This window comes from Pristiophorus japonicus, chromosome 19 (assembly GCF_044704955.1).
Source record: "Pristiophorus japonicus isolate sPriJap1 chromosome 19, sPriJap1.hap1, whole genome shotgun sequence".
NCBI lineage: Eukaryota > Metazoa > Chordata > Chondrichthyes > Pristiophoridae > Pristiophorus > Pristiophorus japonicus.
In genome coordinates, this window is record NC_091995.1 from 11838726 (window position 1) to 11910814 (window position 72089).

The following is a 72089-nucleotide window of genomic DNA, read 5'->3' on the forward strand; positions in this document are numbered from 1 at the left end:
GTCAATGGGTGGAGTATCGGGCTGGTACACCGCGGTTTTCCAATAAGCTTCAGGCTGCCTGCGAGGTCTCGCCGGAGGTGCCGAGTCTGGGAATATTGTGCCTGGTGTAAGAAGCTGTTTTATTTTTATAATGGGATAAAACCCTCATCCTCCTGGATTGTTACTGTCCGGGGACAGATTTTCAGCGGGTCCCCATCAATGAGACCTGAACTAAACTAAGGATTAGAGTTTCTCAGTGAATGTACCAGTGAAAGTGTAGATAGGGGATTTGTTCATCATCATAGGCAGTCCCTCGAAATCAAGGAAGATTTGTTTCCACCCTAAAAGTGAGTTCTCAGGTGACTGAACAATCCAATACGGGAATTAATGTCTCTGTCACAGGTGGGCAGACAGTCGTTGGAGGAAAGGGGAGTCTGGTTTGCCGTATGCTCCTTCCGCTGCCTGCGCTTGTTTTCTGCGTGCTCTCGGCAACGAAACTCGAGGTGCTCAGCGCCCTCCCGGATGCTCTTCCTCCACTTAGAGCGGTCTTTGGCCAGGGACTCCCAGGTGTCAGTGGGGATGTTGCACTTTATCAGGGAGGCTTTGAGGGTCTCCTTGAAATATTTCTTCTGCCCAACTGGGGCTCGCTTGCTGTGTAGGAGTTCCGAGTAGAGCGCTTGCTTTGGGAGTCTTGTGTCGGGCATGCGGACAATATGACCCGCCCAATGGAGTTGGTCAAGTGTGGTCAGTGCTTCGATGCTGGGGATGTTGGCCTGATCGAGAACACAAATGTTGGTGCATCAAAGTCCCAGGGGATTTATAGGATGTTGCAGAGACATCGTTGGTGGTATTTCTCCAGTGATTTGAGGTGTCTACTGTATTTGGTCCACATCTCTGAGCCATACAGGAGGGTGGGTATCACTACAGCCCTGTACACCATAAACTTGGTGCCAGATTTGACGGCCTGATCTTTGAACACTCTCTTCCACAGATGACCGAATGCTGCGCTGGTGCACTGGAGGCAGTGTTGGACTTCGTCGTCGATGTCTGCCCTTGCTTCCAAGGTATGGAAAATGGTCCATATTGTCCAGGGCCGCGCCGTGGATCTAATGACCGGGGGGCAGTGCTGTTTGGCGGGGTCAGGTTGGTGGAGGACCTTTGTCTTACGGATGTTTAGTGTAAGGCCCACGCTTTCGAATGCCTCTGTGAAGATGTTGACAATGGCTTGGAGTTTAGCCTCTGAATGTGCGCAGACGCATACGTCGTCCGTGTACTGTAGCTCGACGACAGAGGATGGGACGGCCTTGGACCTGGCTGGAGACTATTATGTTCAGAATAACTCCACAAGACTGTATTGTAAGCTGAAACCATGGTGACCTTGGTCTCTTTAATGTAACTCCAAAGTGAGGAAGCAGCTTGGTGGATTGCCTTTTATATATGCTTGCACAGGTGACCCTTGGGTCTCCCACAGGTGTGCCCCCTGGTGGCAAGTCTTACACATTGGTGAGGTTTGCATACATAACATCACTCCCCCCCAAAGTCTTATATTCAAGTTATGTACAGAGGCAATCTGGCGCTCTGCGTTCCCGGGTCGATCGCCTGAGTTGAAGTCCTGACATGGGTGAGTTGGTCAGATCATTGCTGCTTGGCAGTGCGACTGGCCTGATCGGACTGTCGGGCTTGGTGGGTTCAATCTCGTGGTTGACAGCGAGGTCGATTGCTGGTTGGGTGTGTTGGTGGATCATAGATGGTAAAGTCTTCTTCAAACTGTTCTTAGTTGTCAGTCAATCACAGTTTGGTGTGATCCAAGTGCTTTCTGCACGTTTGCACATTCAGCAGTTTAACAACAGACACTTTATTCCTCTCCTTGGCTAAAACAGTGCCAGCAATCCATTTGGGACCATGACTGTAATTGAGAACAAACACAGGATCATTAACCTCAGTGTCACGCGATACAGCCGCACAATCGTGGTACATGTTATGACGGTGCCGCTGGGTTTTTATGTGATCATTGAGATCCGGGTGGATTAAGGAGAGCATAGTTTTGAGTGCTCTCTTCATTAACAATTCTGCAGTGGGAATCCCGATGAGCGAGTGGGGGCACATCCGGTAGCTGAGCAGGAGCCGAGATAACCAGGTCTGCAAGAGCTGTCCGTTACACGTTTCAAGCTCTGCTTGATGGTTTGGACTGCCTGTTCCGCTTGACCATTCGGTGCAGACTTAAATGGGGCAGACCTGACATGCTTAATGTCATTGCGGGTCATGAACTCGTTGAATTCCGAGCTGGTGAAACACGGTCCATTGTCACTAATAAGGACATCGGGCAAATCATGGGGGGCGAACATGGCTCTGAGGCTTTCAAGGGTAGCAGTGGACATACATGACATTATTATACATTCGATCTATTTAGAGTAAGCGTCCACTGCTACTAGAAACGTCTTTACCAGAAAAGGACCAGCAAAATCTACGTGGACCCTGGACCAGGGTTTGGAGGGCCATGACCACAGGTTCAGTGCGGCCTCCCTGGGTGCGTTGCTCAACTGTGAGCAAGTGTTGCATTGATGCACGCATGACTCCAATTCGGTGTCAATGCCGGGCCACCAAACGTGCGACCTGGCGATAGCCTTCATCATGACTATGCCTGGGTGGGTACTGTGTAGATCGCGTATAAACGTTTCCCTGCCTTTTTTCGGCAAAGCCACATGATTCCCCCATAGAAGACAATCCAATTGGATGGACAATCCATCCTTACGTCGGTGGAACGGCTTAATTTCATCTTGCATTTCCCCGGGAACCACCGACCAGCTCCCATTAAGGATGTAGCTTTTTACTAGTGATAGCACAGGGTCTTGGCTAGTCCAGGTCCTGATCTGGCGAGCCGTGACGGGTGAGCCCTCGCTCTCAAAAGTATCCATTACCAGAAGCAAGTCTGCGGGTTACACCATTTCCACCCCGGTGGTGGGCAATGTTAACCGACTGAGGGCGTCAGCGCAGTTCTCAGAGCCTGGTCTGTGGCGGATTACATAGTCATACGCAGATAATGTTAGTGCCCAGCATTGGTGTTGATACCTTTGCTTTCTGAGCGCAGTGAAGTAAGCGGTTTGTGGTCGGTTTCGAGCTCAAACCGGAGACCAAATAGGTATTGGGTGAATTTTCTTAACCCCATATACACATGCTAACGCTTCTTTCTCAACCATACTGTGGCTCTTTCACCTTGGATAAACTTCTGCATATGCAACCCATTTCAGTTTGCCTGACACATTTGCTTGCTGTAACACACAACCGACCCCATACGACGACGCATCACATGCTAGTACTAAATGTTTACATGGGTCATACAAGTAACTGGTTAGAGCATAACAGGATTCTGGCCTTATTAAAGGCTGTCTCTTGAGATTTACCCAAAACCAAGTCTTCACCCTTGCGCAGCAATAAATGCAAGGGTTCCAGCAAAGTGCTCAACCCTGATAGAAAGTTCCCAAAATAGTTGAGGAGTCCCAGGAACGAACGCAGCTCCGTCACATTCTGTGGTCTGGGTGCATTCTTGATGGCCTCTGTCTTGGAGTCCGTGGGTCTGATGCTGTCTGCCGCAATCTTTCTCCCCAGAAATTCGACCTCAGGCACCAGAAACACACACTTGGAGCGTTTCAGCCTGAGTCCCACTCTGTCCAGTCACTTTAGAACCTCTTCCAGGTTGTGCAAGTGTTTGGTGGTGTTGCGACCAGTGATCAAGATGTCATCTTGGAACATCACGGTGCATGGAACCGATTTCAGCAGACTCTCCATGTTCCTCTGGAAGATGGCCACAGCCAAGCGAATCCCAAAGGGACATCTGTGGTACACGAACAGTTCTTTGTGCGTGTTGATGCACGTCAATTTCTTTGACGGTTCAGCCAGCCCCTGTGCCATGTCAGCAAAGGTTAGATCTAGCTTGGTGAATGACTTTCCCCCTGCTAGCGTTGCGAATAGGTCCTTGCTTTAGGTAGTGGGTACTGGTCCTGTAACGAGACTCAGTTGATCGTTACCTAGTAGGCCCCGCAGATTCTGACCGTCCCATTGCTCTTTAGCACTGGCACGATTGGACTGGCCCACTCATTGAACTCGACTCATGATATGATTCCCTCTCGTTGAAGTCTGCCCAGCTCGATCTCGACTTTCTCTCGCATCATATATGGGACTGCTCGGGCCTTGTGATGAACGGGCCGTGCTCCAGGAACAAGATGGATCTGCACCTTGGCGCATGTGAAGTTGCCGATGCCTGGCTCAAATAACGCCGGGAATTTGTTTAGCAAGAGGCGTCATCCACCGAAGACAGTGCTTTGATGTCGTCCCAGTTCCATCGGATCTTCCCTAGCCAGCTTCTGCCGAACAGCGTTGGGCCATTGCCTGGTACAATCCATAGTTGTAAATCATGCACCATTCTATCGTACGATACTTTCACTGCCGCACTGCTGATAACAGGTATGAGTTCATTGGTGTAATTGCACAGCATTGTGTGAATCGGGCTCAGTTTTGGCCTCTGTGCCTTGTTGCCCCATAGTTTCTGGCTCATGATTGATTGACTCGTCCCCGTGTCCAATTCCATGGAGACTGAAATGCCATTAAGTTTAACTTTTAACATTATCGGAGGGCTTTTGGTGGTGAAGGTGTGTACCCCATACTCTTCCTCTTCATCCTCAGGTTGAGTTGCCTTTCCTGCTCGTTCAGCATGATCTGTGCTGGATTGGTCGTCCTCTGCTGACTGCCATGTAGTGAGTCAGAGGTCGTTTGCACATTCGCTGGAGATGCCCCATTGTTCCACAGCCCTTGCACACATAGTGCTTGAATCGACATTGATGGGCTCTATGACTGCCCCCCGCAGCGCCAACATGGTGTTAATGGATACGCATTCACACCCCACAGCGTCCTCTGAGTCACCCTGGGCCTGGCCTCTGAAGTCATGTAGGCCCTGCCATGTACAGTTCTGCTTGCTGAAGGCATTATTTTATGCACAGTACTTGCCGGTGAGCTTCGATGCTGTGAAGATATCTAGTTCGTGTTGTCACTTGTGGATTTGAAAGCCTGGCTATCGTGATGGCCTTGCTCAGATCTAGGGATTCGGCAGACAGCAGTTTGTGAAGAATGACCTCCTGGCCGATTCCAAGCATGAAAAAGTTCTGCAACATTTCCCCCAAAGATCTGGCAAATTCGTACTGTCCGGCAAGGCATCTTAGGTCGGCAACAAAGGTCGCCATGTTCCAGACCTCGGAGCGATGGTGCATGTAAAAGCTATACCTGGCCATTAGGATGCTCTCCTTCAGCTTGAGGTGTTCACGAACCAGCGTGCACAACTCTGTGTAAGTCTTGTCCGTTGGTTTGACCGGTGCCAGCAGATTTTTGATGAGGTCATATATCGAAGACCCACATACAGTGAGGAGAATCGCCCTGCGCTTGCCGCCGTGTCCAGCCCGTTGGCCGTGAAGTACTGGTCTAGACGCTCAACGAAGGCTTCCCAATCATCACCCTCAACAAATCTCTCAAGAATACCAACGGTAGCCATTACCGTGTGAAAGTTCATGATCTGTAACTCGTCACCAATTATTATGCTCAGAATAACTCCACAAGACTGTGTTGGAAGCTCAAACCATTGTGACCTTGGTCTCTTTAATGTAACTCAAAAGTGAGGAAGCAGCTTGGTGGATTGCCTTTTATACATGCTTGCCCAGAGTGCACAGGTGACCCTTAGGTCTCCCGCAGGTGTGCCCCCTGGTGGCAAGTCTTACACATTGGTGAGGTTTGCATACATATCAGAGATGACAAAGGTTGAACAGGTTCCCACTGGTTCTGTCGTTTAGTTCCACTCCAGCGGGGAGCGAGCACAGGTGTGTTGGGTGAGCGTAACTTGGTGCGAGTTAGGACAAGGGCAGCCGAGTTTTGGATGACCTCAAGTTTACGTAGGGTAGAACGTGGGAGGCCAGCCAGGAGTGCGTTGGAATAGTCGAGTCTCGAGGTAACAAAGGCATGGATGAGGCTTTCAGCAGCAGATGAACTGAGGCAGGAGTTGAGATGGCCAATGTTACAGAGATGGAAATAGACGGTCTTAGTTATGCCGCGGATAAGCAAGTGCAGGGAAAGGACAGGGGGGAGGAAAGAAGAAAAGGGAAGGTTCTGTGATAGGATAGAAGGCAGAAGAGGTTAAGAGGCAAAAGGGATGATTGTACAAGGTAAAAGGAGATGGTATTGAGACAAGTAAAGAAACAAAAGATAAGTCTAGAAGAGGAGTAAATGGGAATGGCAGGATCATCAACAGCTGCCATGTGAACAAATAGGGGCCGTGGTTGTGGGCTGAAATTGTGGAACTCGATGTCGAGTCCGGAAGGCTGTAAGGTGCCTCATCGAAAGACGAGATGCTGTTCCTCGAGCTTATGTCGTGGGAACAGATTAAGAAGCCGAGGACCGAGAGGTCAGAGTGGGAGTGGAGCGGAGAATTAAAGTGACAGGCGACTGGAAGCTCGGGGTCACGCTTACGGACTGAACGGAGGTGTTCCATAAAGTGGCCACCCACCCTGCGTTGGGTCTCCCCAATGTAGAGGAGACCACATCGTGAGCACGAATACAGTGTACTGAATTGCAAGTACAAGTAAATCACTGTTTCACCTGGAAGGAGTGTTTGGGGCTCTGGACAGTGGGAAGGGAGCAGGTAAAAGGGCAGGTGTTGCATCTCCTGCACTTTCACAGGATTTTGCTTTTGTAAGAGTGGCAACTGTTTGCTGGACTTGCGAGATGCATGAAGCAAACACCGTTATTAACGAAGTGAAAGGAGCAGGATTTTCATTGCTCCAATCGAATGGTTTGGAGATGAAGAGTGAGCAATTGAGCCGTTACACTATGAGAGGAGTGAAGATTGTGTACACAAAGAACATGCCTTCTGAAGGAAGCTGATGAGTGCAAAACGGAGTCGGCAGCACAGGAGTGACTATGTTTGGATGATGATGTGGAAAAGGTCATTGCTGTGGAAGAGAAACAATAGCAGAAAGGGTGGAGCCTGCAGTCCGGGGAATCCATGGGACAGAGAGAGTCAGAGGAAGAACCTTTTGGGTTTGAGATTAAACTTGGGTGGGGACGTAAATCAGGTGGAACTACACTTGGCATCCATTGTACTTCACATCCAACATTCAGTTCTGTTTAGGAGTCACACTTGATTGTACCCTGGAATTATCTCCAGAACCTTGGGAAGAAACTAAAGAGTAGGGTCAACATGACCCAGAAACTTGCCGGATCCACATGGGGATCAGACGCTCAAACCCTCCGTACGGCAGCACTCGCCCTGGTGTACTCTACAGCAGGGTACTGCTCTCCGGCATGGCTATCAAGTCCGCATCTCAAATCCGTTGATGTCCAGCTGAATTCTACCATGAGAATTATCACCGGTACACTTTTATCATCAACACCTTGTCTGCCCGTGTTTACAAACATCGCACCACCACACCTTCGCAGTGAATATGCAGCCTCCAGAGAATACAACCGCTACACCAGCAAAGACATGCTGATCCAGGCCGACTTGAACAAACTACCACAAACATGTCTTAAATCTAGAAGGCCATTTTGGACCGTTGCCAAAGCCCTTCAGCGATTCTCCCCTCAGCCTTGATGACCGATGGTGAAATGCTTGGAAGCACTGCGACATACGGAATGGATTCCTTATAGAGGACCCCATAGTACAAATTGTAGGATCAAACCTTCCTCATAAACACTGGACAACCATCAACTGCCTCAGAACCGGCCATGGCCGATGCTGCCACCTTCTCCATAGGTGGAAGATTAAAGCAGTCCCATCATGCGACTGTGGAGCTCCTAATCAGACCCTGGAGCACATCATTGAGCATTGTCCTCAGAGGGAAAGTCACAGGCAGCCGACAAGATATCCACGCTGTTACACCGGTAGCTTTGGCATAGATACTGACATAGATACTGACATTTGATTTGTTTTGCGAAAGAAAATGTTCTGTTGACATCGACGGAGTGGAATATAGGCCGGGGCATTTAACGGGTGACCAACGCAGTACATCCTGTTTGGCGTCTCTGCCCGTATCCATGAGAAGAGCAAGTATTTATAGTCAGTGCATTCATTTTAATGGCACTACTCCAACAAGGACTCAGAGGGCCGGATATTTTCCCATTGTTTTTTTACAGTCGCACCGAAGTGGATTATTGCAAAAGGCCCAGGATTGTTCTTTTAGCAGCATTTGAAAGGGCAAACATTTTGTGGGTAATTTTAACCTAAACCTCCGGGAGGGAATCCCATGGGATCGGGTGGAGTGAAGGGTTTATACTCTGCCCAATATCATTCTCCGTTCTCTCCAATGGAGATTAAATTGAGCTGGTGTAAAATCAGCAGCGCTCCCGATCCCGTTAGTAGCCCGACCGGGGGAGTGGGAGTGGGGGCTGTTAAAGTTCCCCCTTTGAGTATCCGTTGTCCTTTGATCCGATTACTATTCTAATTTTTTACTTATGAGGGCAACTTTGTGCTGTGGCCTCATTCACACAAGTAACCGAGGTAGATTGTCCGAGCAGGGGCCGAGGAGAATTTTGTCTCGATGTTCTGGGCTGCATTCCGACTCCTGTTCCAAAGGTGAAAGGTCACAGACCATGCTAACTCGCTGCCCCACCCATTCCTTAACCTTTTGAACAGTTTAATGCCTCGTGTGCTTACTAGCATCTGACGTTGGAAAATCTCTTGTCCTGGTCATTGTCTATTACTGAAAACCAGCTGAGGCCTTTGGCCTGGTTGTTTTTATTCCTCCAGGGATGAGACCATCACTGGCAAGGCCGGCATTTATTGCCCATCCCTAATTGCCCTTGAGAAGGTGGTGGTGAGCCGCTGCCTTGAACCGCTGCAGTCCGTGTGGTGAAGATGCTCCCACAGTGCTGTTAGGGAGGGAGTTCCAGGATTTTGACCCAGTGACGATGAAGGACCGGCGATATATTTCCAAGTCGGGATGGTGTGTGCGACTTGGAAGTTACAAATTCGATGCCTCGGTCGCGCGCGAGTGTTCCGTCTGGTAGCAATTTGTTACCAACTGAGTGGCTTGCTGGGCTACTTCAGAGGGCAGTTAAGAGTCAACCACGTTGGGGTGTGGGACTGGAGTCACGTATAGGCTCAGATCGAGCAAGGACGCTAGATTTCTTTCCCTAAAGAACATCAATAAACCAGTTGGGTTTTTATGACAATTCGACAGCTTCATGGTCACTTATTTTTGGGTAAGGTCTGCCTGGTCATTGAGGAATTGAGACCGGAGAATTCATTGGGACTGTCATTCGGTGATGGAAATGGGACGTTCGGATTAGACGTTAAACTGAGGCCCCCTTCTGCACTCGGATGGATGTAAAAGATTCCATGGCACTATTTCGATAGAAGAGCAGGTGGAGTTCTCCCCGGTATTCTGGGGCCAATATGTATCCGTCAATCTACATCACTAAAAACAGATTATCCCGTCATTATCACATTGCTGTTTGTGGGAGCTTTCTGTGCGCAAATTAGCTGCCGTGTTTCCTGCATTACAACAATGACTACACTTCAAAAGCACATCATTGGCTGTCATGTGCTTTGGAATGTGCTGAAGTTGTGAAAGGCGCTTATATAAATGCACGTCTTTCTTTATGCCCATTGGGAATGGACAGAATTGCAAGTTAAAGGTCAATTAGACCAAAGAAAATGATCGAAGGAGGGACAATTATCTTGTCCGTCAAGCCATCTTATGTTCGATTCTCTCTCTCCATCCCATTACAGCTCCTGAGAGAAGACACTGCCACTTCTCTCCTTGCTCACCTTCTTACACCCAAGGAAACCCACGAATGTCTGAGTTATAATGGCCCTGAAATCCCGGCCTCACCGAGTCCGTACACAATACATACAGGTCCAGCGAGGCCTTGCAAAAGCTGTTTTTTGGCATGAAATGTGCATGTGCTGAAAACCGGCTTTTCCGCATCTGTCAAGATATCTCTTGACAGATCTTCCGCATCCCCAGGAGAAGGACATCTGCGCGGGCGAAATTGGGCTATTTGCCCATCTCTTGCCCAATGAATGTCCTTCAACTCTTGCGCCTGGTAAAAGTAGGCTGTGCACCTGCTTTTACCAGCGTAAGAGTTTTAAAACATATAAAAATTACATTTAAATGCACATTTTTATAGTAAAATCCCTGTCCACTGAGGTAAGTTTATTTTAAATCCTATTAAAACACATTTAAAAAAAATCCCCAAAATATATAATTTTTCTGAAACATTTAATTAACTTTAATTTCAATTAATTTTAAATATGTGAGTTTTTTTTTAAATTTATTATGTTGTGTTTGGTGTTTTGGGGGTTATTCTCATTGATCATAATGGGAATACGTAAAAGCAGAGTTCCCATTATTATCAATGAGAATACTGCACCGTGATTGGTTGTCCAGCTCCACGTGACTCCAGTTTCTCCATCCGTATCTCCAAGACGTGGACATGCTGCGAAGCTCGGGAAGAGAAGGCATCCAACCGGGATCCAAGGTGCCTCTGGGACCACCAGGTACTTTCGTAGAAAAGTTTTGTCTGAAGGAAATCTCCGACTGGAATTTCAGGGCCAATGTGTAATATTCGTCTCTGAGAAGTTGGTTTCTGTTTCTGTGATCTCAGCAGCCCAGCCACCATCACAGCCCTTCGCCTCCTGGGCCCAGAATTGGGCAGAGCTCTGATACTCCAGGATTTACACTGTGTTCACAGAGAATTACTTGCAAGACTTTGCCATTGACGATTGTGAATAAACTCCACTGCTAATCCCTCTTCTATTTCCAAGTCTGGGATTACTGAACATAAACATGAACAAACCAGAACATCTGCCACTCAGTACACACGGCTTATTCAGCTGACAGACATAATGAATTACTTGTGCCTTCTATCAGCACACTGGCAACATGAAGTACATTATTTTGCACCAAAATACATTCTGAAGGCTCTTTTGGATAAAATATTCTCATCCTTGTTTTCAAATCCCTCCATGGCCCCGCCCCTCCCTATCTCTGTAGCTTCCTCCAGCCCACAACCCTCTGAGATCTCTGCCCTCCTCCAATTCTGGCCCCTTGCTCATCCCCAATTTTAATTCATTGCTGGCCATGCCTCCAGCTGCCTAGGCTCTAAGCTCTGAAATTCCCACCTAAGCCGCTCCTCCTCTCTACCTCTCTCTCCTCCTTTAAGATGCTTCCCTGAAAATCTACCCCTTTGACTAAGCTTTTGGTCACCTGTTCTATTATCTCCTTATGTGGCTCGGTGTCAAATGTTTGTCTGAATTCACCCCTGTGAAGCATCTCGGGATGTGTTACTACGTGAAAGGTGCGATATAAATGCATGTTTTTGTTGTTGTTCCTGCTCCTCACCATTGAGGCAGTGAGGCCTGATGGGAAGTGCATGCCTGGGTACATCAATGAGGGCGCGATATGATGCCTTTTATGGTAAATTAACCTGCTGACATTGAAAAAGTCTTGACTCGCGCAGGAAGAATTCCAGATAACAGGGAGGTATCAGAGGCAGTCTGCGTCCATTCAGAAGATGGACAGAGAACTGGTGAGGGCAGGGGGTGAGGGTAAGGCGGGGCAGGGAGAGGGAAGAAGCGAGAAAAGCAGAGAGACATGTTTGTGCAGCTTTGCCTCTGAAAATAACTTGTTGGTTCTTTCTCCTTTTGTCTTTGGCTTCCCTCCATCAGTTTAAATTGTCAGGAAAACAGTGTCAGAGGCCTAGAAATGTGTCTCGCGCAGTGGGGCAGAATGGTCAGTATCGGCTCGACCACCCGTCTGATATTAGACACTGAATGTGAGGTGCTGTGTATAACGGGTGACCAATCTGATACCTCCCGTTCTGCACCAGTGCCCGAGACCAATTTCTAGGCCTGTAGGTGTTTTGTGGTAACACGGGCCTACACATAGGCTGTTGCTCAGCACTCAGTACCGATCCCAACACACAAGCGATTCGGATCCTTTGCCTCTTCAGCAACTTACAGTAACAGTGTATTTCACCGAAAGGTGTGAAACAAGATGACTAATAGAACAAGATAATACAGTCCCCCAGGGCGGCTGAGGTTATCTGAGGTGAGAGAGGAGAGAAAAGCAAAGTGGGCCAGAAATCAAAAGGTAGCCAGGGGTTTTCTCAGAATGACTCAGCATGGAATTTATATCGAAGTGATCGAGCTGAGAGAAAGATGTTATTGTGAGGATTCACTGGACAATATTTCACCTTGTACACTGAGACAGACAGCAGGGCAATTCTGTCACCTTTCAGCATTGTGTTTCCCTGGCAACCAATTCGCACCGTGTCAATGAGTTTAAATATATTTTCTTGTTTAAATCAGTGTATTAAAATATAATGCTGCATTCTGTTTGGATAATTTACTTAACAGATTATTCCCCTCCCTCCCGACTGGGTAAGCCCGGGTTACGCCAGGGTTAGGCCCAGTGAGAATCTGACCTCAAACTCTGCACTGACCAATTGACCATGTCGCAGTGCAGCCCTGGAACTATCCCCACACCCCAAAGGTTAGGGGTCCATTTGAGTCCAACTCCCTGGGCTGGAGTCCCACAGGATGGGGTGTTTCACCCCGCCCAAAACACCCTCCGTTCACTTTGACATCGACCGTGCGCTGCACCCGATCCCGCGGGATTCCCGTCCGGGAAGCTCGATTAAAATGAACCCCCTTAATTCTCCGACTCAGGGCCATCCAGAGCCGGCTGGCCCCAGGCCCGATCACTTGACAGGGTGGATGCAGGGAGGATGTTTCCCCTGGCTGGGGAGTCTAGAACCAGGGGTCACAGTCTCAGAATAAGGGGTTGGCCATTTAGGACTGAGATGAGGAGAAATTTCTTCACTCAGAGGGTGGTAAATCTTTGGAATTCTCTACCCCATAGGGCTGTGGATGCTCAGTCGTTGAATATATTCAAGACAGAGCTGGATCGATATTAAGGGAATCAAGGGATATGGGGATAGTGCAGGCAAGTGGAGCTGAGGTAGAAGATGAGCCATGAACTTATTGAATTGTGGAGCATGCTTGATGGGCCTTATGGCCTACTCCTGCTCGTGTTTCTTATGTTCTTTTGTTTCCCCTATCCTGAAAACTGTCCTTTGATGCCTTGCCAAGAAAATTGGAAAAGTAACGAAGAAACTCCCAAGGGCTGTCTCCTGTGCTGCACATCCAGCCGGCACTGTTGGAATAACTGGACATTGCAGGAACTGGGCAAAGGTCGGGAGAGAGAAGGACCAGAGTCATACTGAGAATGGAGGCAGTTGAAGGAGAGGAGCCACCAGTCAAAACCCAAGGGCAGATTACTGGAAGAGGATCAAAATATGAAGAACTGGAAGGAAGGAGTAAGACAAAGAAGAAAGACTGAGAGGATCTGAAATGACCTTGCTCTAACAGAGGTTTATTCAGTGCGTACCGGACAGTATCGCAATATGTGCTACCCTCTATCCTTACACATCTAACAGCTCTGTGTGACCAGAAGTGGTCACCTCGTGTGTCTGAACTGCAACACGTGATATTAATTTGGATGATATAATTTCTGTGGTGGGTTTTACGGGAATCCACCTTGCACCGAAGCAGGTCTTGCTGTGGGGGCCTGATCCCAAGGCAGCACTTTCCTGCTCCTCACCTGTACCAGCCACACACTTACTTTCTTCTGCCGGGACTATCTTTCCTTCACAATTGTACTTTGCCTTCCCATTAGTTCAACCACATCCTGCTCGGCATAATCCTTACAAAGAATCATCGGGCATTTCCTGGTAACTAAAGCATTCTGCTGTATTGTGGGCCTGAGTTTACAGACTGTCAAGGGGCACCTCTCTTCACACAACTGAAAGTCTGTCTTGTGGTCCACTCCTCCCCCCTTTCAGTGACGGGGACTTTCCTTCCAACTGCAATAACAACATAAGGACTGGAGAGACGAGAGAAATACATCGAATTTTACAGCCCAGAAACAGACCATTCAACCCAACAGGTCCATGCTGGTGTTTCTGCTCCACACGAGTCTCCTCCCACCCTGCTTCATCTCACCCTATCAGCATATCCTGCTCTTCCTTTCTCCCTCATCTACTTATTCAGCTTCCCCTTAAATACATCGATGCTATTCACCACAACCATTCCCTGTGTAGTGAGTTCCACATTCTCACCACTCTCTGGGTAATGAGGTTTTTCCTGAATTCCTGATTGGGATTGTCCTCCTTAGACCAGTGGAGGTTAAGAGACGATTTAATAGAGGTGTTCAATATTATGAATGGGTTTGATAGAGTAAATAGGGAGAAGCTGTTTCCACTGGCAGGAGGGTCGGTAAGCAAAGGTCACAGATTTAAGATAACTGGCAAAGGAACAAGAGGCGACATGAGGAGAATTTTTTGATGCAGCGAGTTGCTACGACACGGCGGTGGAAGCAGATTCAATAGTCAATCTCAAATGGGAACTGGATCAATACTTGAAAAGGAAATAAATTGCAGGGCTCTGGGGAAAGGGGAGGAGGGAGTGGGACAAATTGGAATGCTCTCTCAAAGAGCCGGCACAGGAATGACGGGCCGAAGGACCTCCTTCTGCTCTGTGAAATTCTTTGATTCTATTTAGAAATTGTTGTATGTAAAAAAATGACAAAATATAAAGACTTATTTTATTCATTCCAGGGATGTGGGCATCACTGGCAAGTCCAGCATTTATTGCCCATCCCTAATTTCCCTTGAGAACATGGTAGTGAGCCGCGACCTTCTTGAACCGCTGCAGTCCGTGTGGTGAAGATACTCCCACAGTGCTGTTAGGGAGGGAGTTCTAGGAATTTGACCCAGCGACGATGAAGGAATGGCGATATACTTCCAAGTCAGGATGGTGTGTGCTTGGAGGGGAATGTGCAGTGGTGGTGTTCCCATGTGCCTGCTGCCCTTGTCCTTCTCGATGGTAGAGGTCGTGGGTTTAGGACGTGCCACTGAAGAAGCCTTGGCGAGTTGCTGCAGTGCATCTTGTAGATGGTACACACTGCAGCCACGGTGCGTGGTGGTGGAGGGAGTGAATGTTGAAGGTAATAGATGAGGAGCCAATCAAGTGGGCTGCTTTGTCCTGGATGGTGTCGAGCTTCTTGAGTGTTGTTGGAGCTGCACACAACCAGGCACCTGGAGAGTATTCCATCACACTCCTGACTGATGCCTTGTAGATGGTGGAAAGGCTTTGGGGAGACAGGAGGTTAGACACCCACCGCAGAATACCCAGCCTCTGACCCGCTCTTTGTCAGTAAGAACCTTCGGGACAAGGCTGCAGAAAGGAGCTTTCAATTGAAGTGAAGGGAATAGACTGATCTCTCACTGTACCTCCTGCATCACACAGTGAGTGGGACGACAATGGGACTCTGATACTGAGATTGGATGATGACCCTTTCCCACTGGATGGTTTTCTCTGCACCTCTCCATTGGTCCATGGGATGAGCAGTTCTCCACAGTGACACTTCCGCATGGGTAAGCCTAGATCGTGAGTGTTGGAAGGCTATTTTATAATGGGGGATGTAAGAGATTGCAGCCTATCTTGATAAATGAAAGAAATTGCATTGATATAGCGTCTTCCACAACCTGAAGATGTCCCAAAGTGCTTTACAGTTCTCGTGCCTGTTCGTCCCACCCCCTGTTCTTTCCTTGCAGCCCTGTAATTGTCCATTCTATATTTATCCAATTCCCTTTTGTAAGTTACTATTCAATCTGCTGGATCTGGGATTGATTGGCACATACCCAATCAAATCCAAGAAGGGTCAGAGGTCGCGATGGAAGGTGAGCAGGGTAACAGAGACAAAGGGAGGTCACATCACAGAGAGGAGCAGAACTTCCTGGCGGTGGACATTCGTGGAGAAGTGTCAGTGAATTAAACAATACCCACACAGCAAAATATGACCGTGTTCTGACAAAGGCTCCATTGCTCAGACATCGAGCTGTCTGCACTGTCCACAGGTGCTGCCTGACCTGCTGTGTGTTTCCAGTACTTGCTGCTGTTGTTTGTGAATTGTCCTTGTTACTTTGTCCGCTGATGTCTCCTGTTTGGTAACAATATGGAAAAATAGCTCAGGATATTGATGACCAAACTATTTATGAGTTCTTGCAAGACAGGAGTGAACTCTCAGTGTGTATTCAGTAGCTGCTGGGCACGATCTCTCCGCTCTGTGTGAAAGCAAAGGGAAAGGGCAAATAACTGGAACAATTCTGCCATTTGCTGGTAGCACAGAGAAGAGGTTCATTTATTCATGATGATCATGATGGGTTTGTCATATGATTCTCATTTTGAATAAATATTGATTAATCACGGATTCCTACATCACGGAAGGAGACCATTCGGCCATCGTGTCTGTACCGGCTCACTGAAAGAGCTGTCCAATCAAGGGCAATAAATGCTGTCCTTGATAGCGATGCACATCTCGCAAGAATGACTTAAAAAGGACAAGATGACACAGGGTCAATATAGTAAAATGCAAGTTCCTCTCCACACAAAGAGTGAGTAACACTTGGAATGGGCTCCTGGATATAGTGGAAGCAAAAACACTGAAATAATCTAACAGAAAGTGGAATGCTGCAATGAAGTGGGAATAGTAGAGTCTTCCTGGATGGATCGAGTAAGATGGGCCGAATGCTCATCCTAATCCTAAAATATCCGGTGAAGTTGCCCAAGGTGCACTGATGAGTGAGGAAGAGCAACTGTGCCCCCTGTTGGTGAATCATCAGTACGACACAGAACAATTCTACATCAAAAAACACAAATACTGCAGATGCTGCAAACCTGAACCGAAGACAGAAAATGCTGGAAACGCTCAGCAGGTCAGACAACATCAGTGGAGACAACAGACAAGTTGGCTTTTCGGTCAAGAAATAAACAGGTGGGCACCGTGGGTACAGACCACCTCGCCAGCACAGTGTTGTGACTGTGAGGATCCACATCCCAAGTACCTCTCCCTCCCCCTGTCTCCAGAATCACTGGCACATCCATCCTATATTGCTAGCAGCTCCTACCAGCGAGAAAGTGGGAGCAATAGTTAAGGACTGAAGCTGTTAAAGTCAATATTAAGGCTAGAAAGATGTAAAGTGCCTCATAGACAAACCAGGTATCTACAGGCCTGTCAGTTTAACGTCAGTTGTGAGGAAGCTACTAGATTCTGTCATTAGGATAGAGTGACTGAGCACTTGAACAAATATGAGCTGATTGGGGAGAGGCAGCATGGCTTTGTTAAAGGAAAGTCATGTCTGACTGATCCCGTTGAATATTTTGAGGAGGTCACTAATAAGATAGACAAGGGAGTGTCTGTGGGTGTGATCTATATGGATTTTCAGAAGGCATTCGATGAAGTTCCACACTAAAGATTATTGGTAAGAATGAGAGTGTGCAGAATTGGAGGTAGTCTCTTGACTTGGGTTGGACATTGTCGGGCGGTGGGAGACAGAGAGTGGGGATAAAGGGTCAGTACTCAGATTGACAGGATGTGACAAGTGGTGTTCCCCAGGGATCTGTTCTGGGGCCTCAATGTTTCACCATATTAATTAATGACTTGGATGAAAGTTGTATATCCAAGTGTGCAGATGACATTAGCAGGGACAGTAAGTAGGGCCAATGGGAGCAGGGAGTGGCAAAAGGATATAAACAGATTAAAGGAGTGGGCAAAACGGTGGCAGATGGAGATGGACTTGTGGGCAAGTGTGAGGTCATCCACTTTGGACATAAGATAAATCTAAATGGTGAGAAACTCGGGATGGGAGAGGAACAAAGGGATTTGGGAGTCCAAGTACACAAATCATTTAAAGCCAGTAGACAGGTACAAAAAGCAATCACAAAGGCTAGTGGAGTGTTGGCCTTTATCTCAGGGGGGGATTACAAAGGGGAGGGAATTATGCTGCAGTTGTACAGAGTGTTAGTCAGACCCCACCTGGAGCACTGAGCCCAGTTTTGGGCAGGAGGGGGTACAGCAATGATTCACCAGAATGATACCGGGGTGGAAAGGGTTAATTATGAGAGCAGGTTGGCCTGTATTCCATGGATATAGAAGATTGAGGGGTGATCTGATCGAGGGGTTTAAAATGTTAAAAGGATTCGATAGGGTAGAAACAGAGAAACTATTTCTGCTGGTGGGGGAAGCAAGAACAAAGGGACATGACCTTAAATTAGAGCCCGGCCATTTAGGAGGGAAATCAGGAAGCACTTTGTCACACAAAGGGCAGTGGGAATCTGGAACTCTCTTCCCCAACACACTGTGGACACCGGGACAATTGATATTTTCAAGGCGGAGATCAATAGATTTTTGTTGGATTAGGGTATATGGAGCAATGGCAGTAAATGGAGTTCAGGTACAGTTCAGACATGATCGAATAGAATGGCAGAACAGGATCGAGGGTTTGAATGGCCTCCTCCTGTTCTTGCGTTTCTATCTCTGCACAAATGTGGTGTGGATAATAGAATAGGTGAATTTTAATATTTGAAAATCCTGCCATGTAAACATAATAAATATAACAGGAACTCATAACATCTTACCCTGTAAACAAAGCATAGAAAATATCACAACGTGTATTTATATAGTGCCTTTAATGTAGTGAAACATCCCAAGGCCCTTCACAAGAGTGATTATCAAACAAAATTTAACACTCGGCCACAAAAAGAGATATTACACATGTTATGCATCTGGACTTGTAGATACTCTGTACAGCCACCAGAGGGCTCATTCCCTGGAGTCCCAAGGGATCTCATAATCCCTTGGGAGCACAGGTACTCAAGAGTGCTTCACAGGTTGGAGAGGCACTCTGGAGACCTGTAATAAAAGACTACGGTCACATTTTACTTTGAGCTCACAGTGTTCAGTCTGACTCTTTCTCCATACATAACAACTGGCGACGATAAACAGGTAGCGAACCCAAAGATGCAGAGAACAGTGGGCATCCTGGAGAAATTCTCTGAGGGAGATGATTGGGAAACTTTTGTGGAGCGACTCGACCAATACTTCGTGGCCAACGAGCTAGATGGGGAAGAGAGTACTGCCAAACGTAGAGCGATCCTCCTCACCATCTGTGGGGCACCAACGTATGGCCTCATGAAGAAACTGCTCACTCCAGCGAAACCCACGGAAAAATCGTATGGCGATTTGTGCACACTGGTCCGACAGCATTTGAACCCAAAGGAAAGCGTTCTGATGACGAGGTACCGATTCTACACCTACAAAAGATCTGAAGGCCAGGAAGTGGCCAGTTATGTCGCCGAGCTAAGACGCCTTGTAGGACATTGAAAATTTGAAGGACATTTGGAGTAGATGCTCAGAGACTTTTTCATACTTGGCATTGGCCACGAAACTTCGCAAACTTTTGACTGCAGAAACCCCAACCTTGAATAAGGCCATAGCAATAGCCCAGGCCTTCATTGCCACCAGTGACAATACTTAGCAAATCTCTCAGCACACAAGTGCTGCTACAAGTACTGTGAACAAAGTGATGTTGTTTTCGAATCATAACGGACAGGGCAGGTCACACATACCTGCAGCAACACGTCCGCAGATGTCTCAGAGTCCACCATCAAGGGTGATGAATGCTAAGCCATTAATACCTTGTTGGCACTGCGGGGGTGATCATCGTTTCCATTCATGCCGATTCAAAGGATACATTTGCAAGGGTTGTGGAACAATGGTACACCTCCAATGAGTATGCAGGCGAGCTGCTAGGCCTTCTAAACCTGCAAATCACCACATTGCCGATATGGACAGATCCACGGAGGATCACGACGAAACAGAACCTCTGATAGAGGAGGCAGAGGTACATGGGGTGCACACATTCACCACAAATTATTCCCCGATCATGCTGAAGGTTGAACTAAATGGACCCCCGGTGTCAATGGAGCTGGACACGGGCGCGAGCCAGTCCATCATGGGTAAAAAGACTTTCAAAAGGTTGTGGTGCAACAAGGCCTCAAGACCAGTCTTAACTCCAATTCTCACGAAACTAAGAACTTACACAAAACAACTGATTCTGATAATCGGCAGTGCTACCGTAAAGGTCTCCTACAATGGAGCGGTGCACAAAATACTACTCTAGGTGGTACCTGGCGATGGTCCCACACTGCTCAGCAGGAACTGGCTGGGAAAGATACGTTGGAACTGGGACGACGTCCGAGTGCTATCGCCCGCTGACGACACTTCGTGTGCACAGGTCTTAAACAAATTTCCTTCGCTGTTCGAACCAGGCATCGGGAAATTCCAAGGAGCAAAAGTGCAGATCCACCTAATTCCAGGGGCGTGCCCCATCCATCACAAGGCGAGAGCAGTACCGTACATGATGAGAGAAAGGGTAGAAATTGAGCTCGACTGGCTACAAAGAGAGGGCATCATCTCACCGATCGAGTTCAGCGAGTGGGCCAGTCCTCAAGGGAAACGGCACCGTCAGAATCTGTGGTGATTACAAAGTAACTATCAATCGTTTCTTCCTGCAGGACCAATACCCACTACCAAAAGCCGACGACCTCTTTGCAACGCTGGCGGGAGGAAAGACTGACGAAGCTGGATCGAACCTCAACCTACATGACGCAGGAAGTGGAGGAATCATCGAAGGCCCTCACCTGCATCAACATGCACAAAGATCTTTTTGTTTATAACAGATGCCCGTTTGGAATCCGATCAGCGGCGGCGATATTCCAGAGAAACATGGAAAGTTTACTGAAGTCAGTTCCGCACACCGTGGTCTTCCAGGACAACATCTTGGTCACAGGTCGGAACACAGTCGAGCATCTGCAGAACCTGGAGGAGGTTCTTAGTCGGCTCAACTGCGTGGGGCTCAGCTTAAAATGCTCGAAGTGTGTTTTCCTGGCACCTGAAGAGGAGTTCATGGGAAGGAGGATTGCGACGGACGGCATCAGGGCCACCAACGCGAAGACGGAGGCAATAGAGAACGCACTGAGGCCACAGAATGTGACGAAGCTGCGGTCGTTCCTGGGACCCTTGAACTACTTTGGTAACTTCTTGCCGGGTCTCAGCATCGTGTTAGAACCATAACATGTCTTACTACGAAAAGGGGGCGAATGGGTTTGGGGCAAAAGCCAAGAAAATGCCTTTGTAAAAGCGAGAAAATTGTCATACTCAAACAAATTGCTTGTGTTGTATGATCCATGTAAGCATTTGGTACTAGCATGTGATGCATCGTCATATGGCATTGGATGTGTATTGCAATAAGCTAATGATTTCGGGAAACTGCAACCAGTTGCTTATGCATCCAGGAGTCTGTCTAAGGCCAAGAGAGCCGACAGCATGATTGAAAAAGAAGCGTTAGCGTGTGTTTACGGGGTAAAGAAAATGCATCAATATCTGTTTGGGCTAAAATTCGAAATGGAAACTGACCATGAGCCACTTATATCCCTGTTTTCCAAGAGTAAAGGGATGAATACCAACGCATCGGCCCGCATCCAAAGATGGGCACTCACGTTGTCCGCATACAACTACGTCATCCGCCACAGGCCAGGCACAGAAAACTGTGCGATGCTCTCAGTAGGCTGCCATTGCCCACCACAGGGGTGGAAATGTTGCAGCCCGCAGATCTAGCCATGATTATGGAAGCATTTGATAGTGAGCAATCACCTGTCACTGCCTGGCAGATCAAAACCTGGACAAGCCAGGACCCCTTATTATCTCTAATCAAAAAGCTGTGTGCTTCACGGGAGCTGGTCCAGTGTTCCAGTGGAAATGCAGGAAGAGATAAAGCCGCTCCAGCGGCACAAAGATGAAATGTCTATACAGACTGCCTTCTGTGGGGCAATCGAGTAGTGGTCCCCAAGAAGGGCAGAGACACCTTCATCCATGAACTCCACAGTCCCACCCAGGCATCGTAATGATGAAAGCGATAGCCAGATCCCATATGTGGTGGCCCGGCATCGATGCGGACTTAAAGAGTCCTGTGTTCACACATGTAATACATGCTCGCAGTTAAGCAATGTACCCAGGGAGGCGCCGCTAAGTTTATGGTCTTGGCCCTCCAAACCGTGGTCGAGGGTACACGTCGACTATGCAGGCCCGTTCTTGGGTAAAATGTTCCTTTTGGTTGTAGACACGTACTCTAAGTGGATTGAATGTGAGATAATATTGGCTAGCACGTCTGCTGCCACCACTGAAAGCCTGCGGGCCATGTTTGCCACACATGGCTTACCCGATGTCCTGGTGAGCGACAATGGACCATGTTTTACCAGTGCTGAGTTCAAAGAATTTATGACCCCTAATGGGATCAAACATGTCACATCTGCCCCGTTTAAACCAGAGAGAGTGCAGTGCATACCATCAAGCAAGGCTTGAAGAGGGTAACTGAAGGCTCACTGCAGACTCGCCTATCCCGAGTCCTGCTTAGCTACCGCACGAGACCACACTCACTCACTGGGATCCCACCTGCTGAACTGCTCATGAAAAGAGCACTTAAGACAAGGCTCTCGTTAGTTCACCCTGATCTACATGAACAGGTAGAGAGCAGGCGGCTTCAACAAAGTGCATAACATGATAGCGCATATGTGTCACGCGAGATTGAAGTCAATGATCCTGTATTTGTATTAAATTATGGGCAAGGTCCCAAGTGTCTGTGGCCAAAGAGGGGAGCAGGGTGTTTCGGGTCAAACTTTCAAATGGACTCATTCATCGGAAACATTTGGACCAAATCAAACTCAGATTCACGGACTACCCTGAGCAACCCACCTTGGACCCTACCTATTTTGATCCCCCAACACACATACCAGTGGCAACCGACACCACGGTTGACCACGAAGCAGAACCCATCATCCACAGAAGCCCTGCAGGGCCCAACACACCAGGTAGCCCAGCAAGGCCAGCTGCACAGCAGCCCAGCGAGGGACCAACAAATGACTCAACAACACCAGCTTTCACACCGAGATGATCAACCAGGGCAAGAAAGGCCCCAGATCAACTGACATTGTAAATAGTTACACTACTGACTTTAGGGGGGAATGTTGTTATGTATCTGGACTTATATATACTCTGTACAGCCACCAGAGGGCTCATTCCCCAGAGTCCCAAGGGAATCTCATAATCCCTTGGGAGCACAGGTACTTAAGAGTGCTTCACAGGTTGGAGAGGCACTCTGGAGACCTGCAATAAAAGACTAAGGTCACACTTTACTTTGAGCTCACAGTGTTCAGTCTGACTCTTTCTCCATACACTACAACACAGATGACCAACAGCTTGATCAAAGATGTAGGTTTCGTGAAGCATCTTGAAAACGAGGAGACTGAAGAGTTGGAGAGGTTTAGGGAGGAAATTCCAGAGCTTAGGGTCTAGGCAGCTGAAGGAACAGCTGCCAGTGGTGGAGCGATGGAAATACGAGAATACACAAGTGGCCAAAATTGGAGGATGCAGAGATCTCGGAGGGTTGTCGGGCTGGAGGATGATACAGAGATAGGGAGGGGAGAGGCCAGGGTAGGATTTGAAAACAAGGATGAGACTGGTAGTCAATGTACGTCAGCAAGCCCAGGGCTGGGAAGTGAACATGACTTGGTGTGAGTTAGGATACGGGCAGCAGTGTTTTGGATGAGTTCAAGTTTCTGTAGGGTGGGAGATGGGAGGCCAGCCAGGAGAGCATTCTAGTAGTCAGGGCTAGCAGGAACAAAGGTATGGATTAGGGTTTCAGCAGCAGATGAGCTGAGGCAGAGGCGGAGTCGGGTGATGTTACGGAGGTGGAAGTAGGCGGTCTAGGTGATGGAGTGGACATGTGGTTAGAAGCTCATTTCGGGGTCAAATACATCACCAAGGTTGGTAACGGTCAGGTTCAGCCTCAGACAGTTGCCAGGGAGATGGTTGGAGTCACTGGCTTGGGAACGGAGTTCATGTTGGGGAGCGATGACAATGTCTTCCGTCTTATTATTTAGTTGGAGGAAATTCTGCTCATCCAGTACTGGAAATCAGACAAGCAGAGTGACAAGCAGAGAGTGGAGGGGTTGATAAAGGTGGTGGTGAGGTAGAGCTGGGAGTCGTCAGCGTTCATGTGGAACCTCAGGTTGTATTTTCTGATAATGTCAGTGAGGGGCAGCATGTAGATGAGCAATAGGAGCGGGCCAAGAATAGGACCTTGGGGGACACCGGGAGGAGAATCCATAGCAGGTGGTTCTCTGGCTGTGACTGGATAGATAAAAAAACAGGCGACAGGAACTGATAACATCTGTTAGCCAAATGATGTACTGTGTCCCTAAATATAATGGGTCTGAAATTCAGGCTCTGGGAAAGACCCGCTACTGCCCGTTTGTGGTGACCATGCGGCAGAATCCCATGGCCGCCGCTTTGTGGTCAACTGGCCGCCCTGACCCAAATTCAGGTGGGGGATTTTTCGGCCTGTCCCCACTTCTGCCCCACTGCTGCCAACCGCCGCAAGCACATCCTAAAAGTGTGGACCACCGCTAACCCTGACCTGCAGAATACACCGACACAAAGTCACCTGAAATAAACATTGCCCTGACGTTCGGTAACACCGACAGCTTTCTCAGTCGGTGCACCTTCTGCTGACTGTGTGTGGCCCGGCAGTGCCACGGCCCTTCAAGGGGAGGGCCCACTGCCGCGGCCGCCAGGTCTTTATTTTTGCCGGCCGACTTCCCGATCGCCCGGCAAAATAGTGCCCACGGGTTCAGCCAACAGGCAGCCTGGTACCCCCTCTAGGGTGCCAGGCCGTTGGCCCAGCCGAAACCCTCTCTTGTGGCCCAGTGGTCGAAGATATAAAATGCCCGATTCTCTCCTCTTTAACGGAGGGGAGAGAGCGTGGAGACAAACACGCACTGACATCACCACCGCTCCACCGCTGAGTAACAGAGGGGGAGTCCTGATCTCACCCCAACTTCCGCCCCTCAGCCTGCCTTACTGCCTCACTTCCGTCCCCACTATGACCCACTTCAGGTCCCACTTTAATAACAGTACAAAGTCCTGAAAATCAACGGAAAAGCTGTCTCAACGATCCTGGAAGCTGCAGGTATTTATCACTGATTATCGGGGTGGGATTTCCCAGACGCTGCGGGTATTTATCGGTGATTATCGGGTGGGATTTCCCAGACCCTGTGGGTATTTATCGGTGATTATCGGCTGGGACTTCCCAGACCCTGCGGGTATTTATCGGTGATTATCGGTGGGATTTCCCAGACCCTGCGGGTATTTATCGGTGATTATCGGGGTGGGATTTCCCAGGACCTGCGGGTATTTATTGGTGATTATCGGGTGGGATTTTCCCAGACCCTGCGGGTATTTATCGGTGATTATCGGGGTGGGATTTCCCAGACCCTGCGGATATTTATCGGTGATTATCGCTGGGATTTCCCAGACCCTGCGGGTATTTATCACTGATTATCGGGTGGGATTTTGCCAGACCCTGCAGTTATCTATCGGTGATTATCGGGGTGGGATTTTCCCAGACCCTGCGGGTACTTATCGGTGATATTTCCCAAACCCTGCGGGTGTTTATCGGTGATTATTGGGTGGGATTTTCCCAGACCCTGCGGGTATTTATCGGTGGGATTTCCCAGACCCTGCGGGTATTTATCGGTGATTATCGGGTGGAATTTTCCCACACCCTGCGGGTATTTATCGGTGATTATCGGTGGGATTTCCCAGACCCTGCGGGTATTTATCGGTGATTAACGGGTGGGATTTCCCAGACCCTGCGGGTATTTATCGGTGATTATCGGGTGGGATTTCCCAGAACCTGTGGGTATTTATCGGTGATTATCGGGTGGTATTTTCCCAGAACCTGCGGGTATTTATTAGTGATGATCGGGTGGGATTTTCCTAGACCCTGCGGGTATTTATCGGTGATTATCGGGTGGGATTTCCCAGACCCTGCGGGTATTTATCGGTGATTATCGGGTGTGATTTCCCAGATCCTGCGGGTATTTATCGGTGATTATCGGGTGGGATTTTCCCAGACCCTGCGGGTATTTATCGGTGATTATCGGGTGGGATTTCCCAGACCCTGCGGTATTTATCGGTGATTATCGGGTGGGATTTTCCCAGACTCCTGCTCCACTGCCGGGACCTGGCACTCACCGGGTGAGTCAATGGGTGGAGTATCGGGCTGGTGCACCGCGGTTTTCCAATAAGCTTCAGGCTGCCTGCGAGGTCTCGCCGGAGGTGCCGAGTCTGGGAATATTGTGCCTGGTGTAAGAAGCTGTTTTATTTTTATAAAGGGATAAAATACTCGTCCTCCTGGATTGTTACTGCCCGGGGACAGATTTTCAGCGGGGCTGAGTTTTTACCCCCATAAGTGTGAGATGGACTGAAGTAAGGATAGAGTTTCTCAGTGTATGTACCAGTGAAAGTGCAGATAAGGGACTTGTTATCTGAGTTATAAAAGGACACCTTCCCTCCCTCATAATCCAGACAGATTCCAATCTTTCTCGGGTTCACCCTCAGCTCTAAGCGTTTCACTGATTGGTCACAAGCCCAGTATTTATTCCCCTCTCTCAGTCTCACTGCCCAGTATCCGTTACCTGGATTCAGGATGATTTTACCCATCCTGTTGGCCACACCCACATCTCACTTAGTCTTGTTCGCCACCTCCACCTCCCAGGAATGTTTCCCTGATGTGAATCCCTCCGATCCCAGGATACAGACACAGGGATCAAATCTCCCCGGATTGTCGGGGAGCTGCTGCCATTTCCCGGTGTCTCTCACGGTGCTCAGGTCCTCAGACAGGAGAAGGTTAGGATGGGCTGTATTAGGGTCCAAGGTGACTGGAGCTGGCAACAGATGGACACAGATAGAAAGTAAGTCACTCACTGTAACTTTCACAGCCGGTTAGTGATTGGTCAAATTTGCAATGATCCACAATTAGAAATTCATCCTCAGGGGAGACTTTCAGCAGTGCACAGGGAAAACGGGAAAACACTGCCGGGGAAAGGTTTTACCGAGCGGGCACACCCTGCAGTGAGAGAGAGAGGGACAGAGAGAGAGAGCGAGAGAGAGAGAGTGAGTGAGAGAGAGAGGGACAGAGAGAAACAGAAGGGGGGACAGAGAGTGCGAGAGGGCACGCGCGACTGGCAGAGAGAGGGAGAGAGAGACTGGACCCCAGGACTGCACTGAATCAGGGTCTGCAATATAAACTGTCGGAAATAGAGACAGGCAGCAGGGAGGAGGTGAGAAGGGGTTCGGCTCCCCCATGGGAGAACAGTGGATAAAATGACATTATTACAGCATCTGGACAGATGCAGACCAAGTAAACATAGAAACATGGAAAATAGGTGCAGGAGTAGGCCATTCAATAAGATCATGGCTGATCGTTCCCTCAGTACCCCTTTCCTGCTTTCTCTCCATGCATCTTGATCCCGTTAGCCGTAAGGGCTATATCTAACTCCCTCTTGAATATATCCAATGAACTGGCATCAACAACTCTCTGCGGTAGGGAATTTCACAGGTTAACAACTCTCTGAGTGAATAAGTTTCTCCTCATCTCAGTCCTAAATGGCTTACCCCTTATCCTAAGACTGTGTCCCCTGGTTCTGGACTTCCCCAACATCGGGAACATTCTTCCCGCATCGAACCGGTCCAGTCCCATCAGAATCGTATACGTTTCCATGAGCTCCCCTCTCATCCTTCTAAACTCCAATGAATAAAGGCCCAGTTGATCCAGTCTCTCCTCATATGACAGTTCAGCCATCCCTGGAATCAGTCTGGTGAACCTTCGCTGCACTCCCTCAATAGCAAGAACGTCCTTCCTCAGATTAGGAGACCAAAACTGAACACAATATTCCAGGTGAGGCCTCACTAAGACCCTGTACAATTGCAGTAAGACCTCCCTGCTCCTATACTCAAATCCCCTCGCTATGAAGGCCAACATACCATTTGCCTTCTTCACCGCCTGCTGTACCTGCATGCCAACTTTCAATGACTGATGAACCATGACACCCAGGTCTCGTTGCACCTCCCCTTTTCCTAATCTGCCGCCATTCAGATAAAATTCTGCCTTCGTGTTTTTGCCCCCAAAATGGATAACCTCACATTTATCCACATTATACTGCATCTGCCATGCACTTGCCCACTCACCTAACCTGTCCAAATCACCCTGCAGCTTCTTAGTGTCCTCCTCACAGCTCACACCGCCACCCAGTTTAGTGTCATCTGTAAACTTGGAGTTATTACACTCAATTCCTTCATCTAAATCGTTAATCTATATTGTAAAGAGCTGGGGTCCCAGCACTGAGCCCTGCAGCACTCCACTAGTCACTGCCTCCCATTCCAAAAAGGACCCATTTATCCCGAATCTCTGCAAACCAGTTCTCTATCCACATCAGTACATTACCCCCAATACCATTTGATTTTGCACACCAATCTCTTGTGTGGGGCCTTCTCAAAAGCCTTTTGAAAGTTCAAATACACCACATCCACTGGTTCTCCCTTGTCTACTCTGTTGTTACATCCTCAAAAAATTCCAGAAGATTCGTCAAGCATGATTTCCCTTTCATAAATCCATGCTGACTTGGTCCGATCCTGTCACTGCTTTCCAAATGTGCTGCTATTTCATCCTTAATGATTGATTCCAATATTTTCCTCACTACTGATGTCAGGCGATCCGGTCTATAATTAACCGTTTTCTCTCTCCCTCCTTTTTTAAAAAGTGGTGTTACATTAGCTACCCTCCAGTCCACAGGAACTGATCCAGAGTCAATAGACTGTTGGAAAATGATCACCAATGCATCCACTATTTCTAGGGCCTCTTCCTTCAGTACTCTGGGATGCAGACTATCAGGCCCCGGGGATTTATCGGCCTTCAATCCCATCAATTTCCCTAACACAATTTCCCGCCTAATAAGGTTATCCTTCAGTTCCTCCTTCTCACGAGACCCACTGTCCCCTAGTACATTCGGAAGGTTATTTGTGTCTTCCTTCGTGAAGATAGAACCAAAGTATTTGTTCAATTGGTCTGCCATTTCTTTGTTCCCCATTATAAATTCATCTGAATCTGACTGCAAGGGACCTACGTTGGTCTTCACCAATCTTTTTCTCTTCACATATTTATAGAAGCTTTTGCAGTCAGTTTTTATGTTCCCTGTAAGCTTCCTCTAGTACTCTATTTTCCCCCTCTTAATTAAACCCTTAGTCCTCCTCCGTTGAATTCTAAATTTCTAAAAGTACCTTAAAATATGCGAAATATCAGAGGAATATCAGTTAAACTGCAGTTGGAATAATATAAAAACATGCACACTTCTGCAAGTCTACATAAGGTATAATGCATTTTTCTTTTCTCAAATTGAATGTTATTTTAACTCCGTTTGTGACATGGATAAAATTGTACAGATTATTTTCTGTGTAATAACTGCAAAGAATGTTTATTGGTTTCAGTATTTAAAATAACTGGCAGCAGAACCAAGAGAATTGTTCCTCTTCACCCACAGATACACTGATGGAAATGTGTCTGGTGTAAAGTTTGTATCATTTGTCAAGTTTGTTGTTCAATAACACTCCTGTTAGCCTGTGCTACTTTCTGAATGTGGATGAAGGGGGTGTTTCAGCCCACGTACAATCAGAGCCAATTCCACCAGCAATGCCTGGTACGGGACAGATCGGAGTGAGATGGGGCAACTGGTGTGGCTCTCACTTCACTATTTTGGAACAATAATGATTTCAACAGACAGCGCTGTTCGCAGGGATTAGAGTATGTTATACATTCGAGTGTGGTGTAAACTGCAATATGGGCGATATTTTCACTCTTACACACCGACACAGCTATGAAGATTGGATCTCACCACATGGGCAGCTTAGCTCAAAATATATTCTCCATCACAGAGCAGAAGGAAAATACCGTGTCTGACCTCCTGTATTTGCAGTATTGTCTGGGGTTATCTCCATCACAGTGTATTGTGATCTGGAACAAAAAGTGCCAAGGAAGGGATCTGGGCCTTAAAATATCATGGTTCACACATGGTCGACAAGCATTTAAGTGAAGTATAACATGTACAGAAATTCATTATTGACGAAAGGATGTTTGTGTAGACTTTCACACAAGGTCCGTTCAGTTTTGGTCACACTTAACATTAACACTTTTATATTTAAATACATTGTAATCCTATCTAGTGATGGTGTCTGGAATTGTCCAGCAGCTGAGGTTTGCTGAATAAATAAAATAATTACAAATACAATCATTTAAGTTAATTATATGCTGTAAATTCTTGAATAAGTGTGGCAAACAAATGATCCTCTTCACACAACAGGAGAGAAAGTACCTACAGGTAGTGATCAGATAGGCAAATGGAAAAGGGATAAACAGTCAGGAGGATTGAAAGAAACTGAGACAGATAAAGTAAAGGACCAGGTCAGTGAACTGAACGAGAAAATATAATTAACAGCTTCCAGTCGTTACACACATAGAACTGGTCAATATCAGTGTGATGTCACTGAATACACTTCTACCTGATGAACAATTAGATTGGGTCAAATTAAAATCATTCTGGTTAAATACATGGAATGTAATACTGCCTGTGGTGTGGCCTAACTATGATATTCAGTCACTTTGCTTGATGGGGTCACTATCCTTAGAATAGGATCCCATTAAATTATTACAATTGTACATTTAGTCTCAGCCTTTGTAAAGATTGAGCTGTGAGGCAGTGCACTGATGCACAAAATGTTCTCAGGTATCAACATTTAACTTCAACAGTTATTGTATTTATTATAAAAACAGAAAGTGAAAGAAATATACTGCACCATAAAAAAGCATCTGAAACAAGAAGAGACTAATTAACATCTTGGGTGTGAACCCTTCATCACAACTGAAAACTGAAATATAAGTAAATCCCTGAGCAGAGGGGGAGAAAGAAAAGGGGGAGAAGAAATAGCAGATACTGCAATCACAGAGAGAACATTAATGGGCTGAATGACCTGCTCACTGCAGGAAGTCTGAAATGTAAACAGGAAATGATGCAAACACAGACCACACCCACATTTCACGTCACCTCTCACTGCAGTATTTTATTCATTTCTTTCCAATTTCTACCAAATCTTGCCTCTTTTCCTCAAGAGAATCTTTCCCATGCGTTCTCCCAATCTTAGCTGGCTGCAAACGCTGATTCTTTTTATCTGTGGTTTGTTTGTCTCTTTATTCCACCTGCACAGAGTTATACTTATCTTCCAGTCTTCAGTTCCAAAGTAGGATGTAACTAAAACACGAGTCTGTTTTTTATCAGTTTTTTATCGAATGCAGACTGATAAAAGCATAAAATTCTATCAATGCCTACATTTCAGAATTCCAACACTCAGTTTTTGTCTTTTACTTTTATTTGTCCCATTACGTATTGACATTGTCAGGAATATTTCATCATCCTTACAGCTAACTGCAGTAATCATGTTTATTTTTAATCTATTCTTTTTGCAAATGTTCTTGTGCTTGTTACAGTCTGGGCTGTCCACCTCCCTCTTTATTGGTGTGAACATCAAATTGCAGTTTCCTTAAGCAGGCTCTGTGTTCTGTGCTTCTGTGTTCTGACTTCCAGAACTCAGAGACTAGGTGGCCAAAATTCAGGTATGTCAGAAAGCTGGTGCACCTATGAGGATCCGACCTGCTTTTACTGCTGGGATGTCCGAAGCGGCTGGAGGAGTTTCAAAGTCCCACCGGAAGTCGGTCATAGTGGGGGCGGGAGATCGACAGGAAGGAGCTGAATTTGTGTCAGGACTGGGACTCCGCCGCTATCAGTCAGCGGTGGAGTAGTGGTGATGTCACAGCGCGTGTGTGTCACCACGCTCTCTCCCTCCGTTAAAGGGGAGAGCGTCTGTCAGTATTATATCTTCAGCCACTGGGCCACCAGGGAGGGTTTCGGCCGGGCCAGCGGTCTGGCACCCAAGAGGGGGTACAAGGCTGCCCGTTAGTGGCCCGGCCGAACCCAGGGATTCGGAAGCGCTTGCGGCGGTCATCAGGAGCGGGGCGGAATCGGGACCAGGCCGAAAAATCCCCGACCTGAATCTGGGTCGGGGCGGCCATTTGACAACAAAGCGGCGGTCACGGGATTCCGCCACATGGCCCCCACAAACGGTCAGTAACGGGTCTCTCTGACCCTGAACTTTGGCCCCTCGGTGTCAGCCATGGCTCAGTGCGAGCACTCTCACCTCTCAGGTCATGGGTTCAATCACACTCCAGAGTCTTGAGCACAAAATGCAGGCTGACACTCCAGTGCAGTACTGAGGAATGCTGCAGTGTCAGACGAGAAAATTACCCTGAGAAGGGTGAGATGTAGCAATTTGAAGGAAAAGCTACACAGAGATTCGCTTATAGGGAAGAGAATCTCATCAATGGAGAAAACTGAGAGAAGTCAAGGAATCGAAGAATGCTAAATGACAGAATCAGGCCTGTCCATGCCAGTGTCTCTGATTGCGATGTGAGGGGCTGGATTCTCTCCAGTTGCTGGTTTAGCCCACGTGTCTCTGCCACTAACCCACTGATGTCCTGGGGCCCTAATTATTCAGACAGGACGAGTTAGGAGCAGTGATAGTGTTCCTCATTGAGAGACTGAGTTAGCAGGGAGGGAATAGAGCGCTGTTGCAGCCTGTTAATTATAGGGCAGGCGACTTCTAAATCAGCAGGAAACACAAGTGGCAAGGTGTCTGAAGGAACAGCAGTAAGGGCTCCCTGATTCTCTGATACATCTACGGAAGTGTGTCAGCGTTTAATCATTGAAAGCACTGCGCTATAATTGGTCCTCCTGTCTCTGGCTACTGATTTTGTACCACATTCTCCCCTTACTGTGCACCCTCCTCATGCTGTACGAATGGATATTCTTCCCACGTCCTCATCATCATCCCCTTCCGGTAGCAGCAAGCTTGTCTTCACTGCGATATTATGGTGTACCTCGCAAGCTGCAGTGATTCTGGAGACTCTCGACAGACTGTATTGCAGGGCTCGACTAGATTTGTCCAGGCATCAAAAAACCAGGCTTCAAAATGCCGACAGTCTTTTCTATCGCACTTCTTGCACTGACATGGGCCTCATTATGTCCAGTGTCCCCCTCTGTCTGTAGAAGCCTTACTGCAGTTCTAAGTCATGACTGCTGGGGATAACCCTGATCACCAATCAACCACCTTGATACTTGATTTGAGTCATAGGGGCTGGTATGGTAGATTATCACATGATGAAAGCATCAAGACAGATTCCCAGAGAAAGGGTTTTATGTTCAGTATAAGGTTATATGACATGCACACTGACTGCAAATGAATCAAATGAAAACATTTCCTGTTCATGATATTGAGCAGGTTTTCATATGGGGCTTTGATATTCATTCAGTCAATTGCTCCATTTACCAGTTGGTACCTGTTACGTCCAGAATGAACGAATCTAACTGAGTACTGTAGAGGTGACAGGATCGAACCAAGTCGGCATAGATTTATGAAAGGGAAATCATGCTTGACGAATCTTCTGGAATTTTTTGAGGATGTAACCAGCAGAGTGGACAAGGGAGAACCAGTGGATGTGGTGCATTTGGACTTTCAAAAGGCTTTTGACAAGGTCCCAGACAAGAGATTGGTGTGCAAAATCAAAGCGTATGGTATTGGGGGTAATGTACTGACGTGGATAGAGAACTGGTTGGCAGACAGGAAGCAGAGAGTCGGGATAAACAGGTTCTTTTCAGAATGGCAGGCAGTGACTAGTGAAGTGCCGCAGGGCTCAGTGCTGGGACCCCAGCTCTTTACAATATAGATTAACGATTTAGATGAAGGAATTGAGTGTAATATCTCCAAGTTTGCAGATGACACTAAACTGGGTGGCGGTGTGAGCTGTGAGGAGGACGCTAAGAGTCTGCAGGGTAACTTGAACAGGTTAGGTGAGTGGGCAAATGCATGGCAGATGCAGTATAATGTGGATAAATGTGAGGTTATCCATTTTGGGGGCAAAAACACAAAGGCAGAATATTATTTGAATGGCGGCAGATTTGGAAAAGGGGAGGTGCAACGAGACCTAGGTGTCATGGTTCATCAGTCACTGAAAGTGGGCATGCAGGTACAGGAGGCGGTAAAGAAGGCAAATGGTATGTTGGCCTTCATAGTTAGGGGATTTGAGTACAGGAGCAGGGAGGTCTTCCTGCAGTTGTACAGGGCCTTAGTGAGGCCTCACCTGTAATATTGTGTTCAATTTTGGTCTCCTAATCTGAGGAAGGACGTTCATGCTATTGAGGAAGGCAAGCAAAGGTTCATCAGACTGATTCCAGGGATGGCTGGACTGTCATATGAGGAGAGGCTGGATCAACTGGGCCTTTATTCACTGGAGTTTAGAAGGATGAGAGGGGAGCTCATAGAAACGTATAAGATTCTGAAGGGACTAGACAGGTTAGATGCGGGAAGAATGTTCCCGATGTTGGGGAAGTCCAGAACCAGGGGACATAGTCTTAGGATAAGAGGTAGACCATTTAGGACTGCGATGAGAAGAAACTTCTTCACTCAGAGAGTTGTTAACCTGTGGAAATCCTTGCCGCAGAGAGTTGTTGATGCCAGTTCATTGGATATATTTAAGAGGGAGTTAGATGTGGCCCTTATGGCTAATGGGATCAAGGGGTATGGAGAAAAAGCAGGAAAGGAGTACTGAAGGAATGATCAGCCATGATCTTATTGAATGACAGTGCAGGTTCGATTGGCCGAATGGCCTACTCCTGCACCTATTTTCTATGTTTCTACGTGAGTAAGTGTGACCTTAGTCTCTTTATTCTAATTCCAGAGTGTTGGTACATCATCGGAGGCCAGCTTATATACAGTGCTCCCAAGGGATGCTGGGATCCCTTGGGACTCCATCAGATATGCCCTCTGGTGGCGGTAGAATGCTGGTTACATAGTGTTGCATACATAACAGTACCCTACTGTTATATATACAAACTTGTATTTACTCTGTACAGCCACCAGAGGGCTCATACCCTGGAGTCCCAAGGAATCCCATAATCCCTTGGGAGCACAGGTATTTAAGGAGGCCTCACAGGTTGGAGAGGCACTCTGGAGACCTGCAATAAAAGACTAAGTTCACACGTTACTTTGAGCTCACAGTATTCAGTCTGACTCTTTCCCCATACATAACAACTGGCGACGAGATACAGATAGCGAACCCAAAGATGCAGAGAACAGTGGGCATCCTGGAGAAATTGTCAGAGGGAGATGATTGGGAAACTTATGTGGAGCGACTCGGCCAATACTTTGTAGCTAATGAGCTAGATGGGGAAGAGAACGCTGCCAAATGAAGGGCGATCCTCCTCACTGTCTGTGGGGCACCAATGTATTGCCTCATGAAGAATCTGCTCACTCCAGCAAAACCCACGGAGAAATCATACGATGATTTGTGCACACTGGTCCGAGAGCATTTGAACCCGAAGAAAAGCGTTCTGATGGCGAGGTACCGGTTCTACACCTACAAAAGGTCTGAAGGCCAAGAAGTAGCGAGTTATGTCGCCGAGCAAAGATGCCTTGCAGGACATTGCGAATTTGAAGGACATTTGGAGCACATGCTCAGAGCCTTTTTCATACTTGGCATTGGTCATGAAACCATATTTTGCAAACCTTTGACTGTAAAGACCCCAACCTTGAGTAAGGCCATAGCGATTGCCCAGGCATTCAATGCCACCAGTGACAATACGAAGCAAATCTCTCAGCACACAAGTGCTACTACAAGTACTGTGAACAAAGTGATGTTGTTTTCGAATTGTAACGTACAGGGCAGGGCACACATACCTGCAGCTGAACGTCCGCAGATGTCTGAGTCCACCATCAAGGGTGATGAATGCAAGGCCATTAACACCTTGTTGGCGCTGCGGGGGTGATCATCGTTTCCATTCATGCCGATTCATAGGGTACATTTGCAAGGGCTGTGGAACAATGTGACACCTCCAACGAGTGTGCAGGCGAGCTGCAAATGCTGTTAAACCTGCAAACCACCATGTTGCATAGGAGGACAGATCCACGGAGGATCACGACAAACCAGAGCCTCAGACTGAGGAGGCAGAGGTACATGGGGTGCACACATTAACCACGAATTGTCCCCCGATAATGCTGAATGTTGAACTAAATGGACTCGCGGTGTCAATGGAACTGGACACAGGCGCGAGTCAGTCCATCATGGGCAAAAAGACTTTAGAAAGATTGTGGTGCAACAAGGCCTCAAGGCCAGTCTTAACTCTAGTTCACACGAAACTAAGAACTTGCACGAAAGAACTGATTCCTGTAATCGGCAGTGCTACCATAAAGGTCTCCAACTATGGAGCGGTGCACAAACTATAACTCTGGGTGGTACCGGGCGATGGTCCCACGCTTCTCGGCAGGAACTGGCTGGGAAATATACGCTGGAACTGGGACGACGTCCGAGCGCTATCGCCCGCTGACAACACTTCGTGTGCCCAGGTCTTAAACAAATTTTCTTCACTGTTCGAACCAGGCATCAGGAAATTCGAAGGAGCAAAAGTGCAGTTCCACCTAATCCTGGAGGCGCAACTAATCCATCACAAGGCGAGAGCAGTACTGTACACGAAGAGAGAAAGGGTAGAGATCGAACTAGACCGGCTGCAAAGAGAGGGCATCATTTCACCGATCGAGTTCAACGAGTGGGCCAGTCCTATCGTCCCAGTCCTCAAGGGAGACGGCACCGTCGGAATTTGTGGCGATTACAAAGTAACTATCAATCGTTTCTCCCTGCAGGACCAATACCCACTACCAAAGGCCGATGATCTCTTTACAATGCTGGCGGGAGGAAAGACGTTCACGAAGCTGGATCTGACTTCAGCCTACATGACCCAGGAACTGGAGGAACCATCGAAGGCCCTCACCTGCATCAACACGCATAAAGGTCTTTTTCTTCATAACAGATGCCCATTTGGAATCCGATCAACTGCGGCGATATTCCAGAGAATCATGGAAAGCTTCCTGAAGTCGGTCCTGCACACCGTGGTCTTCCAGGATGAAATGTTGGTTACAGGTCGGAACACAGTCGAGTATTTGCAGCACCTGGAGGAGGTTCTTAGTCTACTCAACTGCGTGGGGCTCAAGTTGAAATGTTCGAAGTGCGTTTTCCTGGCACCTGAAGAGGAGTTCTTGGGAAGGAGTATTGCGGCGGACGGCATCAGGCCCACCAACGCGAAGACTGAGGCAATCGAGAACGCACCGAGGCCACAGAATGTGATGGAGCTGTGGTCGTTTCTGGGACTCCTGACCTACTTTGGTAACTTCTTACCGGGTCTTAGCACACTGTTGGAACCACTGCATGTCTTACCACAAAAAGGGGACGAATGGGTTTGGGGCAAAAGCCAAGAAAATGCCTTTGTAAAAGCGAGGAAATTGTTATGCTCAAACAAATTGCTTGTGTTGTATGATCCATGTAAGCGTTTGGTACTAGCATGTGATGCGTCATCATATGGTGTTGGGTGTGTATTGCAATAAGCTAATGATTTTGGGAAACTGCAACCGGTTGCTTATGCATCCAGGGGTCTGTTTAAGGCTGAGAGAGCCTACAGCATGATTGAGAAAGAAGCGTTAGCGTGTGTCTATGGGGTAAAGAAAATGCATCAATACCTGTTTGGGCTAAATTTCGAATTGGAAACTGACCATAAGGCACTTATATTCCTTTTTTCCGAGAGTAAAGGGATAAATACCAACGCATCGGCCCGCATCCAAAGATGGGCACTCACGTTGTCCGCATATAACTACGCCATCCGCCACAGGCCAGGCACAGAAAACTGCGCCGATGCTCTCAGTAGGCTGCCATTGCCCAGCACGGGGCTGGAAATGGCGCAGCCCGCAGATCTAGCCTTGGTTATGGAAGTATTTGAGAGTGAGCAATCACCCGTCACTGCCTGGCAGATCAAAAGCTGGACAAGCCAGGGCCCCTTATTATCTCCCGTCAAAAGCTGTGTGCTTCACGGGAGCTGGTCCAGTGTCCCAGTGGAAATGCAGGAAGAGATAAAGCCGTTCCAACAAAGATGAAAATGTCTATACAAGCAGACTGCCTTCTGTGGAGCAATCGAGTAGTGGACCCCAAGAAGGGCAGAGACACCTTCATCAATGACTTCCACAGTACCCACCCAGACATCGTAATGATGAAAGCGATAGCCAGATCCCACGTGCGGTGGCCCGATATCGATGCGGACTTAGAGTCCTGCGTTCACAGATGTAATACATGCTCGCAGTTAAGCAATGTACCCAGGGAGGTGCCGCTAAGTTTATGGTCTTGACCCTCCAAACCGTGGTCTGGAGAACACGTCGACTATGCAGGCCCGTTCTTGGGTAAAATGTTCCTTGTGGTTGTCGACGCCTATTCCAAGTGGATTGAATGTCGGCTAGCACGTCCGCTGCCACCACTGAAAGCCTGCGGGCCATGTTTGCCACTCACAGCTTACCCGATGTCCTGGTGAGCGACAACGGGCCATGTTTTACCAGTGCTGAGTTCAAAGAATTCATGACCTGTAACGGGATCGAACATGTCACATCTGCCCCGTTTAAACCAGCGTCCAATGGTCAGGCAGAGAGAGCAGTGCAAACCATCAAGCAAGGCTTGAAGAGGGTAACTGAAGGCTCACTGCAGACTCGCCTATCCCGAGTCCTGGTTAGCTGCCGCATGAGATCCCACTCGCTCACTGGGATCCCACCTGCTGAACTGCTCATGGAAAGAGCACTTAAGACAAGACTCTTGTTAGTTCACCCTGATCTACATGAACAGGAAGAGAGCAGGCAGCTTTAACAAAGTGCAGACCATGACAGCGCAAATGTGTCACGCGAGATTGAAATCAATGATCCTGTGTTTGTATTGAATTATGGACAAGGTCCCAAGTGGCTTCCCGGCGCTGTCGTGGCCAAAGAGGGGAGCAGGGTGTTTCGGGTCAAACTTTCTAATGGACTCATTCACCGGAAACACTTGGAGCAAATCAAACTCAGATTTTTGGATTATCCTGAGGAACCCACCTTGGACCTTACCTTTTTTGATCCCCCAACATACACACCAGTGGCAACCGGCACCACGGTTGACCATGAAGCAGAACCCATCATCCACAGCAGCCCAGCGAGGGCCCAACCAATGATTCAACAATACCAGCTTTCACACCGAGACGATCAACCAGGGCAAGAAGGGCCCCGATCGACTCACATTGTAAACAGTTACACTATTGACTTTGGGGGCGAGGAGGGAGTGTTGTTATATATGCAAACTTGTATTTACTCAGTACAGCCACCAGAGGGCTCATTCCCTGGAGTTCAAAGGGATCCCATAATCCCTTGGGAGCACAGGTATTTAATGTGGCCTCACAGGTTGGTGAGACACTCTGGAGACCTGCAATAAAAGACTACGGTCACACTTTACTTTGAGCTCACAGTCTTCAGTCTGACTCTTTCTCCATACATTATACCTACCTGCCTGTAGCACTGGACAGATTGCCCTCATTGTTTTCTGGTTCCATTGGGAAGAAAATGAAGTGAATGAGCCCCTGAGGATATCATCAGTCACCTTCTTTATCCAATGGTGCATGACCAATGTGGTAAAGATGATCAGATGCTGGTTGGAAGGATCCAGATCCAGATGTAAAAACATTGAAGACAGCAGTGACTTTGACTGCCAGACAGTACTACTGTCCCAGTGGATGTGAGCTTCAGGTCATCAGTAAGCAGAGGACAAATCTCCCCAAAAGCCTCTGGGGGAGGGCTGCACCTTCCAAGGAGGTGAGACACTGAGAAGTCCATGTGCGGCCTTCTTGGTCATCAGCCCTGGTGAGTGGGTATCCTTCCTTAGTGGTGGGATTAAGTTGAGTCGAGTTAGGGGTTAAGTTGGGGAAAATAGTGAGGGAGGGTTGACCACCCACATTGTGGTGGAGTGGGCTCTGGGTGAACATTCAGGACAGGCCGCATTTTGTTGAGGACAATTGTGGTGTAATTTTAAACCGGCAGAGTTGAGGCAGTCGCAGTTACCGCCTGTTTAACTGAGATTAGCGCCCCACAGTGGGATGTGAATCATAGAATCAGAGAAACTTACAGCACAGAAGGAGGCCATTTGGCCCTTCATGTCCCTGCTGGGATTTTGAAAGAGCAGTCGTGTTTAGTCCCACACCCCCACATTTTGTCCATAACCCTGCGAGGTCTTCATCCTCAAGTACTGTCCCACACCTTTACAGGTAGAGCGTTCCGATTGCAACAACTCTGAGTGAAAACATTTCTGTTCATCTCCCATCTAGATCTTTTGCCAATGATTTGAAATCTATGGACTCTGGTAATTGACAATTATTAAATCATAGGCCAATCCAGACAAACACATTTGACTGTCCCACTCACTCCCCTACTCTTTAATATGGTCTTATGAAGCAATGATCTAATTTCCTTTTAAAGAATTTACGGACTCCACTTCCCGTGTCCTGGTGTCCAGTGTTGCTGAAGACATTGGGGTATTTAACATTTAAAGACTAGATTCCCAAATGTAATCAATCGCTGATTGACCGTGAGCTTTCAGAAAACCCGCCTCCAGCAAAAGCAGCAGCAGTTTTCAGTTTTCAAATGTAGCTCCTCATGTCCCTGACCGTTCTGACCCGTCTACTGCCACCGAACTTTTGCTCCCTATTCGAGCGGGATATACATTGGCTCCGACTCACAATATGGAAATACCCAAGACTCCAGGATTTGGGACAGGGTCAGGGACCCATCCACGGGGCAGGCGGAAGATCAGTATATCTCACATCTGCCCCCAAAACACCTCCACCAGAATTTCATCAAACATGTCAAATGGGAGCAGATCTGACAATTATGTATTTTACCAGAAAACTGACTGAAGTTTAATCTAGTCAGTTACACATACAATGAGATATTTATTATAAAAAGACAGGTCCCGTCTACTAACAGAGAGCTGTTTAATAGCTGGTGTCAGGAAGCTCACCCCCACCTGTATTATTCACCATCAGCATCTTTCTCCACACTCTGTACTGCAGTGACCCAATGTACTTCCCCACATTGATTAAAGGGGAAACCTTCTGTGGCTCTGGGAGAGTTCGCTTCGCTCTGAAACAGGAGATAAAGGGCAGTGTTGGGTCATTCCAGGGTGGGCGAGAAATGTTAGAAATTAAAATATCGGCTCAAATCAAGGCTGTAAATTATACCTTTTCTCTGTTTCCGGAACTTTCTGCAGAACAAGAACAATTATTACTGTTTGTGTTTAGAAAACATTTTTGTCACAAAAAGAAAGTAACAGGCTGGATTCCACAGAAAAGTACATTGTAAATATGTAAAGTTATTGGGCTGCCTCTTCCTGCCCTCACTGTACTGTGAGTTACTCCACAACATTACAACTGACTCGATCGGACTGCAGACCACAACTCAGAGCTACAATACAATTGTCACATCCTGAAGTCTCAAATTATTAGAATTAAAATATTATTTAAAGACAGTCCCTTCAACCTATTCAAGTTGTAACTTGCTTGTGTCCTTTGCCCAAAGGGGATGAATGTATCTGTGAATCTATACCAGTGCTGTCCAATAGAAATGGCATCCGAGCCACTGGTTTGACCAGACACCATTTTAGCCACAGGCACTAATTTCAGTACAAAACACCTTACACACTCACACAATATAGGTGTTTCATGTGTATATTTACTGAACAAACATCGATCACCAATCAATAATCAAGGAAGTAAAGCATGCACAACAATCACAAAATACTGGCACACTCTGCTTCTCATCATAGGTGGTTGGTATTATTTTGTTCAGTGAGTGAGTTTTATATTAGTGAGTGAGGTAGAACAAGTCCAGCAAACGATAGACCAATTGGCTAAACGTCAGTGGTAGGAAAGAGAATGGAATCAGTACTCAAAGATGTAACAGAAAAAGATCTAGAATCTGGAAATAGAATGAAGAATAGTCAGCACAGATTTCACAAGGGGAGATCATGCTTGACCAACCTTACTGAATTCTTTGAAGTAACAGAAAGGGGAGATAAGGGGAATTCAGTAGATGTACCATTTTGGGATTTTCAAAAGGCCTTTGATAAGATACCGCATAATAGACATGTGACTAAAGTCAGAACATGTAGAGTCAGGGGACAAGTGGCAGAATGGAGAGCAAGTTGACTAAACAGAAAACTGAGAGTAGGAATTAAAAGTAGTTACTCAGTTTGGCAAATATGCTTTAATATAGGCAAGTGTGAGGTGGTACATATCAATAGGAAGAAAAGGAGGCCACATACTCCTTTGGAAATGAGTCTAAATGGGGAAGTGGACCAGAGGGATCTGGGAATACCAGATATACAAATCACTAGAAGTAGTGACACTGGTTAAAACGGCCATAAAAGGAAACAAAGCACAGGGGTCATTTCTAGAGAATGGAGAAGCAGAGAAGTGATGTTAAACTTGTATAGAACCTTGGTTAGACAACACTTGGAGTACTGTGAACAGTTCTGGTCTCCATATTAACAAAAAAAAGATAGAAACACGAGAGAAGGTGCAAAAAAGATTTACGAGACAGATACCAGAACTGAGAGGTTGTACCAATCAGGAAAGAGTGAACAAGCTGGGACCCTTTTCTCTCGAACGGAGAAGACTGAGGGGTGACCTGACCTTTAAGATTGTGGAAGGGTTTGCTAGACGTAGAGAAGCTGTTTCCACTTGCAGGGGAGATCAGAACTGGGGACATAAGTATAAGAAAGTCACTAATAAATCCAATAGGGAATTCAATAACTTACATTTATATAGCACCTTTAACATAATAAACCTTCTTTACCCAGAGAGTGGTGAAGGAGGAACATTCTACCACATGGAGTGGTTGAGGTGAATACTATAAATACATTTACGGGGAAGCTCGATAAACACGAGAGAGAAAGGAATAGAATATGTTGATGGGCTTAGGTTACGAAGGGTGGGAGAGTCTGTGGAACACAAACACCAGCATGGACCTGTTGGACCGAATGGCCTGTTTCTGTGCTGTAAATACTGTGTAATTCAATATAATATTCTAGGTTTTGATGGCACACCCTGCACGATCTCAAAGACTGTGTCAAAGAGGGACTAAGGAAACAAAAAACACATGAATATACAGCTACCGTTAAAAACTTAAAGCTGTCCTGTTCACTCAGCTCTTGTTCAATATCCTGAACTGTGTCTGAAAGCGATGAGATTTCCTCCGTTATCTTCTCAATCCTCCCCTGCATCTGCCGACTGTTTTTCTCTTTCTCCAGTTTCAGATCTTCCAACACAGTCTTCTCTTCCTCACGGAGAAACTGGTGAAGTTTTTCAAATTCACATTTAATCTGTTTCTCTGTATTTACACCTTGATCCTTTGGAAAATCGTGAGATTGGAAAAAAAACAACTGAGCATTTTAAAAAGGTTGTGCAGTTCTCTTCATACAAGAATATTTTAGAGATAAACATTCCCTGATGCAGTGAAATCTAGTTAATGGGAACCAGATGATAATTTATTCAGAAGCGGGAGCTCTAACTGAGGATTGAACTGCTGTATTTTCTTTAACCGCGGTTTCACCAGCACAAGGGAAGTGTCCGCCATAATTCAATGATTCGCTGAAGTGAGATTTTACTTTGGTAATGGACATTCAACGGTTCAAAGAGAAACAAATCGTGATTGGAAAATATAGAACAAAGTGACATCAAATGTACCTGAATGTGGGCCAAAGTTTTCACATAATCACTTTTTACAGCATCACATTCCTCCTTCTTGTCCCGGACCGGCCTCAGTAAGGTTCGCAGTTCCTCCTGAACAAAGATCAGTTAATTTGTGCACTTTGTGCCAGAAACAGCTGATAATTAAATACCATTTTGTTTAATCAAAGAAAATTCTCAGAGCATTCATTCCCTCGAATATAGATTAGCGGTGATCTAATTGAGGTGTTTAAGATGATTAAAGGTGTTGATAGGGTAGATAGAGAGAAACGATTTCCTCTGGTGGGAGAGTCCACAACAAAGGGGCAGAACCTTAAAATGAGAGCCAGGCCGTTCAGGGGTGATGTCAGGAAGCACCTCTTCACACAAAGTGTGATGTGAATCTTTAACTCACCCGAAAGTCTGTAAGGCTGGGGGTCAATTGAAAACTGAGTTTGATGGATTTTTGTTAGGCAAGGATATTAAGGATTACAGAACCAAGGCAGATAGCTGGAGTTAAGATGCAGGTCAGCCATGATCTAACTGAATGGAAAAATAGGCTCGATGGGCTGAATGACCTATTCCTGTTCCTATGTAGAGTTCTCAGAATTTTACATTACCTCGTTTTCTTTACCTTCAGCAGTTTCTGAGGTAGATTTTCACATTCCTGTCTTCAATAAAACTTGCATTAGGGAGTGGCTCACCACTTCAGGAACCACCTAATCCCACTTCCTTTACATCATGAATGTGTGGTCCGAGATATGAATTTAATAGAGAATTTGTGAGGCTTTATTTTGTTGTTTTAAACTGATTTAAAATACTGCCCTGAAATTAATTCGACTATTATTGTACTTACACTTCTGGAACCATGCTGCTGAACTTATTTCTTTTCTTACCAATAAACAACCACGCAGTAGATGCCATTATACCCATGAGTGAATACCACAGGAGTTAAGTGCTCTACTCGGAACACTTGCATGGCCAGCGAGCCCCAGGTGGGCAGAGGAAACATTTCAAGGACACCCTCAAAGCCTCCTTGATAAAGTGTAACAACCCTTCCGGCACCTCGGAGTCCCTGGCCCAAGACCACCCAAAGTGGAGGAAGAGCATCTCGGAGGGCGCTGAGCACCTCGAGTCTTGTCGCCGAGAGCACGCAGAAACCAAGCGCAGACATCGGAAGGAGCGTGCAGCAAACCAGTGGAAGCAAGTCTTCCTCGACCGCCTATGATGATGATGACTGCTTTATAATACAATGTTAGTCCAGTGAGTCGCTCATATCTCAATGTGTCACAGTCAAAAGTGTCAAATCGCAAATTGTCCATCATACTCCTCCCTGATTGGCTGAAATAACATCTCTTGCCTTCTCTCCCCTGTAAATTGCTGCATATCGAAGGTCAGAAATATGTTTCAGTTAATGATTAATATACACTTTTCATATCTCTTCACCTTTGTATTATGGTATCAGTCTTTCTCCTTTATAATATTACACAATAACCACACCTCATGGAATCCATCTTAGTTATAACTTTCTCAGCTGTTTCCCGAGTTCTATTTCTCCTGTTGTCCCTTTAGGTTATACTTTACTTTAATACCAACCATTCCCGTTCAATTTTCCTTCTGTCTGCTATCCCTATTTTTACTTTCACTTCTCTCGGGTTTTCTTTACTATATCTGGTCTCTGGTGATGTGCTTTGTCCCCTAATTCACACAGGGGGTTTCTTTCACCTTCGTTCTCCTCTATCCCTTTCCCCTTAACTTCTCAAGTGCTTTCCCGTTAAATCTGCCTCTGCCTGTGCTGTCCTTTAAGAAAATACCCAGAGTAATTGATCTGCTTCTGTTTCCTGGTCCCTGTTGTTTTCCCGATTGCTGAAACATTGCGCTGTTCCGGACACTTTGAAGCAATTTTAACAAGTTCATGTCGACATTAAACATTCCACATCTGGAATATAAACAGGAGACACGTTCCACAGACCATCACTCGCCACGGAGACAGGATCGGTATCGATCTGAGAACATACCGTACAAGAGATTTCACTTTGCATTCCAAGGACTGATCAATTTACACTGATCTATTAAAGTGGTGTTTGGAATAAAGTGAAACTCTCACTTCCTGTCCCTGGTTCCTTCAGCAGCGATACAAATGGCAGTCCATGTAAGGACTGAGTCATTAAATAAACACAAACACATTATCTCAAGTGCTTTAAGTATCGAGAGACGCTCAAACCCGAATCTGTGAACACTCCCTGTTCAGGATTCTGTTACCTGTGACTATATTTATTTTACACGATATTAACTCACTTTAAACTCTTCGGTCGCTTCTTCCAGTGGCAGTACCTAGTGGTTTTGATGACTTTTTGAACTCTGACAAACGACACAGATGGACTGTTTGTCAGTTTTACAAAATAATTTCATCTTCTCCTTGTGACGGCTGCATTCCTGCTGATTTTGATCACTTTTACCACTTTTTACAAATGTCTCCACGATGTTGGCGAGGGTGCGGTTGGGTCTCAGGGGCCTGGAGGAAGTCTCCTTTCTACAGACGGGACAGGCGGCAGGGACAGAGCTCTCCCAGTACCAGTTTATACAGGATCGGCAGAAGCTGTGATCACTGTCCAGTGAGACAGGGTCTTTATACAGATCATGGCACACAATACAGGAAAGTTCACCTTCCATCTCGAAGGACTGCTCCACGTAAAATGGTGATCAGTGCTCAGTAAAACACTTTCAGTTTCAGTTGCTGGTTCCAGCAGCAACATTATCAATCACCACCCAGGAAAGGGCAGGTAACAGTGGATAAACAGACTGTTGCAATTACCAGACTGATTCACTCATTTCCTTCCGGGGACCTTCTACACCGACCCAGTCTGGTCTGAATGTGTCTCTGGTCCAATAACATGCAAAACAACAGCTAAAACTGTCAAGTATGTATATTTGGCATTAATAACCACCAGGTGGCACCATGGTCGGAGGTCACTCGACTGTATGTATGTGTGTACGGCCCAGGTAAATAAAGCAAGCCATCATGTAATGTGGGCTTTTTGGGCCCGAATAAAGTAAAGCCAGGTTTGTACCTGTATGAGTTTACTGTATTCAGTTTATCGAGTTATTACATTCGTAACATTTGGCGACGAGGTAACTTAAGAACCTTCAAATGCAAAATGAGCACAATTGGAATTCTGGAGATTCGTGGAGGGAGAGTACTGGGCAGATTTTATAGCTCGCCTGAAACCAGTACTTGGTGGCCAACAAAATGGAGGAACCCACTGCTGCAGTTAGGTGCAGGGCTGTCTTCCTCACCGTTTGCGGTCCGAAAATTTATGGACTCGTAAAGAATCTTCTCTCGCCAGCTGTTATGTATGTAACCCTTGGCAACCTGTATCACACCACCACCAGAGGGCCTACTTGTTGGAGTCCCAAGGGATCCCAGCATCCCTTGGGAGCACTGTATATAAACAGGCCTCCCACACTGTAGCAGCACTTTGGAGTTTAATTAAAGGAGCTAAGGTCACACTTACTCATTGCATACAGTACTGAGTTTCATCCTTTATTATGAGCATAACAATTGGCGATGAGGCAACGAACAACCACACGAAAATGCAAAGAACTGTTGGTATCCTAGAGAAATTTTCAGAAGGGGACAATTGGCAGGCCTTCGTGAAGCGACTTGACTAATACTTTGTGGCCAACGAGCTGGAAGGGGATGGGAACGCTGCCAAATGAAGAGCGATCCTCCTTACCGTCTGTGGGGCAACAACCTATGGCCTCATGAAGAATCTTCTAGCTCTGGTGAAACCAACAACCAAATCCTATGAAGAACTGTGTACGCTGGTCCGGGAGCACCTAAATCCGAAGGAAAGCGTTTTGATGGCGAGGTATCGGTTCTACACATTTCAACGGTCGGAAGGTCAGGAAGTGGCGAGCTACGTTGCCAAACTAAGGCGCCTTTGCAGGACATTGTGAATTCGATGGATTCCTTGAACAAATGCTAAGAGACTTTTTTGTGCTTGGCATTGGCATGAGATTATCCTTCACAAACTATTGACTGTTGAAACACCGAATCTGAGCAAAGCCATAATGATAGCCCAGGCATCTATGTCCACCAGTGATAACACCAAACAAATTTCGCGGCATAAATAGGTTTCGGCTAGCACTGTGCACAAAGTAATGTCGTTTTCAAGCAGGAATGCATATGACAGAACGTACACGCTGGTTGCTGCACGACCTCAGATGACCCAGAGTCCACCATCAATCATTAATGCGAGGCAGTTAACACCTTGTTATCGCTATGGAGGTGATCATTGGGCTCAGCAATGCCGCTTCAAACACTATGCGTGCAAAAACTGCAGAACAATGCGACACCTCCAGCGAATGCGCGGACGAGCTGCAAACTCTGCAAACCACCATGTTGCAGAGGAAGATCGATCCATGGAAAGAGGTGACATGATAGGTCCAAGTCAGCATGGATTTGTGAAAGGGAAATCATGCTTGACAAATATTCTGCAATTTTTTGAGGATGTTTCCAGTAGAGTGGACAAGGGAGAATCAGTTGATGTGGTGTATTTGGACTTTCAGAAGGCTTTCGACAAGGTCCCACACAAGAGATTAATGTGCAAAGTTAAAGCACATGGAATTGGGGGTGGTGTGCTGACGTGGATTGAGAACTGGTTGTCAGACAAGAAGCAAAGAGTAGGAGTAAATGGGGACTTTTCAGAATGGCAGGCAGTGACTAGTCGGGTACCGCAAGGTTCTGTGCTGGGGCACCAGCTGTTTACATTGTACATTAATGATTTAGACGAGGGGATTAAACGTAGTATCAACAAATTTGCGGATGACACTAAGTTGGGTGGCAGTGTGAGCTGCGAGGAGGATGCTATGAGGCTGCAGAGTGACTTGGATAGGTTAGGTGAGTGGGCAAATGCATAGCAGATGAAGTATAATGTGGATAAATGTGAGGTTATCCACTTTGGTGGTAAAAACAGAGAGACAGACTATTATCTGAATGGTGACAGATAAGGAAAAGGGGAGGTGCAACCACCAAAGTGGATAACCTCACATTTATCCGCATTATACTTCATCTGCCATGCATTTGCCCACTCACCTAACCTATCCAAGTCACTCTGCAGCCTCATAGCATCCTCCTCGCAGCTCACACTGCCACCCAACTTCGTGTCATCTGCAAATTTGGACATACTACATTTAATCCCCTCGTCTAAATCATTAATGTACAATGTAAACAGCTGGGGCCCCAGCAGAGAACCTTGCGGTACCCCACTAGTCACTGCCTGCCATTCTGAAAAGTACCCATTTACTCCTACTCTTTGCTTCCTGTCTGTCAACCAGTTCTCAATCCACATCAGCACACTACCCCAATCCCATGTGCTTTAACTTTGCACATTAATCTCTGGGTGTCATGGTACATCAGTCATTGAAGGTTGGCATGCAGGTACAGCAGGCGGTTAAGAAAGCAAATGGCATGTTGGCCTTCATAGCGAGGGGATTTGAGTACGGGGCAGGGAGGTGTTACTACAGTTGTACAGGGCCTTGGTGAGGCCACACCTGGAGTCTGGTGTACAGTTTTGGTCTCCTAACATGAGGAAGGACATTCTTGCTATTGAGGGAGTGCAGCGAAAGTTCACCAGACTGATTCCCGGGATGGCAACACCCCGATAAATACCGATAAATACCCACAGGATCTGGGAAATCCCACCCCGAATATCACCGATAAATAGCCACAGGGTCTGGGAAAATCCCACCCAATAATCACCGATAAATAGCTGCTGGGTCGGGGAAACCCCCAACCCGATAATCACCGATAAATACCCGCAAGGTCTGAGAAAATCACACACCGATAAATAACCGCAGGGTCTGGGAAAATACCACCCTGATAATCTCCGATAAATACAGGCAGGGTCAGGAAAAATCCCATCCCGATAATCACAAATAAATACCCGCAGGGTCTGGGAAATCCCACCCCGATAATCACCGATAAATACCCGCAGGGTCTGGGAAATCCCACCTCGATAATCACCGATAAATACCCGCAGGGTCTCGGAAAATCCCACCCCAATAATCATCGATAAATACCCGCAGGGTCTCGGAAATACCACCCCGATAATCACCGATAAATACTCACAGGGTCTGGGAAAATCGCACCCTGATAATCTCCGATAAATACCCGCAGGGTCTGGGAAATAGCACCCCGATAATCACCGATAAATACCCGCAGGGTCTGGGAAATACCACCCCGATAATCACCGATAAATATCCACAGGATCTGGGAAATCCAACCCCGATAATCACCGATAAATACCCACAGGGTCTGGGGAAATCCTACCCAATAATCACCGATAAATAGCTGCTGGGTCGGGGAAACTCCCACCCCGATAATCACCGATAAATACCCACAGAGGCTGGGAAAATCCCACCCCGATCATCACGGATAAATACCCACAGGGTCTGGGAAATCCCATCCCGATATTCAACAATAAATACCCACAGAGTCTGGGAAAATCCCACCCTGATAATTTCCGATAAATACCCGCGGTGTCTTGGAAATACGACCCTGATAATCACCGATAAATACCCACAGGGTCTGGGAAAATCTCATCCCGATAATCACCGATAAAAACCTGCAGGGTCTTTGAAATCCCACCCCGATAATCACTGATAAATATCAGCAGGGTCTGGGAAAATCCTACCCGATAATCACTGATAAATACCCGCAGGGTCTGGGAAAATCCTACCCGATAATCACTGATAAATACCCGCAGGTTCTGGGAAATCCCATCCCGATATTCAACAATAAATACCCACAGAGTCTGGGAAAATCCCACCCTGATAATTTCCGATAAATACCCACAGGGTCTGGGAAAATCTCATCCCGATAATCACCAATAAATACCTGCAGGGTCTTTGTAATCCCACCCCGATAATCACCGATAAATAACCGCAGGGTCTGGGAAAATCACAACCCGATAATCACCAATAAATACCCGCAGGGTCTGGGAAATCCCACCTGATAATCACCGATAAATACCCGCAGTGTCTGGGAAATATCACCCTGATAATCACCGATAAATACCCGCAGGATCTGTGAAATCCCACCCCGATAAACACCGATAAATACCCACAGGGTCTGGGAAATCCCACTCGATAATCACCGATAAATACCCGCAGGTTCTGGGAAAATCCCACCCCGATAATCACCGATAAATACCCACAGGGTCTGGGAAAATCACACCCAATAATCACCGATAAATAGCCGCTGGGTCTGGGAAAATTCCAACTCGATAATCACCGATAAATACCCGCAGGTTCTGGGAAAATCCCACCCCGATAATCACCGATAAATACCCACAGGGTCTGGGAAAATCACACCCAATAATCACCGATAAATAGCCGCTGGGTCTGGGAAAATTCCAACTCGATAATCACCGATAAATACCCGCAGTGTCTAGGAAATACCACCCGATAATCTCCGATAAATACCCACAGGGTCTGGGAAAATCCAACTCAATAATCACCGATAAATAGCTGCTGGGTCGGGGAAACTCCCACCACGATAATCACCGATAAATACCCGCAGGTTCTGGGAAATCCCACCTGATAATCACCGATAAATACCCGCAGGATCTGGGAAATCCCACCCCGATAATCACCGATAAATACCCGCAGGGTCTGGGAAAATCCCACCCTGATAATCTCCGATAAATACCCGCAGGATCTGGGAAATACCACCCCGATAATCACCGATAAATACCCGCAGGGTCTGGGAAAATCCAACCCAATTATCACCGATAAATAGCTGCTGGGTCAGGGAAACTCCCACCACGATAATCACCGATAAATACCCACAGAGTCTGGGAAAATCCCACCCTGATAATTTCCAATAAATAACCGCGGTGTCTGGGAAATACGACCCTGATAATCACCGATAAATACCCACAGGGTCTGGGAAAATCTCATCCCGATAATCACCAATAAATACCTGCAGGGTCTTTGAAATCCCACCCCGATAATCACCGATAAATAACCGCAGGGTCTGGGAAATCCCACCTGATAATCACCGATAAATACCCGCAGGGTCTGGAAAAATACCACCCTGATAATCACCGATAAATACCCGCAGGATCTGGGAAATCCCACCCCGATAATCACCGATAAATACCCACAGGGTCTGGGAAAATTCCACCCTGATAATCTCCAATAAATACCCGCAGAGTCTGGGAAATACCACCCCGATCATCACCGACAAATACCCGCAGGGTCTGGGAAATCCCACCCAATAATCACCGATAAATAGCTGCTGGATCGGGGAAAATCCCACCCCGATAATCACCGATAAATACCCGCAGTGTCTGGGAAATATCACCCTGATAAACACCGATAAATACCCGCAGGATCTGGGAAATCCCACCCCGATAATCACCGATAAATACTCACAGGGTCTGGGAAAATCCCACCCGATAATCACCGATAAATACCCGCAGGGTCTGGTAAATCCCACACCAATAATCACCGATAAATACCCAGAGTCTGGGAAAATCCCACCCTGATAATCTCCGATAAATACCCACAGGGTCTGGGAAATCCCACCCCGATAATCACCGATAAATACCGTCAGGGTCTGGGAATTCCCACCCCGATAATCACCGATAAATACCCACAGAGTCTGGGAAAGTCCCACCTGATAATCACCGATAAATACCCACAGGGTCTGGGAAAATTCCATCCCGATAATCACCAATAAATACCCGCATGGTCTGGGAAATCCCACCCCAATAATCACTGATAAATACCCACAGAGTCTGGGAAAATCCCACCCTGATAATCTCCGATAAAAACCCGCTGGGTCTGGGAAATACCACCCGATAATCACCTTTAAAAACCCGCAGGATCTGGGAAATCCCACTCGATAATCTCCGATAAATACCTGCAGGGTCTGGGAAAATCCCATCCCGATAAACACCAATAAATAGCTGCTGGATCGGGGAAACTCCCACCCCGATAATCACCGATAAATACCCGCAGGGTCTTGGAAAATACCACCCTGATAATCTCCGATAAATACCGGCAGGGTCTGGGAAAATCCCACCCGATAATCACCGATAAATACCGACATGGTCTGGGAAAATCCCATCCAGATAATCACCGACAAATACCCACGGATCTGGGAAATCCCACTCGATAATCACCGATAAATACCCGCAGGTTCTAGGAAAATCCCACCATGATAATCTCCGATAAATACCCGCAGGTTCTGGGAAATACCACCCCGATAATCACCGATAAATACCCACAGGGAATGGGAAAATCCCACCCAATAATCACCGATAAATACCCGCAGGGTCTTGGAAATCCCACCCCGATAATCACCGCTAAATACCCGCAGGGTCTGGGAAAATCCCATCCCGATAATCACCAATAAATATCTGCAGGGTCTGGGAAATCCCAACCCGATAATCACCGATAAATAACCGGAGGGTCTGGGAAAATTCCAACCCGATAATCACCGATAAATACCCGCAGGGTCTGGGAAATCCCAGCTCGATAATCACCAATAAATATCCGCAGGGTCTGGGAAATCCCACCCCGATAATCACCGATAAATAACCGCAGGGTCTGGGAAAATACCAACCCGATAATCACCGATAAATACCCGCAGGGTCTGGGAAAATCCCATCCCGATAATCACCAATAAATATCCGCAGGGTCTGGGAAATCCCACCCCGATAATCACCGATAAATAACCGCAGGGTCTGGGAAAATCCCACCCAATAATCACCGATAAATACCCGCAGGGTCTTGGAAATGCCACCCCGATAAACACCGATAAATAGCTGCTGGGTCGGGGAAACTCCCACCTCGATAATCACCGATAAATACCCGCAGGATCTCGGAAAATCCCACCCCGATAATCACTGATAAATACCTACAGGGTCTGGGAAATCCCACCCCGATAATTACCAATAAATACCCGCAGGGTCAGGAAAATCCCACCCCGATAATCACCGATAAATTCCCCCAGGGTCTGGGAAATCTCACCCCGATAATCACCGATAATTACACGCAGTGTCTCGGAAAATCCCACCCGATAATCACCGATAAATACCCGCAGGGTCTGGAAAATCCCACCCGATAATCACCGATAAATACCCGCAGGGTCTGGGAAATCCCACCCGATAATCACCGATAAATACCCGCAGGGTCTGGAAAATCCCACCCGATAATCACCGATAAATACCCGCAGGGTCTGGGAAATCCCACCCGATAATCACCGATAAATATCTGCAGTGTCTGGGAAATACCACCTGAAAATCACCAATAAATATCCACAGGGGCTGGGAAAATCCCACCCCGATAAACTCCGATAAATACCCGCAGGATCTGGGAAATCCCACCCCGATATTCACCGATAAATTCCCACAGGGTCTGGGAAATCCCACTCGATAATCACCGATAAATACCCGCAGGGTCTGGGAAAATCCCACCCTGATAATCTCCGATAAATACCCGCAGAGTCAGGGAAATACCACCCCGATAATCACCGATAAATACCCACAGGGTCTGGAAAAATCCCACCCAATAATCACCGATAAATAGCCGCAGGGTCTGCGAAAATCCTATCCCGATAATCACCAATAAATACCTGCAGGGTTTGGGAAATCCCACCCCGATAATCACCGATAAATAACCGCAGCGTCTGGGAAAATCCCAACCCGACAATCATCGATAAATACCCACAGGGTCTGGGAAATCCCAACTCGATAATCACCGATAAATACCCGCAGGGTCTCGGAAAATCCCACCCCGATAATCATCGATAAATACCCACAGGGTCTGGGAAATCCCACCCCGATAATCACCGATAAATACCCGCAGCATCTGGGAAAATCTCACCCGATAATCACCGATAAATAGCCGCAGGGTCTGGGAAATCCTACGCGATGATGACCGATAAATACCCGCAGGGTCTGGGAAAATCCCACCCGATAATCACCGATAAATACCTGCAGGCTCAGGGAAATCCCACCCGATAATCACCGATATATACCCGCGGGGTCTGGGAAATACCACTCGATAATCACCGATAAATACCCACAGTATCTGGGAAATCTCACCCGATAATCACCGATAAATACTCACAGGGTCTGGGAAAATCCCACCCGATAATCACCGATAAATACACGCAGGCTCTGGAAAATCCCACCCCGATAATCACCGATAAATACCCACAGGGATTGGGAAAATCCCACCCTGATAATCTCCGATAAATACCCGCAAGGTCTCGGAAATACCACCCCGATAATCACCAATAAATAGCCATAGGGTCTGGGAAAATCCCACCCTGATAATCTCCGAAAAATACCCGCAGGGTCTGGGAAATACCACCCGGATAATCACCGATATATTCCCACAGGGTCTGGGAAATCCCACCCGATAATCACCGATAAATACCCGCAGGGTCTTGGAAATCCCACCCGATAATCACCGATAAATACCCGCAGGGTCTGGGAAATCCCACCCGATAATCACCGATAAATAACCGCAGGGTCGGGGAAACTCTCCCCCCGATAATCACCAGTAAATACCCGCAGACTCAGGGAAATACCACCCCGATAATCACCGATAAATACCCATAGGGTCTGGGAATATCCCAGCCTGATAATCTCCGATAAATACCCGCAGTGTCTGGGAAATACCACCCGGATAATCACCGATATATACCCGCAGGGTCTGGGAAAATCGCACCCTGATAATCTCCGATAAATACCAGCAGGGTGTGGGAAATACCACCCTGATAATCTCCGTTAAATACCGCAGGGTCTTGGAAATCCCACCCGATAATCACCGATAAATACCCGCAGGGTCTGGGAAATCCCACCCGATAATCACCGATAAATAACCGCAGGGTCGGGGAAACTCTCCCCCCGATAATCACCAATAAATACCCGCAGGATCTGGGAAATCCCACCCGATAATCACCGATAAATACCCGCAGGGTCTAGGAAAATCCAACCCCGATAAATAACCGCAGGGTCTGGGAAAATACCACCCCAATAATCTCCGATAAATACCCACAAGGTCTGGGAAAATCACACCCCAGTAATCACCGATAAATACCCACAGTCTGGGAAAATTCCACCCTGATAATCTCCGATAAATACTCGCAGTGTCTGGGAAATACCACCCTGAAAATCACCGATAAATACCCGCAGGTTCTGGGAAATCCCACCCCGATAATCTCTGAAAAATACCCGCAGGGTCTGGGAAATCCCACCCGGATAATCACCGATATATTCCCACAGGATCTGGGAAATCTCACCCCGATACTCACCGATAAATACCCGCAGGGTCTGGGAAATACCACCCTGATAATCACCGATAAATACCCGCAGTATCTGGGAAATACTACCCCGATAATCACCGATAAATACCCGCAGGGTCGGGGAAACTCTCCCCCCGATAATCACCAATAAATACCCGCAGACTCAGGGAAATACCACCCCGATAATCACCGATAAATACCCATAGGGTCTGGGAAATACCACCCGGATAATCACCGATATATACCCGCAGGGTCTGGGAAAATCGCACCCTGATAATCTCCGATAAATACCCGCAGGGTCTGGGAAATACCACCCCGATAATCTCCGATAAATACCCGCAGGGTGTGGGAAATACCACCCTGATAATCACCGATAAATACCCGCAGGGTCGGGGAAACTCTCTCCCCGATAATCACCAATAAATACCCGCAGGATCTGGGAAATACCACCCCGATAATCTCCGATAAATACCCGCAGGGTGTGGGAAATCCCACCCGATAATCACCGATAAATAACCGCAGGGTCAGGGAAACTCTCTCCCCGATAATCACCAATAAATACCCGCAGGATCTGGGAAATCCCACCCGATAATCACTGATAAATACCCGCAGGGTCTGGGAAAATCCTACTCGATAATCACTGATAAATACACGCAGGGTCTGGGAAAATCCAACCCCGATAAATAACCGCAGGGTCTGGGAAAATATCACCCCAATAATCTCCGATAAATACCGGCAGGGTCTGGGAAAATCCCACCCGATAATCACTGATAAATACCCACAAGGTCTGGGAAAATCACACCCCAATAATCACCGATAAATACCCACAGTCTGGGAAAATTCCACCCTGATAATCTCCGATAAATACTCGCAGTGTCTGGGAAATACCACCCTGATAATCACCGATAAATACCCGCAGGTTCTGGGAAATCCCACCCCGATAATCTCTGATAAATACCCACAGGGTCTGGGAAAATCCCATCCCGATAATCACCAATAAATACCTGCAGGGTGTGGGAAATCCCATCCCGATAATCACCGATAAATACCCACAGGATCTGGGAAAATACCACCCGATTATCACCGATAAATACCCACAGTGTCTGGGAAATCCCACCCGATAATCACCGATAAATACCCACAGTGTCTGGGAAATCCCACCCGATAATCACCGATAAATACCCACAGTGTCTGGGAAAATCCCACCCCGATAATCACCGATAAATACCCGCAGGGTCTGGGAAAACGCACCCGACAATCACCGATAAATAGCCGCAGGGCCTGGGAAATCCCACGCGATGATGACCGATAAATACCCGCAGGGTCTGGGAAATCCCACCCGATTATCACCGATAAATACCCACAGTGTCTGGGAAATCCCACCCGATAATCACCGATAAATACCCACAGTGTCTGGGAAATCCCACCCGATAATCACCGATAAATACCCACAGTGTCTGGGAAAATCCCACCCCGATAATCACCGATAAATACCCGCAGGGTCTGGGAAAACGCACCCGACAATCACCGATAAATAGCCGCAGGGCCTGGGAAATCCCACGCGATGATGACCGATAAATACCCGCAGGGTCTGGGAAAATGCCACCCTGCTAATCACCGATAAATACCCGGAGGGACTGGGAAAATCCCACCCTGATAATCTCCGATAAATAACCGCAAGGTCTCGGAAATACCACCCGGATAATCACCGATAAATACCCATAGGGTCTGGGAAAATCCCACCCTGATAATCTCTGAAAAATACCTGCAGGGTCTGGGAAATACCACCCGGATAATCACCGATATATACCCACAGGATCTGGAAAAATCCGACCCGATAATCACCGATAAATAACCGCAGGGTCTGGGAAAATCCCATCCCGATAATCACCAATAAATACCCGCAGGGTCTGGGAAATCCCACCTGATAATCACCGATAAATACCCACAGGGTCTGGGAAAATTCCACCCTGATAATCTACGATAAATACCCGCAGGGTCTGGGAAATAACACCCCGATAATCACCGATAAATACCCACAGGGACTGGGAAAATCCCACCCTGATAATCTCCGATAAATAACCGCACGGTCTCGGAAATACCACCCGGATAATCACCGATAAATACCTATAGGGTCTGGGAATATCTCACCCTGATAATCTCCGATAAATACCCGCAGGGTCTGGGAAATACCACCCGGATAATCACCGATATATACCCACAGGATCTGGAAAAATCCGACCCCGATAATCACCGATAAATAACCGCAGGGTCTGGGAAAATCCCATCCCGATAATCACCAATAAATACCCGCAGGGTCTGGGAAATCCCACCTGATAATCACCGATAAATACCCACAGGGTCTGGGAAAATTCCACCCTGATAATCTACGATAAATACCCGCAGGGTCTGGGAAATAACACCCCGATAATCACCGATAAATACCCACAGGGACTGGGAAAATCCCACCCTGATAATCTCCGATAAATAACCGCAAGGTCTCGGAAATACCACCCGGATAATCACCGATAAATACCTATAGGGTCTGGGAATATCCCACCCTGATAATCTCCGATAAATACCCGCAGGGTCTGGGAAATACCACCCGGATAATCACCGATATATACCCACAGGATCTGGGAAATCCCACCCCGATAATCACCGATAAATACCCGCAGGGTCTGGGAAAATCGCACCCTGATAATCTCCGATAAATACCCGCAGGATCTGGGACATACCACCCCGATAATCACCGTTATATACCCACAGGATCTGGGAAATCCCACCCGATAATCACCGATAAATACCCGCAGGGTCTGGGAAATCCCACCCAATAATCACCGATAAATAACCGCAGAGTCGGGGAAACTCTCCCCCTGATAATCACCAATAAATACCCGCAGGGTCTGGGAAAATCCTACTCGATAATCTCCGATAAATACCCGCAGGGTCTGGGAAAATCCAACCCCGATAAATAACCGCAGGGTCTGGGAAAATACCACCCCAATAATCTCCGATAAATACCCACAAGGTCTGGGAAAATCACACCCCAATAATCACCGATAAATACCGGCAGGGTCTGGGAAAATCCCACCCGATAATCACTGATAAATACCCGCAGGGTCTGGGAAAATCCCACCCTGATAATCTCCGTTAAATACCCGCAGGGTCTGGGAAATACCACCCCGATAATCACCGATATATACCCACAGGATCTGGGAAATCCCACCCCGATAATCACCGATAAATACCCGCAGGGTCTGGGAAATACCACCCGGATAATCACCGATATATACCCACAGGATCTGGGAAATCCCACCCCGATAATCACCGATAAATACCCGCAGGGTCTGGGAAAATCGCACCCTGATAATCTCCGATAAATACCCGCAGAGTCTGGGAAATACCACCCCAATAATCACCGATAAATAACCGCAGGGTCTGGTAAATCCCACCCGATAATCAACGCTAAATACCCACAGGGTCTGGGAAAATCCGACCCGATAATCACTGATAAGTACCCGCAGGGTCTGGGAAAATCCCACTCGATAATCACCAATAAATACCCGCAGGGTCTGGGAAAATCCTACCCGATAATCACCGATAAATACCCGCAGGATCTGGGAAATCCCACCCCGATAATCACCGATAAATACCCACAGGGTGTGGGAAATCCCACTCGATAATCACCAATACCCGCCGGGACTGGGAAAATCCCACCCTGATAATCTCCGATAAATACCCGCAGAGTCAGGGAAATACCACCCGGATAATCACCGATAAATACCCACAGGGTCTGGAAAAATCCCACCCAATAATCACCGATAAATAGCCGCAGGGTCTGGGAAAATCCCATCCCGATAATCACCAATAAATACCTGCAGGGTCTGGGAAATCACATCCCGATAATCACCGATAATTAACAGCAGGTTGTGGGAAAATCCTAACAAGATAACTACCGATAAATACCCGCAGGGTCTGGGAAAATCCCACCCTGATAATCTCCGATAAATAGCCGCAGGGTCTGGGAAATCCCACGCGATGATGACCGATAAATACCCGCAGGGTCTGGGAAAATGCCACTCGATAATCACCGATAAATAACCTCAGGGTCGGGGAAACTCTCCCTCCGATAATCACCAATAAATACCCACAGTGTCTGGGAAATACCACCCTAATAATCACCGATAAATACCCGCAGGATCTGGGAAATCCCACCCCGATAATCACCGATAAATACACACTGGATCTGGGAAATCCCACCCCGATAATCACCGATAAATACCCACAGGGTCTTGGAAATTCCTTTCGATAATCACCGATAAATACCCGCAGGGTCTGGGAAAATCCCACCCTGATAATCTCCGATAAATAACTGCAGGGTCTGAGAAAATCCCATCCCGACAATCACCGATAAATAGCCGCAGGGTCTGGGAAAATCCCATCCCGATAATCACCAATAAATACCTGCAGGGTCTGAGAAATCACAACCCGATAATCACCGATAATTAACAGCAGGTTGTGGGAAAATCCTAACAAGATAACTACCGATAAATACCCGCAGGGTCTGGGAAAATCCCACCCTGATAATCTCCGATAAATAGCCGCAGGGTCTGGGAAATCCCACGCGATGATGACCGATAAATACCCGCAGGGTCTGGGAAAATGCCACTCGATAATCACCGATAAATAACCTCAGGGTCGGGGAAACTCTCCCTCCGATAATCACCAATAAATACCCACAGTGTCTGGGAAATACCACCCTAATAATCACCGATAAATACCCGCAAGATCTGGGAAATCCCACCCCGATAATCACCGATAAATACACACTGGATCTGGGAAATCCCACCCCGATAATCACCGATAAATACCCACAGGGGCTTGGAAATTCCTTTCGATAATCACCGATAAATACCCGCAGGGTCTGGGAAAATCCCACCCTGATAATCTCCGATAAATAACTGCAGGGTCTGAGAAAATCCCATCCCGACAATCACCGATAAATAGCCGCAGGGTCTGGGAAATCCCACGCTATGATGACTGATAAATACCAGCAGGGTCTGGGAAAATGCCACTCGATAATCACCGATAAATACCCACAGGGTCTGGAAATCCCACCCGATAATCACCGATAAATACCCACAGGGGCTTGGAAATTCCTTTCGATAATCACCGATAAATACCCGCAGGGTCTGGGAAAATCCCACCCTGATAATCTCCGATAAATAACTGCAGGGTCTGAGAAAATCCCATCCCGACAATCACCGATAAATAGCCGCAGGGTCTGGGAAATCCCACGCTATGATGACCAATAAATACCCGCAGGGTCTTGGAAAATGCCACTCGATAATCACCGATAAATACCCGCAGGGTCTGGGAAAATCCCACCCTGATAATCTCCGTTAAATACCCGCAGGATCTGGGAAATCCCACCCCGATAATCACCGATAAATACCCACAGGGTGTGGGAAATCCCACTCGATAATCACCAATACCCGCCGGGACTGGGAAAATCCCACCCTGATAATCTCCGATAAATACCCGCAGAGTCAGGGAAATACCACCCGGATAATCACCGATAAATACCCACAGGGTCTGGAAAAATCCCACCCAATAATCACCGATAAATAGCCGCAGGGTCTGGGAAAATCCCATCCCGATAATCACCAATAAATACCTGCAGGGTCTGGGAAATCACATCCCGATAATCACCGATAATTAACAGCAGGTTGTGGGAAAATCCTAACAAGATAACTACCGATAAATACCCGCAGGGTCTGGGAAAATCCCACCCTGATAATCTCCGATAAATAGCCGCAGGGTCTGGGAAATCCCACGCGATGATGACCGATAAATACCCGCAGGGTCTGGGAAAATGCCACTCGATAATCACCGATAAATAACCTCAGGGTCGGGGAAACTCTCCCTCCGATAATCACCAATAAATACCCACAGTGTCTGGGAAATACCACCCTAATAATCACCGATAAATACCCGCAGGATCTGGGAAATCCCACCCCGATAATCACCGATAAATACACACTGGATCTGGGAAATCCCACCCCGATAATCACCGATAAATACCCACAGGGTCTTGGAAATTCCTTTCGATAATCACCGATAAATACCCGCAGGGTCTGGGAAAATCCCACCCTGATAATCTCCGATAAATAACTGCAGGGTCTGAGAAAATCCCATCCCGACAATCACCGATAAATAGCCGCAGGGTCTGGGAAAATCCCATCCCGATAATCACCAATAAATACCTGCAGGGTCTGGGAAATCACAACCCGATAATCACCGATAATTAACAGCAGGTTGTGGGAAAATCCTAACAAGATAACTACCGATAAATACCCGCAGGGTCTGGGAAAATCCCACCCTGATAATCTCCGATAAATAGCCGCAGGGTCTGGGAAATCCCACGCGATGATGACCGATAAATACCCGCAGGGTCTGGGAAAATGCCACTCGATAATCACCGATAAATAACCTCAGGGTCGGGGAAACTCTCCCTCCGATAATCACCAATAAATACCCACAGTGTCTGGGAAATACCACCCTAATAATCACCGATAAATACCCGCAAGATCTGGGAAATCCCACCCCGATAATCACCGATAAATACACACTGGATCTGGGAAATCCCACCCCGATAATCACCGATAAATACCCACAGGGGCTTGGAAATTCCTTTCGATAATCACCGATAAATACCCGCAGGGTCTGGGAAAATCCCACCCTGATAATCTCCGATAAATAACTGCAGGGTCTGAGAAAATCCCATCCCGACAATCACCGATAAATAGCCGCAGGGTCTGGGAAATCCCACGCTATGATGACTGATAAATACCAGCAGGGTCTGGGAAAATGCCACTCGATAATCACCGATAAATACCCACAGGGTCTGGAAATCCCACCCGATAATCACCGATAAATAGCCGCAGGGTCTGGGAAATCCCACGCGATGATGACCAATAAATACCCGCAGGGTCTGGGAAAATGCCACTCGATAATCACCGATAAATACCCGCAGGGTCTGGGAAAATCCCACCCTGATAATCTCCGTTAAATACCCGCAGGGTCTGGGAAATAACACCCCGATAATCACCGATAAATACCCACAGGGATTGGGAAAATCCCACCCTGATAATCTCCGATAAATACCCGCAAGGTCTCGAAAATACCACCCGGATAATCACTGATAAATAGCCATAGGGCCTGGGAAAATCCCACCCTGATAATCTCCGATAAATACCCGTAGGGTCAGGGAAATACCACCCGGATAATCACCGATATATACCCACAGGATCTGGGAAATCCCACCCCGATAATCAACGCTAAATACCCACAGGGTCTGGGAAAATCCGACCCGATAATCACTGATAAGTACCCGCAGGGTCTGGGAAAATCCCACTCGATAATCACCAATAAATACCCGCAGGGTCTGGGAAAATCCTACCCGATAATCACTGATAAATACCCGCAGGTTCTGGGAAATCCCATCCCGATAATCAACGATAAATATCCACAGAGTCTGGGAAAATCCCACCCTGATAATCACCGATAAATACCCACAGTGTCTGGGAAATACCACCCTAATAATCACCGATAAATACCCGCAGGATCTGGGAAATCCCACCCCGATAATCACCGATAAATACCCACAGGGTGTGGGAAATCCCACTCGATAATCACCAATACCCGCCGGGACTGGGAAAATCCCACCCTGATAATCTCCGATAAATACCCGCAGAGTCAGGGAAATACCACCCCGATAATCACCGATAAATACCCACAGGGTCTGGAAAAATCCCACCCAATAATCACCGATAAATAGCCGCAGGGTCTGGGAAAATCCCATCCCGATAATCACCAATAAATACCTGCAGGGTCTGGGAAATCACATCCCGATAATCACCGATAATTAACAGCAGGTTGTGGGAAAATCCTAACAAGATAACTACCGATAAATACCCGCAGGGTCTGGGAAAATCCCACCCTGATAATCTCCGATAAATACCCGCAGGGTCTGGGAAATAACACCCCGATAATCACCGATAAATACCCACAGGGTCTGGGAAAATCCCACCCTGATAATCTCCGATAAATAACCGCAAGGTCTCGGAAATACCACCCGGATAATCACCGATAAATACCCATTGGGTCTGGGAAAATCCCACCCTGATAATCTCCGATAAATACCCGCAGGGTCTGGGAAAATCCCACCCTGATAATCTCCGATAAATAGCCGCAGGGTCTGGGAAATCCCACGCGATGATGACCGATAAATACCCGCAGGGTCTGGGAAAATGCCACTCGATAATCACCGATAAATAACCTCAGGGTCGGGGAAACTCTCCCTCCGATAATCACCAATAAATACCCACAGTGTCTGGGAAATACCACCCTAATAATCACCGATAAATACCCGCAAGATCTGGGAAATCCCACCCCGATAATCACCGATAAATACACACTGGATCTGGGAAATCCCACCCCGATAATCACCGATAAATACCCACAGGGGCTTGGAAATTCCTTTCGATAATCACCGATAAATACCCGCAGGGTCTGGGAAAATCCCACCCTGATAATCTCCGATAAATAGCCGCAGGGTCTGGGAAATCCCACGCTATGATGACTGATAAATACCAGCAGGGTCTGGGAAAATGCCACTCGATAATCACCGATAAATACCCACAGGGTCTGGAAATCCCACCCGATAATCACCGATAAATAGCCGCAGGGTCTGGGAAATCCCACGCGATGATGACCAATAAATACCCGCAGGGTCTGGGAAAATGCCACTCGATAATCACCGATAAATACCCGCAGGGTCTGGGAAAATCCCACCCTGATAATCTCCGTTAAATACCCGCAGGGTCTGGGAAATAACACCCCGATAATCACCGATAAATACCCACAGGGATTGGGAAAATCCCACCCTGATAATCTCCGATAAATACCCGCAAGGTCTCGAAAATACCACCCGGAGAATCACTGATAAATAGCCATAGGGCCTGGGAAAATCCCACCCTGATAATCTCCGATAAATACCCGTAGGGTCTGGGATATACCACCCGGATAATCACCGATATATACCCACAGGATCTGGGAAATCCCACCCCGATAATCAACGCTAAATACCCACAGGGTCTGGGAAAATCCGACCCGATAATCACTGATAAGTACCCGCAGGGTCTGGGAAAATCCCACTCGATAATCACCAATAAATACCCGCAGGGTCTGGGAAAATCCTACCCGATAATCACTGATAAATACCCGCAGGTTCTGGGAAATCCCATCCCGATAATCAACGATAAATATCCACAGAGTCTGGGAAAATCCCACCCTGATAATCACCGATAAATACCCACAGTGTCTGGGAAATACCACCCTAATAATCACCGATAAATACCCGCAGGATCTGGGAAATCCCACCCCGATAATCACCGATAAATACCCACAGGGTGTGGGAAATCCCACTCGATAATCACCAATACCCGCCGGGACTGGGAAAATCCCACCCTGATAATCTCCGATAAATACCCGCAGAGTCAGGGAAATACCACCCCGATAATCACCGATAAATACCCACAGGGTCTGGAAAAATCCCACCCAATAATCACCGATAAATAGCCGCAGGGTCTGGGAAAATCCCATCCCGATAATCACCAATAAATACCTGCAGGGTCTGGGAAATCACATCCCGATAATCACCGATAATTAACAGCAGGTTGTGGGAAAATCCTAACAAGATAACTACCGATAAATACCCGCAGGGTCTGGGAAAATCCCACCCTGATAATCTCCGATAAATACCCGCAGGGTCTGGGAAATAACACCCCGATAATTACCGATAAATACCCACAGGGTCTGGGAAAATCCCACCCTGATAATCTCCGATAAATAACCGCAAGGTCTCGGAAATACCACCCGGATAATCACCGATAAATACCCATTGGGTCTGGGAAAATCCCACCCTGATAATCTCCGATAAATACCCGCAGGGTCTGGGAAATACCACCCAGATAATCACCGATATATACCCACAGGATCTGGGAAATCTCACCCCGATAATCACCGATAAATACCCACAGGGTCTGGGAAAATCCTACTCGATATTCACTGATAAGTACCCGCAGGATCTGGGAAAATTCAACCCCGATAAATAACCGCAGGGTCTGGGAAAATACCACCCCAATAATCTCCGATAAATACCAGCAGGGTCTGGGAAAATCCCACCCTGATAATCTCCGATAAATACCCGCAGGGTCTGGGAAATACCACCCCGATAATCACCGATAAATACCCGCAGGGTCTGGGAAATACCACCCTGATAATCACTGATAAATATCCGCAGGATCTGGGAAATGCCACCCCGATAATCACCGATAAATACCCACAGGGTCTGGGAAATACCACCCCAATAATCACCGATAAATAACCGCAGGGTCTGGGAAATCCCACCCGATAATCAACGCTAAATACCCACAGGGTCTGGGAAAATCCGACCCGATAATCACTGATAAGTACCCGTAGGGTCTGGGAAAATCCCACTCGATAATCACCAATAAATACCCGCAGGGTCTGGGAAAATCCTACCCGATAATCACCGATAAATACCCGCAGGTTCTGGGAAATCCCACCCTGATAATTTCCGATAAATACCCACAGTGTCTGGGAAATACCACCCTAATAATCACCGATAAATACCCGCAGGATCTGGGAAAATCCTACCCGATAATCACCGATAAATACCCGCAGGGTCTGGGAAATCCCACCCCGATAATCACCGATAAATACCCACAGTGTGTGGGAAATCCCACTCGATAATCACCGATAAATACCCGCCGGGACTGGGAAAATCCCACCCTGATAATCTCCGATAAATACCCGCAGGGTCTGGGAAATAACACCCCGATAATCACCGATAAATACCCGCAGGGATTGGGAAAATCCCACCCTGATAATCTCCGATAAATACCCGCAAGGTCTCGGAAATTCCACCCCGATAATCACCGATAAATACCCATAGGGTCTGGGAAAATCCCACCCTGATAATCTCCGATAAATACCCGTAGGGTCTGGGAAATACCACCCAGATAATCACCGATATATACCCACAGGATCTGGGAAATCCCACCCCGATAATCACCGATAAATACCCGCAGGGTCTGGGAAAATCGCACCCTGATAATCTCCGATAAATACCCACAGGGTCTGGGAAATACCACCCTGATAATCACTGATAAATACCCGCAGGATCTGGGAAATGCCACCCCGATAATCGCCGATAAATACCCACAAAGTCTGGGAAATCGCACTCGATAATCACCGATAAATACCCGCAGGGTCTGGGAAATCCCACCCGATAATCACTGATAAATACCCACAGGATCTGGGAAATCCCACCTGATAATCACCGATAAATACCCGCAGGGTCTGGGAAATACCACCCCAATAATCAACGATAAATAACCGCAGGGTCTGGGAAAATCCTACCCGATAATCACCGATAAATACCCGCAGGTTCTGGGAAATCCCACCCTGATAATTTCCGATAAATACCCACAGTGTCTGGGAAATACCACCCTAATAATCACCGATAAATACCCGCAGGATCTGGGAAAATCCTACCCGATAATCACCGATAAATACCCGCAGGGTCTGGGAAATCCCACCCCGATAATCACCGATAAATACCCACAGTGTGTGGGAAATCCCACTCGATAATCACCGATAAATACCCGCCGGGACTGGGAAAATCCCACCCTGATAATCTCCGATAAATACCCGCAGGGTCTGGGAAATAACACCCCGATAATCACCGATAAATACCCGCAGGGATTGGGAAAATCCCACCCTGATAATCTCCGATAAATACCCGCAAGGTCTCGGAAATACCACCCCGATAATCACCGATAAATACCCATAGGGTCTGGGAAAATCCCACCCTGATAATCTCCGATAAATACCCGTAGGGTCTGGGAAATACCACCCAGATAATCACCGATATATACCCACAGGATCTGGGAAATCCCACCCCGATAATCACCGATAAATACCCGCAGGGTCTGGGAAAATCGCACCCTGATAATCTCCGATAAATACCCACAGGGTCTGGGAAATACCACCCTGATAATCACTGATAAATACCCGCAGGATCTGGGAAATGCCACCTCGATAATCGCCGATAAATACCCACAAAGTCTGGGAAATCGCACTCGATAATCACCGATAAATAACCGCATGGTCTGGGTAAATCGCACCCTGATAATCTCCGATAAATACCCGCAGGGTCTGGGAAATCCCACCCGATAATCACTGATAAATACCCACAGGATCTGGGAAATCCCACCTGATAATCACCGATAAATACCCGCAGGGTCTGGGAAATACCACCCCAATAATCACCGATAAATAACCGCAGGGTCTGGGAAATCCCATCCCGATAATCAACGATAAATATCCACAGAGTCTGGGAAAATCCCACCCTGATAATTTCCGATAAATACCCGCAGGGTCTGGGAAATCCCACCCGATAATCACCGATAAATAGCCGCAGGGTCTGGGAAATCCCACCCTGATAATCACCGATAAATACCCACTGGATCTGGGAAATCCCACACGATAATCATCGATAAATACCCACAGGGTCTTGGAAATTCCTTTCGATAATCACCGATAAATACCCGCAGGGTCTGGGAAAATCCCACCCTGATAATCTCCGATAAATACCCGCAGGGTCTGGGAAAATGCCACCCGATAATCACCGACAAATACCCACAGGTTCTGGGAAAATGCCACTCGATAATCACCGATAAAAACCCACAGGGTCTGGAAATCCCACACGATAATCACCGACAAATACCCACAGGTTCTGGGAAAATGCCACTCGATAATCACCGATAAATACCCGCAGGGTCTGGGAAATCCCACCCGATAATCACCGATAAATAACCGCAGGGTCGGGGAAACTCTCCCTCCGATAATCACCAATAAATACACGCAGGGTCTGGGAAATCCCACCGATAATCACTGATAAATACCCGCAGGGTCTGGGAAAATCCTACCCGATAAATAACCGCAGGGTCTGGGAAAATACCACCCCAATAATCTCCGATAAATACCGGCAGGGTCTGGGAAAATCCCACCCGATAATCACTGATAAATACCCACAGGATCCGGGAAAATCACACCCCAATAATCACTGATAAATACCCACAGAGTTTGGGAAAATTCCACCCTGATAATCTCCGATAAATACTCGCAGTGTCTGGGAAATACCACCCTGATAATCACCGATAAATACCCGCAGGTTCTGGGAAATCCCACCCCGATAATCTCCGATAAATACCCGCAGGGTCTGGGAAATAACACCCCGATAATCACCGATAAATAACCACAGGGTCTGGGAAAAAAACACCCTGATAATCTCCGATAAATAACCGCAAGGTCTCGGAAATACCACCCGGATAATCACCGATAAATACCCATTGGGTCTGGGAAAATCCCACCCTGATAATCTCCGATAAATACCCGCAGGGTCTGGGAAATACCACCCAGATAATCACCGATATATACCCACAGGATCTGGGAAATCTCACCCCGATAATCACCGATAAATACCCGCAGGGTCTGGGAAAATCCTACTCGATATTCACTGATAAGTACCCGCAGGATCTGGGAAAATCCAACCCCGATAAATAACCGCAGGGTCTGGGAAAATACCACCCCAATAATCTCCGATAAATACCAGCAGGGTCTGGGAAAATCCCACCCTGATAATCTCCGATAAATACCCGCAGGGTCTGGGAAATACCACCCCGATAATCACCGATAAATACCCGCAGGGTCTGGGAAATACCACCCTGATAATCACTGATAAATATCCGCAGGGTCTGGGAAATAACACCCCGATAATCACCGATAAATACCCACAGGGTCTGGGAAAAAAACACCCTGATAATCTCCGATAAATAACCGCAAGGTCTCGGAAATACCACCCGGATAATCACCGATAAATACCCATTGGGTCTGGGAAAATCCCACCCTGATAATCTCCGATAAATACCCGCAGGGTCTGGGAAATACCACCCAGATAATCACCGATATATACCCACAGGATCTGGGAAATCTCACCCCGATAATCACCGATAAATACCCGCAGGGTCTGGGAAAATCCTACTCGATATTCACTGATAAGTACCCGCAGGATCTGGGAAAATCCAAACCCGATAAATAACCGCAGGGTCTGGGAAAATACCACCCCAATAATCTCCGATAAATACCAGCAGGGTCTGGGAAAATCCCACCCTGATAATCTCCGATAAATACCCGCAGGGTCTGGGAAATACCACCCCGATAATCACCGATAAATACCCGCAGGGTCTGGGAAATACCACCCTGATAATCACTGATAAATATCCGCAGGATCTGGGAAATGCCACCCCGATAATCACCGATAAATACCCACAGGGTCTGGGAAATACCACCCCAATAATCACCGATAAATAACCGCAGGGTCTGGGAAATCCCACCCGATAATCAACGCTAAATACCCACAGGGTCTGGGAAAATCCGACCCGATAATCACTGATAAGTACCCGTAGGGTCTGGGAAAATCCCACTCGATAATCACCAATAAATACCCGCAGGGTCTGGGAAAATCCTACTCGATAATCACCGATAAATACCCACAGTGTGTGGGAAATCCCACTCGATAATCACCGATAAATACCCGCCGGGACTGGGAAAATCCCACCCTGATAATCTCCGATAAATACCCGCAGGGTCTGGGAAATAACACCCCGATAATCACCGATAAATACCCGCAGGGATTGGGAAAATCCCACCCTGATAATCTCCGATAAATACCCGCAAGGTCTCGGAAATACCACCCCGATAATCACCGATAAATACCCATAGGGTCTGGGAAAATCCCACCCTGATAATCTCCGATAAATACCCGTAGGGTCTGGGAAATACCACCCAGATAATCACCGATATATACCCACAGGATCTGGGAAATCCCACCCCGATAATCACCGATAAATACCCGCAGGGTCTGGGAAAATCGCACCCTGATAATCTCCGATAAATACCCACAGGGTCTGGGAAATACCACCCTGATAATCACTGATAAATACCCGCAGGATCTGGGAAATGCCACCCCGATAATCGCCGATAAATACCCACAAAGTCTGGGAAATCGCACTCGATAATCACCGATAAATACCCGCAGGGTCTGGGAAATCCCACCCGATAATCACTGATAAATACCCACAGGATCTGGGAAATCCCACCTGATAATCACCGATAAATACCCGCAGGGTCTGGGAAATACCACCCCAATAATCAACGATAAATAACCGCAGGGTCTGGGAAAATCCTACCCGATAATCACCGATAAATACCCGCAGGTTCTGGGAAATCCCACCCTGATAATTTCCGATAAATACCCACAGTGTCTGGGAAATACCACCCTAATAATCACCAATAAATACCCGCAGGATCTGGGAAAATCCTACCCGATAATCACCGATAAATACCCGCAGGGTCTGGGAAATCCCACCCCGATAATCACCGATAAATACCCACAGTGTGTGGGTAATCCCACTCGATAATCACCGATAAATACCCGCCGGGACTGGGAAAATCCCACCCTGATAATCTCCGATAAATACCCGCAGGGTCTGGGAAATAACACCCCGATAATCACCGATAAATACCCGCAGGGATTTGGAAAATCCCACCCTGATAATCTCCGATAAATACCCGCAAGGTCTCGGAAATACCACCCCGATAATCACCGATAAATACCCATAGGGTCTGGGAAAATCCCACCCTGATAATCTCCGATAAATACCCGTAGGGTCTGGGAAATACCACCCAGATAATCACCGATATATACCCACAGGATCTGGGAAATCCCACCCCGATAATCACCGATAAATACCCGCAGGGTCTGGGAAAATCGCACCCTGATAATCTCCGATAAATACCCACAGGGTCTGGGAAATCCCACCTGATAATCACCGATAAATACCCGCAGGGTCTGGGAAATACCACCCCAATAATCACCGATAAATAACCGCAGGGTCTGGGAAATCCCATCCCGATAATCAACGATAAATATCCACAGAGTCTGGGAAAATCCCACCCTGATAATTTCCGATAAATACCCGCAGGGTCTGGGAAATCCCACCCGATAATCAC

At 47.1% G+C, this 72089-nt stretch overlaps 1 pseudogene; it reads right to left on the bottom strand.

Annotated features, from left to right (window-relative positions):
- Positions 1-26150: 26150 nt before the first annotated feature.
- Positions 26151-46218, bottom strand: LOC139230572 (zinc-binding protein A33-like; annotated as a pseudogene).
- Positions 46219-72089: the final 25871 nt, after the last annotated feature.